Source organism: Lampetra fluviatilis, chromosome 10, assembly GCF_964198595.1.
Source record: "Lampetra fluviatilis chromosome 10, kcLamFluv1.1, whole genome shotgun sequence".
Lineage (NCBI taxonomy): Eukaryota > Metazoa > Chordata > Hyperoartia > Petromyzontiformes > Petromyzontidae > Lampetra > Lampetra fluviatilis.
The window spans coordinates 9,621,489-9,693,577 of NC_136284.1; the positions used below are offsets into that span (position 1 = coordinate 9,621,489).

The 72,089-nt window shown below is 47.1% G+C and overlaps 1 protein-coding gene across 1 annotated transcript; it reads right to left on the bottom strand.

Moving 5' to 3' along the window:
• Positions 1-8,813: 8,813 nt before the first annotated feature.
• Positions 8,814-54,072, bottom strand: LOC144934548 (neuropilin-2-like). The gene is made up of 13 exons (XM_078860456.1): positions 52,603-54,072; positions 49,159-49,387; positions 43,929-44,110; positions 40,841-41,086; positions 38,823-38,981; positions 36,687-36,871; positions 29,254-29,412; positions 26,935-27,079; positions 21,165-21,334; positions 18,758-18,955; positions 17,044-17,188; positions 13,046-13,120; positions 8,814-11,310 (listed from the first exon to the last, which is right to left on the bottom strand). Exons 1-13 carry the CDS (start codon positions 52,670-52,672, stop codon positions 10,673-10,675), a joined length of 2,601 nt encoding a protein of 866 aa, XP_078716582.1. The 5' UTR covers positions 52,673-54,072; the 3' UTR covers positions 8,814-10,672.
• Between the last annotated feature and the right edge of the window lie 18,017 nt (positions 54,073-72,089).

Here is a 72,089-nt window from a genome sequence, read left to right on the forward strand (position 1 = left end):
ACCTCTCAATCGCAGTCTGCCTGCTGGGTTACACACAACACCCGATTCAAGTCCTACCAGGATGACATTAACTACACGACCAACACAATTAAGACCAAGTGCCTCTCCCAACTGAAATGGAATTTCTGAGAGTTTGGCTCCAAGGAAAAGTCAGTAATTCAGATTTGACGAATTGTTGCAATTCAGTTAATTCTTTTTTTTACAAAGTGGTGAATGTGGCGGCCTCTAGCGGCTACAGAGGTCACGTGAACCCATTAAATACAACGTATCGAAATTCAATTCTTACACATCAGATTCGATTAGTCTATCCTGAACTTACAAATCAATATTTATTGATGAATCGATGCATCGTTAACGCTCCTAGTTCTCAGTCAAATAATAATAATAATACCATATTGGCTGTGAGATATTCAGCTAATGGTTATTTAATCACCTCTGATGATGGAGTATCTTATGGGGTGTAAGGGATGATGGTATAAAAGCGTAATCTATGAATGACGTGTATTTGACTGAGAACTGGAGGGGTTGATGAAGGTGTGCAAATGAAGTCGAAACACATCTTGAGAATTAGACTGTGGTCAGTACCATTACTACCTAATCATGTTTCCCAACTTCAAAAGTTTTTATGCTGTCTATCAAGAAACGTAAAAATAAGTTAAATAAGTGATGGTTAAGTTGAAAATTCTATATTCCTATGCTGGGTGTTAATTTCTACAAAGTACAATCGATGAAAAACATACGTACATATGCAGGTCAATATCATATACAGTACTAGATTGTACATAGGTAATAAACCTATCATGCGACTCATATGACATGTAGACAGACAAGTCAACACTTTTTTTTAAAGTACAGGTGTCCCTCGATTTAGGAATGTACGGTTTTTAAAATTTTAGCGCTAACCCAATTGACAAATTATGGACACTTTTCAATTAACGAAGTTGAAATTCCACGGTAATGAAATTTCACAGGGCACGTGTCATGGGATCAAACAAGAATCACCCGATAGTGTCACTATTACTACCAGTGCAAGTCACACTTCAACGCCACCTTTACAGTCATTCCAACGTGCAGATCTTTTGACGATTTCCCGAAAAAGGTCAGTTCTCTTTGTTTTAAATGAATTATCATGTGGTCGTTTTAATATGTGTGTTCTTTATTATTGTTATAGTGTTGTATTGTGAAAAGTTATTTCGGTGTATATTTTCTAGGATAGGGGTAGAGTTGGAATGACTGTCCGAAACACATCGCAAATGTTTAGTTGTAAATTAATGGGAAAAGCCATTCCGTTTTACGAAATATCGTTTTATGCGTAAATCGAGGCATACCTGTACTCCAATGTACTAAAATTATTATCGAATTGAAATGTATGTCTGCATTAAAACACCGCAGTGTTATTAATCTAATAACATCGGACCCCTCTCCATATTTTTTTTTTACCATTTCACATGAACAGGGGTGGAGTGGTGGTGCATTGGTGAGCCCATTGTGCTTTGAATCCGGTATCCTGAGGTTCATTCCCAGCCATGGCTAACATCAGCGGCGAGTGATATCATAACCAATCCTGGACACCACCACTAACCCACACTGACCAGCGTCGTAATGTATGGTCAAAACAACACCGATGACTGAAAAAGCGTGAGGCCTTCATCCAGCAGTGAATTTATATAGGGCTGTAAATTATATTATTGTATAATTTTACATGAAGCTCTAACTGTATGCGTCTAAATGGTTTCATGTTTTCGTGAGATGATTTTTATTTTATTTACCAATGTGCCTCATGCTGTTCGCAAAACATTTTGACTGCCCTGCATTATTTACTCACGCACAATGGGACACAAATGCGTATCTATCCCATTTCATAAATCTTTGTATGGCTCATATCTGGCCGATGCTTGCCACATATATTTAAAAAAAACACACACTGATTGATGGTGAGATGTTATATTTAAAATCCTCGGCATCAATCATCGTCCCTTAACCATGGGAGTCAATAGCGCACCAGTTAGCGCAACTTCAGATAAGCAGGGGAAAGAAAACAAATGACCCAGAGCGAGCGACAAGCCGTTTGGAGAGCTCCCGCTCGCTGAGTCCTGTGTGCAATTCAGCGGTAATCGCCGCGCTTTGAGAAATGTCTTCTTAAAGCTTGAGGAATGTTGCCCCTCTCCGTTGGCGAACGGAAATACCTGGAGGAGGGGTAGAGAATGGTGAGAGCCAGGGAAAGCGCAGGAGTCTTTACTTGGCTGCCTTCGAAGACGATCTACAGATGAAACTTTTATAGTCGGAATAATACAAAAATATTTTGTCATTTATCCAGGAAACCTCAATGTGTTTAAATGTTTTTTTTTTCAGGAGGGTCCTGCATTAAGATGTTTGGGCAATTCCATTGATAAGTTTATGACATGTGAGAGGTAACTGGAGAGCCCAGAGAAAACCCACCCATATGAGAAGATAACACTACAATCTCCGCACAGATGCATTCAATCCATTGCTGTACTGCCACCTCCTGCCTACCGCACAGCTCAAGTTGACAACACACGTGTTCCCAGGCAGTCTGCTATCCAATAGCTACGCTTAACCCACCTAATCTCCTGAGAACAGACAGGAACTGGCACGTTCATTGTGATTTGGAGTGCCACGGTGCCGAGATGTTACCTACTTCGCCTGGTATACAGGAGGTTGTGGGTTCGATCCCGACCCTGACGACTGCGTATTTGCATGTTCTCTCCGTGGTTGCGTAGATTTTTCTCCAGGTTCTTCGGTTTTAACCTCTACGTTTAGAAATGTGCGTTTAGAGTACTTGCCTGATGTAAGTTTCCACATGATAAGCTACTTCGTTGAAGCTGTCATTTGTGGCCAGGTTGTTTCTGAAAAAGAGCGATGTAGCCCAGTGGGCCTTACCTGGCAACATAAAAAAAACCCTCAGCTTAGTGTTTTTAAGATTTGGTAATAAACCTCTGGCACCAGAAATCCCCGTAGTTTCTCTCTTCAGCAGGCAGCAGTTACATGCGATTGTCAGTGATAACACATGCAGTAATGGTGTAAAACTATAACTGTAATTAAATCAAGTAGGAGCAGCAGGCTCTTAATTACATTATATATTACTACACGTGAAGTACCTGTGTTGTTCAGGACCAGGTCAGAAAGAGGCCACAGCAGTTGCTCCCAAATAATTGATGAGATTCATTAACTCTCTTGTAGAATTGTAATTAGAAATATATATATACTTGACCTGAACAATTGTAATGATGTAGGCAGCTACGATGCACTTAATTGCATTTTATGCACGCACTTAATTATCATCATTATCGGCCGTGATCGATCTACTGCTGGATGAAGACCTCCCCACATCCATGGATGTCCTGCAAGAATAATAATTACATCTTAAATATAACCCACCCAAGCACCTGCACACAAGCTTATTTAATTGCTACGTCTCCGTGTCGGCTCATTCCCTTGATAAGTGCACCAAATACATTTTAAACCCACAAATATTATTTGCACATATCGAGCTCACCAAAGGGAGGTGTGTGCACTGCACGGTATATACACACACAACTGAATGAGTGTGAATATTTTGTGTTTAATTGGTGATTCATATTGTGCTGAAAGGAGAATTTATAATTTAAATGAACTTCTGAGCAACAGCCAGCGCTTTCAAGGATATTCCATTTGGACGTAGATTCTTCTAAACCTGAGATTGTGATTATCAATATTGTCTAAGTCAATCAATATTGTCAACACCGCATGCACAAGAATTCGGTCGAGACTTCATACCCGTTGAGTATCACAGGATAACCCCTAAGTCCAGTTTATCCAGTTAATTGCATAATTGATTATTTCCACATAGCTGACTTTAGACCACAAATCATTTTATTTTTACATTCTGGAATATTGACAACTAGCCAGCAACGTGTTTTGGAAAATGCACGCCGTTTTTTGCTGTTGCTATTTTTAAATTCATTTACTTAATTACTTTTGTAATTACTTTTTTTCACGCGGGTTAAAAAACATGAAAAGCATTGACATCAACACATCCATATCCTAGCGAGGGGAGGGGGGGAAAGTGGGTGAGTGAAAGTCATTCGTCTCGTGCCCCCCCCCACCGCATGCTGGGGAACGATCTAAGATTAACCCAACATAAAAAAAGTCGTGACACTCCGATGGCAGTGGTGCACAAGCATAAATAACAAAAAAAAATCGCAATTCCTATATCAAGAACCCTCACTACGCGCGATGGAATAGACCCAATTAAATATTATGTCCATTATACCCCCTATTAAGGCAGTGTTATTGACGAATGTGTTGAGTTCTGAAGAGAAGCACGAGATTTGCCATCTTCAACTGCACATGTTTTAATTGGGAGTAATCCACCTCGTGTAATAAGGGTCTTGATATACTTGCTGTTTATAAATATACATATAGAATAATGCAGTTTTTTTTGTTTACCCAAAAAAGTAGCAATGTAAAGCTAAAAGAAGTACGTAAAGTAAAGCCTTGACATACCATTAGGGCAAGTACAATACAATATAGTGCCGAAATGCGACCGCATCTGTGCAGAAGCAGAGCGCGTATTTACGTTGTAGACAGAAGTTCAGAGCCAAGCTCTATGAACAAGCACCCATACCGTGGCTGGCGAAGGGCTTGAACGGGTGATATGTGCAGCATCACGCCCGGCTTCCCTCGTCCACCCGTGGTGCTTTACGTTCATCAAAGAACACCGTGTGTAATCATTGTTACGTCTCGGTAAACCTAGTGGAGGCCCAGGCTAAAGGGGTATATGTGTCAATTACCACGGATGTCATGCCTGGCCGTGAACTGAAACCACGTGACAGTGAAATCTTAGCGCATTGCTCGGACCACGATGTCGTTGCCGGTGCAGGACAGAATGAGTGGGCGCAGACGGACGGGTAAGATATCAGGATGCGGTGACATGAGATGAAGACAGTGGATGTGACGACAGTTGCACAGAATCAATGTACGTGGAGAAAATCCAATCTGAGCAGCCAACCCCATGTATTGTTGCGACGTCTAGCTTCGTAGGACGTACGCCTTATGCGTGTCCATGCAAGTCCATGGATCTCTATGCAAAGTCTATGGAGGCGCAGAAGTACAGAAACATCTTAAGCGGCCAAGCCCCCCGTCCAACCGTGACACTTTGGCATTGGAGGGCTTCTTGCGTGACCCCAATCGAAGCGAGCAGCTGGTTATGTAACCAGCGCCTTCAGCACGAAGCAGACGGCCTCGCAACCACGCGCAACCCACGTGCGGCAGCTGGCAACGCGAGCCACGTGGTCGGAGGTTACCGTGAAATTGTCAGTTGCTATTTTACAATGAAATAAATTCAATCACGACGTTTCGGGCGCAACACAAGCGTCCGTCATCAGGTGGGACAACCACAGCAAGAAACAATTGCTGAAGTGGGCAAAAGGGCTGCTGTAACAGGAGGCTATATAGGTTGGAAGGATGTTATTAACCAGGTAAAACCTGAACTGCTTTATGGTGTTGCCTTCATTTTTCCGCATTTCCAGCTTTTTCAGCTTCCCACTCCCAGCCCCGCTCACTTCAGCCCCCCCCTCTCTATCTCTCCCCCCTTGCTCCTCCCCCCTCTCTTACCTATATAGCCTCCTGTTACAGCAGCCCTTTTACTTAACTTGACTTGTTTGTCGTGATCAAATCTTGTAATCAAAAGTTCATCGACTTCCTGTTGTTCAACCAATTCAAAATTGTGCACACGAACTCAGATCCGGTGACAATGCATGCCTGTATCAAAATCGGCACCAATTAATCAATTAATTGGCTGTTTTAAAGGAATTGAAATTTTGTATGGACGCCTTATTAATTATATATTTTTGTGTACGTCAAAAAAGCTGCGGTCCCTAAACTCTCCAATCGCCTCGCCCAAGAAGCAGGCGCCACGTGTCACGGGCACCCTCACTCCATACAAACAAAAAGTTGTACATTGAAGATTCATTTATAAAGTAACCAATTAATTCAAGTAAAAGCGTTGATGTGGGAGAAGGCGCCGCATCATCGACGTACTTCTCGACCGTGAATTAAAGAAGTTGTGAATAAAACCGTTGTTTATAAAACACTTATTTTTAAGGAGTTTGTTTTTGAACTCGCATGCAACACGAAGGGAAAGTTCTGCGTGAACTGCCCCAACTTTGATTACCAAAGTTGGCTGCAGAAATTAGACATTTGTCTCTAATAAAAAGAAAATGCACAGCACGGCTTCTCCATTGCAATACCTATGAGTCATTACCAAATGCATGCGCCTCAACGGATTCCATGTCAAATGAAAACGTGCATAGCAGTTGAGGTGTGGTGCTGCGAGGACAAATTATGACTGAACACATGAAAAAAAACACATTTAACAACTTAAAAAGTTTCACAAAAGCCATTGTAAATGTGTGAAGTTGCTGTATTTGTTGGGGTGGTAGTTACAAGACCATTCCCCCCCCCCATGTTGTGTTGTATGCTCATTTCCACTGCACTGAGCTGAGAGAGGTCTCTGGGCCAAATCCATTGCAAAGCATTATTATTGGCATCGCACTGAGGATGACAATGATGAAATGTCCACGTGTTAAACACTTGGCCCTCTGTGTCCCAAACAATTTTCCTACAACCCTTCCGCAGGTGCCCCATCTTTTGTTTCCCAAGTGCACACACATACACAAGTCCACGTCCATCCCACCAGGTCAATGTCTTCAACGCGTCGCGTGACGCACGACCAGCAATCTGAACGTGCGTAACTCCAGATAGGATTTCATGGGAAATTGATTTTTAAACAATATGTCCGGGGGGGGGGGGGGTGACGGGTAGAGGGACGGTGGGAGAGAACAAGGTCTCACCCCACCCAGTAGGTTTCTACTTCTCTCGGGAGGCGAGGAGGGGGAGCTCCGAGGGTGCATCGTGGCTTCCTGCTATTGTTCGACACGCGGTGAGGGCCTCCCCACGCTGCCCGAGGAGTGCACTTGGCCCTGCCCGAGACCTCGGAACAATGGGGAGCAAGCGGCTTGCAAAATGCAGCAGGCAGCAAGGGGAAAGTTAACGTCGCAGATACGCGGAAGCGGGTTTTTTTTTAATTCACGTGTACGTATTGGAATTGTGAGGTTGACGAGTCAAATTGCTGGAGAAAGAGATGTCTGCTTGAAATAGCTGGGAAATGGCGGTACAGAAATGGCTTCTGGAATTCATATATTTTTGGGGCGTTCTCCAGGTCGTCCACTTTTCTTTCACATGCAAAACGCGCACGAAATGCACCCGACAAAATAGGCCAATGCAGGAACCTCTCATAAAAAAGTCTTGAGATTCAATGCAGTTTCTACTGCATAAAGGTCATAATTATCTATCGTGTCTGCTAATTACAATGTGGACTATTTTTTTTTTACATTTCCACTTCTTTCGCTTCAATGACGGCTCTATCTGGCGTGGAAGTAATGGGAAACTCCGAACAGAAGGCTCTCCCCGTGAGGGACAGGAGTGCGTGCCTCTCTCGCATCCCGTGGTGCCGCCCTAAAAGCCCATTTAATGCACTTAAGTGTTTAGGAAGCACTCAACATAAGGAAGCCTACATAACAACCGTATCCCAAAAACACACACATTGGCATCGTCGGCCTTAGAGAAAAAGGGATTCTAAAAGTAGCTTACCTCCAAAACAAACACAAATATCAGGGAATTTATTAAGATTACAATTTCACTTATGTTTAAAAATATACATCGATGTATACATCTTTAAGCACGATTATTTACACAAGTTTTGGCGTTTGTTGGAGTGGAGTACCATGAGAGATGGTGAGAGGCTTGGGAAGCCCTTCATCCAACAGAGGATTGATCATGGCTGCTGCTGGTGCTGATCAAGATGATTGCTTCTATTGCGTTGCAATAGGTGTGCGGTCTTAAGATTATTCTGCGAGCCTTGGGAATTTCTAGTGAAACTTGGGGAAGCTCATATTGAATGATTTGTAGCTTTGGCAGTGTGCATGTACTATATACATATACAAACACGCTGATTGTCTTCCTCACGTTGCTGTTAAACCCCAAATATTATGGTACCAATTTCAAAAGAAAGCGAAAACAAAAACAAATGCCGTGACGGCAACAAAGACGCCCGTTCACGAAGCAGAAAATTGGCCAACTCAACTTAAATTTCTCTGTAAATGTTTCCACGTAAGTGCAGCCAACGTGGCTTTCATGTAGAGTTGGGGTGGGGGGTGGTGCAGGGAGGTAGAGGGGGTGTCGGGGGAAAGCAAGGGGCAGCGTTGATGGCTGAAGTAGCGGAGGGAGGAGATTAGGGGGGAGCTGGGGAGAGGAGGTGGCGGTGGGATGTGGTGGTGGGGTGCCCTTCCTTCCCTCGGAATTTCTCTTCCAGCATGATGGCCGTTTCCAGATTGGGGCACGCGAAGGGTAACGACTTTGGCTTGCGTTCCCGGCCTTCCCGCGCTATGAGGTCAGCAGTTCAACTCCAGTTCTTGTGCCTCCCACCGGGAGCTCAGCTTTCCTCGTCTGCCAATTAACAGACGTACGCAATCTATTTATAAGGCCTAAGTCACTTGTCAATTGACGCCCGGTCTTAAAAGCCAAGCGAGAAGCCTGCTGGATAATACGCACATCCCCAACGGGTGAGCCTCAAGAACTGGGCCGAAGGGGTCAATGCTGGAAAACCAGCCCCCGCTAGTGGACTGACCAGCCCTGACCCAAATTGCTGGCTGTGTCACGCAAATCAAATCACCTCCCCCACTGCCGACGACCTTCCAGAATCTATTTCATGCCGTCCATAATGCTCCCATGTAAATATATACACACGCCTACGCTGTCCCAGCCAACTTTATTAAAAATATCAATGCACATAACAAAAACGGTTTAAAAAATATCATTATTATACAAAAACTGCCACTATGACCATACGTTTTAAGTAATAATTCGGGATATATTTTTGCACTTGGGTTGTATGATCTCCAATCACTGGCGGGTCAGTTTTTTCTTGTGGATTTTCAAAATCCTGAAAAAAAAGAACATTCAAAAAGTGCATTTTAAACAAAACAAAAGGAAAGATTGGCGATTTGACTCACGTCACTGGCAAGAAAACACAGCTCATTACCCTGCTTGCAATGTGCAGAGTTGTTCATTTGTTAAGCGGAGAATTTAAGCAATGTTGAAAACCGTGATGCTCAGTGGAGTATTGGAACATTTATGAAATTGGCTGGGGGCTTGGAAAGGGTGGAATGGATTGTATTTTGTTGGTGTGACACAAAAGTGTGCTGCTTTATTTGGACAGAACATTCAAACAAACCAAACAGCCCTAAAAATGTGGTATATTAAAAAAGATGCATTCCGACCAATTTTACAAAGCAGATCCTGAATTGGCTCTGTGGCAGAGATGCATGCCTTGTGAACTTCGACAATCTTCATGGAGAAATAAATCTTCACGCATACTCTGCTCATTAAACTCCACACCACCGCGCTTTGCCTCTGCAGACGCTTGACGGGCAGGGCCCTCACTGTGGTACTAAGCCTCTAGCCCGTGTGGCTGGCTTGATCACGCGACTCAGCAGGAGCAAGCCGGAGCAGAAGCAAAGAATAACAGGAGGAGGCGTGCTGGATGGAGACGCTTGCCGCTGTGTCAAATGAAATATGCATTTGCTGCTCGAAAGCCGCTCACTCGCACGCACGCACAGACTCGGGCAGGAAAGCAGGAAAAGTTTCCACGGCGGAAAGAAAACTCTCGTGCTGCTGCCGAGAGAGTTTTTTGGTTTTGGCTCACGAGCTTTTCGGGAGACATCCAGAGTGTGAGATGGAGTGCAGTTCACCGTCTCTCAAGGGGCCACCCGCCCCAGAAACTCCAATTCTCAGCACTGAACCCGCTGGCATGTGAGGTCCCGGAAACCGGACCGCGTCTATCGACACTGCGGTGCCTCAGGTGTTGCTGGCAGAAGATTAAGAGACTGCAAGTGTGCCTCTTCTGCAGGCATCCTCCGACAAGCTCTTGATTTAAGATGCTTCGTTCACACTTGCCCTCAAATTTCACTCTATTGTTGCACAGCAATGAAGGTGTAACATTATTTAATTTATTCCCTTCGTGTTTAAATATTCCAATACAAATGCTGCACTGGCAAAACTACACATTTGTGTAAAATGTGCTTTTGTGTGATGTGGCCAGTGGCAGTGTGTTGATCTGATCGAGTCCCCCTTACATGAAGTGGTTCCTCTATTTTCATTAGCCTCGGGCAGGCAGTGGGGTTCAAGTCATTTGATATCAGCACAAGAGGCAGAGAAATATCTCAAAGGAAGATGAGTGGGCTTAAAACCCCTGCGCGTACGTTTCACGCTGCTACTAAAACTGCAAGTAGATCCCGCTTTGAAGTTCTTCCACGTGAAACGTGTCTTTGTCGCGTTTCCATTACCCACGCAAACAGCATCGGCAGGAAGTTGCATGGTGTGACGAGATAAAGCTTCAACGTTCCTTTCCCATACAGTCCAAGTTCCGTTGCTGCCAGTCATGCTCTTCGTCTTCAACGCGTTTGACAGTTAAATTAAGGGGCATCTCACGCGGACCGCTGCAATGCGGAGATCCACGACGTGCGCGAGTCCAAGGGTAACGCTGCGACGATGGGCCCCGTCCCCCATAGGCCATGCCCCTCCGTGACTCGCGGGTGCGGGCGGAGCGCCTTCACACGATGGAGGAGGAGGCCGAGGAGGCAGTCCGTGACACGACGCTGCTCTTGTGCACGACGTACTGGTTGGGGCGACAGCGCCCGCTGGCTCTGCCGTTGGACGAGGCGGCCCCCGTCTGGGCCGGGTGCCCCCGTGCTCGCCCGCAGCAGCAGCCGCCTCCGCAGCAGAAGGGGCAGCAGTTACGACGCGAGCGGCAGAGCAGCGCCGTCGCGAATATGGCACCGAGCGCCACGCCCGTGCCGCTCAGCGCGATCACGGGGATCAGAAACCAGTCCAGGCTGCGGAGCGCCTGCTCAGAGTCCTTCTCCTTGCCCTGCGAGTCGGAGTTATTCTCCCCGTTTTCCAGAACATCTGCCCCGTCCTGCGCGGTGGGGTCGGGGGAGTTTGACTCGGAGCCGGTTGGCCCGGCTGCCCGGTCGAAGCCGGCAGGGCCGCCGCCGCCGCTGCTGCCGGCGTTCTTGCCGCCCCTGCTGCCGGGGTCACCGGCGTCGGAGTCCCCCGTCGCACCGCGGCCCGCGGGCGCGCGCGGGGTCGTTGCGACGTGAGAGAGGCTCCACGGCGGTGGGGAACGCGCGGCTGCGGTGTCGCGCCAGCTGCCGTCACCGCTGCCCGGCCCCAAACGCTGCCCGATGACTGAGGGATGAGATGGAAAGAGAAGACAACAAAAACGAGTTGTGGTTCATTTTAAGTCTACTGTGCTGTTCGAGTCCTTCCTATTCCAACGTTGCATGAAACAGATATTAGGTTAGTGGGGTTTTTAAGCGCATGGATTTATCAAACAACCGTGTTTGCGATCTCAAAATCAGAAGCATCAGTGGCGAAGCTATCGAGCGTACAGGCGGTGCAACTGCACCGGGACCCACGCGCCGGAAAGGACTCAGGACTCAGGCTACAAAGGAGGGGAGGAAACGGACAATCCACTGCTGGATGAAGGCCTCAAGTCACAGCCATCTCTCAACTGCCAGCACACTCAGCCGCTACACCACTGTCACAGGATACGCTTGCATGGCATTCATAGCAAACGTGCATAATGTGACAGGTGCTAGGTGGATTGTCACATTATGTGTATTGGTATGAAGCCTCCATGTGCTAATCCTACAGCAGCGGCATAGCTCACGAGCGCGCAGGCAATGCAACTGCACCACGATGCGTAGGCCAGGAGGGGGTCTAGGCGCTGGACAATGAAGAGGGAAAAATTGGATAGGGGGCCCCATTTCACGACTTGCACCGGGGCACATGCCAACCACGCTACGCCACTTATAAAGAGCAAAAAAGTAATAATTCCATTTAAATTACATCGAGGAAACATAACTTTTGGAAAAAATACAAATATAAGTAGAAAATAGCAGTCTTGAGAACATGCTGCTTAAGTTGTGTTTGTGTTTACGCCGAAATTAACACTTTGCTGGGGGGGTGGGGGGGGCACTGCAGATGTAAGTGTCACATTGCAGGGCTGTTCAAACAGCAGGCGTCCCACAGGCGTTGTGATGAGCTTTATGCCTGTTTGGTGGTTTCATCACCAGCGGCGGGAGTGTGGGGGGGGCAAATAAAAACCAAGCAGAAGATCTCCATGGGAAGAAAATGGATGACGATTTACTCATTTAACAGTAACACTAAACAAATGAACATCTGCAGAAAAGTACATATTCAGCCAAAAATAAATGTCAGAGTCGGATGTGAAATGTTATTCTAATATAATTTCATTTACAGTCCTTTAATCAAACCATTACTGGGTGAACGCTTCCCCGTGGCTTTCTATCATGGGGTTTGTTTAACCAGACATCTCCGCACTTGTTAATATGGGTTGGTGAAGGACTGATATCGATCCCAGATTGATTCAGATATCACCAATGATGTTAGCCAATTGTGACTGGGAATCGAACTCAGGCCGCCAGGATCATAGCGTATTGCAATAACCACTGCACTACCAATCCACCCTCGTCTTAACATTCAGCTTGCTTTGTTAACCGTTATTGGAAACAGTGCGCGTGTGTGCGCTAACGAGTCTGGGTAGCAGTAGTGTGTGTAGCGGTTAGCGCGCTGCGCTACGAACCTGGAGACCCGAGTTCGATTCCCGCTCACGGCCAACACCAGTGAGGATTATCTCAACTGGTCCTGGGTCTCCCCTAGGTTGACTCAAGCCACAAATGAGTAACTGGTGTGGTCTGCAAACATCGCCACTGGAGAGACAAAGGCGGCTAGGCGTGGTGTTGGCCAATCACCCCCTTGTGTGCAGTGCCGGTCTTCAGAGGTGCTCGATGTCACTTGCCCCAAAAGTATGTTATGCCTATACGGGGGGGGGGGACCTTTGTCTTTGCAAAACGAGTGACACAAAACTGCTGAAGAAGCAACACAGCTCCGAGGTTACCGGTAATTGTGCGGCCCTGCTCTTCGTCATCATCCCCCTCCGTGTCGTCTGTCTCCATTGCACTGGAAGTGGTGCCTGTGCTCCCAGTGGGGGTGGGAGGGGCGGGGGAAATGAAAGAGACAGAGGGAGGGGTGTGGGGGGGGGTAGGGGATGGGGGGGTCACAGTGTCAACGTGAAGAGTCCTCTCCGAGTGAAGCACAGATGGAGGATGTGTGCGAGTTTGGAGGCGCTTCCGACGATGCCCTAATTCTCTCCAGGCAGATTCTCAGTTTGTATGGCTTGCTTCCAATACAATTGTAATGATTTACCCCCTCCCGTGGTTTGAAGAATTGTCACGGTTGAAGGGGCCACGATTGCATTCAAGAATGTATTGGATTTGGCCTGCGTTTAGATGTCTCGTTTGTGTTGTTTTTCGTTACTCTGTCTCGTTCTGTGAATGAGCATAAACATGTAACAAGTCGAGTGTAGTTTGCAAATATTAACGAATTCATTCTTAACTAATTGATTATTATACAATTCAGTGACTTTATCGGGAGTGGCAGGATGGATTTCAATCAATGCATCACGAAATGCCTAGTTGCTTGCCTCAGCCAATATGCAGCACGTTTACTTATAACACACAGGTAAAAATAAAACCTTGGAATAGTGGGTGGAGAGGCTATCTTTATCAGCAGGTGAGAGCCCATTCAGCCATCAATTCTCATTTGCAAGAGAGAACTGGGCCAAAATAGAGCCTGAGAAAAAAAATTATAATCTGGTGATATTTTCACTCTTGGGCATATTCTAAGATCGTGGGAAAGTTACGCTTGTTTATGAAGGGCAGAGGGGCCGGGGACTGCAATAGACAATGATATATCACTCGCCACTGATGTTGGCCATGGCTGGGAATCAAATTCAAGTCTCTGGGTTCAAACAGCAGTGCAGTAACCACCGTCTCTCACCTTGAATCCATATGTCAATTACCTGCGGTAAAACTGATCAAACACACAACTAGCTTGAGACCATATCGCAAGTGCTCTAAAGAGACCGAGCGCGGTCAACTAAAACTGCAACATGAAGATTATTGGCATGTTAAGACAGAATTAAACATGAACATGCATTTCGATTTAAAGCTTTCGTGACTGCAGGGATTCATCTTCTTGGTTCTTTCGGTAAAGTCACGTAGAAGGGAAATAATAAAATAATAAAAATAAAACATAATAAAATAATTCTCACGACGTTTCGGCCACAACGCAAGCAGCCGTCCTCAGGTGAAGAACAGGTCAGTCGGAAAGACAGCGTCTCAAACGGTGCCGTGTTATTTAGATCAGACGCTGTCTTTCCGACAGACCTGTTCTTCACCTGAGGACGGCTGCTTGCGTTGTGGCCGAAACGTCGTGAGAATAATTTTATTTTTATTATTTTATTATTTCCCTTCTACTTGACTTTACCGAAAGAATCAAGAAGATGAAAATACATCTTTCAGCTCATCTGCACCATCGGCTGTCCCAATGCTTGTAAAGTTGGTCGACAAGATACCAGCCACTGCTTGGGTGGTCTGACTCGGTATACGGTGGCCCGTGAATGAGAAGCGGTGGTTTAAGCAGCGCCGTGTTATTTAGATCGAATCTCGAGCTGGCCCTGGGGTTCCAGTGGCTACACTGGGTACAGTTAAATGATCTCGCGTGAAGCGAGCTGGAAACTTGGCAATTCGGTTGTTACAGTCATTGTTGATGGCCACACCTTATGAAGGGGCGGGGGGGGGAGAAGTTCCGCACGTGGAACTCGTTACTGCAGTCTGCTTGCGGAGTAATGAGCCTTCGAGGTAGTGGAGTTGTCAACCTTCACTGTGTAATCATTTAACAAGAGGTCTTGTTGGCGCAAGGGCCATCTGCGCAAGAATCCAGTGAGTCCTAACTACCACAAGACATCATGTATGTATGTGGAACTTCTTTCGCATTGTACGTAGCCAACTGTGCTGCTCTGACACTGGTGATTTTCAGAATCCTATTTTCTAAGCAACGCATGGAGAGCGGTGTTGGAGTGGTCCGGCCATGGCTAACAACTGTGGCTTGTGATATCTGAATGGGTTCTGGGTACATTCTTCATGAACTAGCACTGACAAGCAAGGTGAAGTATGGTTAAACGACTACTATAATAGACACGTGTGGGTAAGACTTCCTCTAGCAGTGGATTGACGAAGGGCTAAACGTTGTTATTATTATTGACAAGCCATGTAACAGTTCATTACCTCTGACCCAACCTGGGCGATTTGATGAACTATTATAATTTGAGTTCACGATTCAATTCAAGAACCCATTGTGGCGAATACAGCACCTCAAGTGGTTAACGTAAACCAATTGCGATACGTATAACATGTACGAATCCAAAAGCAGCCGATTCAGACACGTGACCCAACGTACCACGAGCGTATGGGAACAATGGGAATCGATTAACGGATGTCGTCGTTAACACGGCTAATATTTACCACTCCAGGGTAGTCTCCAAAACACTCGCCTCTACCTCGAGGCTGCCTCCGCAAATGGGAATCGACGCAACTCAACCCTGGTTAGAAGCATTGGTGGATTGCGTCTCCCTTGAACCCTGGTGCCCCCAAGAAAGGAAATACGAATGGAGTTCGAGAAGGACGTTTTTGATAATTGGTTCTTTACCCTTCTATCTGGCAACAAAACTGACACCTTTTTACAAGGAGTCATGTTTGCATAGACCGCAATACCTGCAGTCATAATACAAACAAAAGAACATAACTCTGATAATGTGCACTGTCCTTAAAGTTGATTGATCCATACCCGAGACAGCTTTCCTTAGAGCCTAGTCTCATATGGGTTGGACCAGATGACGCCAAAAGGCGCACAACTCAAAGACAATGCACCATCAGAGTATGAGAGCTAAAAAGGTGTCAGTTTTGTTGCCAGATAGAAGGGTAAAGAACCAATTATCATATTTTTACTGGCAAATGAGGTTCCCATAGTGTAGATGCTTGCCCCGAGCTCTCATACTCTGATGGTGCATTGTCTTTGAGTTGTGCGCCTTTTGGCGTCATCTGGTCCAACCCATATGAGACTAGGCTCTAAGGAAAGCTGTCTCGGGTGTGGATCAATCAACTTTAAGGACAGTGCACATTATCAGAGTTATGTTCTTTTGTTTGTATTATGACTGCAGGTATTGCGGTCTATGCAAACATTACTCCTTGTAAAAAGGTGTCAGTTTTGTTGCCAGATAGAAGGGTTAAGGACGTTTTTGTTGTTGTTCTTTCTGTGTGTAAGTACGAGCGAACGTACCGGCAAGGAAAGGAAGGCGTCTAATGAATAAACAGCGTGAGAGGAACGCGAAGGGGGTGGGAGAAATTAAAAGGAAGGAGCTAATAGATGTAGGAAGGAAGGGAGAAGTAATCCCCCACACAGTGGTCGTGGCAGAGGGGTCAGGCGCGATCAAATTCCACCTCCGTTCGGAACCTTCCTTCCCTGCCTGGTTGCGGTGCTGCGTGGTGCCCTCTTGGCCTTCGCCCGTGAGCTCTCGCTCGCAACAACAGCGCCACATTCACCGCGCCCCCCACCGCATGTGCGCGACCTGACATGACACCGCCAACTGCCTCGGTCTCAGGGGTGGGAAATCGGCACGGGCGCTCAGGTGGCAAAGCCGAAAGTGAGTACGCAGACAACTTCATGGTTTTCGCTCGATTTTACGGAAGCATCATTAGGCGTAATTATAATGAGCTGATTGCTTATGCACCCGAGTCACACGACAGATGACAAATAGCGGTTATTACCAGAGGATCACTTTCAAGGGACGATAGATTCTTCAGCTCTCCGATGCGTGTGCAAGCTTTGCGCCACGTGTTTGTTTGGCATGACGTCTGGCGCTCCGAAGATATACTCTTTGTTCGAACGGGGAGCCCCCGTTTGCGTTCAGGTTTGGGCCACGAGTGGCGAGCAGGGTACTCGCGAGCGACCGGGAAAAGCTAGCAACAAATCACTCGCGGTGCCATTCGCCAGTACCGGGAGCGTCGCACCCCAGGACCTCGAGCCGAACGCCGATTCCGTTGGTCGACCACTTCTCGGGGAAGAGGCGGAGGAAGCGGGCCAGCGTGGCATTTATTCGGCGAAGCTCCGGCTTGTCGGCATTGGAATTTCCTGGGAAGATCTGGGAACGTTCAAAAGGTGTCGAGTCTGAGACGAGAAACATTTTGCACCAATTTGCTAGGCAAAGTATAATGTGTCAGGATATTTTTTTAAAAAATGTGCCATTGCATAATACTTTGCTTGGAGTTTGGGCAACTGCCCAAAACATTGGCTCACTATATATTATTCAGTCACAGGACAATGATTGTTAGTGATGACTGTGGTACATTTTATCCAACAGTAATTTTATATCTGCTGGCAATGCAGTCTTGGGCCAAGTAAGACATTTTTATGTACGTATTAATCATGATGACGGAATGAACTCGGAATGTGGTCATCATCATCATTATATGCTAAATGAAGGCCTCCCCAAACTGTCGCCAAGCTGTGATGTAAAGCAATCCACCTAGCACGTGCATACGAGCCAATTTCATCACTCCATCTCCTCTCTTCATTACCACTGGCCATAGTCCCTTCGAGTTAAGTGTCCTAATGACTTTTCTTAGCAGTCAAAACTATTCTTTAAACCTGCATGGTTTCTCATCCACGTTTTCATCTTTATTTTCTGTCTCCCAACGAAATGCTAAGCATGCATTACTCTCCGCTTCCTTGCATACTTTTCCGTTTCTTGTCTCCGTGCAAATGTGATAATTTCTATTTATGTTTTCGGAATTAAATAAATAAAACACTACATTAATGAATCTCTCCGCAACGTTTCCCCGGAGCTGGCTGCCTGCACCCCTGAGAGGCCGTTAGAGCCACGGCCGCCCTCATTAAATGGGCCCCCTGCTCAGCCTAACGCACGACTTGTCGGCATACGGGGGGGTGGGGGGGGGTGAGGGGGGGACACCCCACCGCAAAAGGACGGCCACGCTCAGCCTAATCTTCGTTGTCGGCGAGTTAATCTGCAACGCGTGCCGAGGTGTTACACTCAAGACGCCTCCGAGTTGAAGCGCCCCACCAGTGTTAGGTGTCGGCGCCAAATCGCGGTTTTATCCGGCAGAGGCGGGGCACAGCCACAACTCACGGCCCCAAGGTTCTGGGGGGGTTGGGTGGAATTATTAAAACTGGGACGTGTGCCTCCCTACCCACTGAAGGTGCAAGCCCTGCAATTGCTCGCTCACAGAACTGCCGGTAGAAGAGGGCTTTCCACGAGAGAGAGCTTCCGGAGAACGCCACTAAAGCGTATATTGGGCCTACGCTGGCCAGGCGTCATCAAAGAGGCGGGATTACCAACACTATGCCCCGCAATGCGCCACCTACCAACTGCGACTAACTCTGGTCATGTAATACTCGGCGATTGTTCATGGAGGGAGTGATAGCCCCCGTTCTCACTGGGGCACTACCTATGGCCACTGTTGGGGCTCAACATGAAGATGACAATTAAGACAATGATGAAGATGGTGATAATGGTGAAGATGATGATGAAGACGATTATGAAGAAGATGATGACAATGATGATAACAATGATAAAGACGTTCAAGATGTTAACGATGAAGGCAATCATAATAATCAGTGACGACGAAGGCGAAAACCAAGACGACGACGAAGATGATTGCAAAGATGCCACGGACAATGACGGCGAGGTCACCTTGTCGGCGCCTGCCGGGTCCTGCACGCCGGCCCAGCTCTCCCCGTCGAGGCTGAGCTGGAGCCGGAAGCTGCGCACAAACACTTTACTCTCGGTCTCCAACGGCAGCCGCAGCGGGAGCCGCCGTCGCTTCGTGGGCCCGATCTTGGCGCCCTGCAGCAGCAGGCCACTCACCTGGCGAGTCGTCCCCAGGTCCACCTGCACGGAGGGGGGGGGGGGTGCCATGGCACGAGACGCACACACACACACACTCGTCGGCCAGTCTAGAACGCGTGAGAGTCAAGCGACCTGCGAGCGTGTTTTCCACCATGTTGACTATGTCAGCGACGATTCAGTCACCGCCAACCCGCCGCTGGTGACGGAATGGATTGTCTCAGGACGGGGTTGCCAATCGATGACAACATGGATTGCTCGTTGGGCTTGCGTTTGTCGTTTCGTTGGTGTTGCTTCTCACTGTATTTCTGGCTTGTACAATTTGTCAGCTACTCATGTCACAAATTCTTTAATTCGCACACGAAACGTAAATGAATGATTCTCTTGTGTAGAATTCAATGCATGCATGTATGCAAAACAGATTAATAATTTTCACGTAATAACTCGATTTATCTATATGCCAAGTACTGGCCCAATTCAAAACCATGTTTAACTGTGAAAATTGAAAATACTTGATTACGTTTACTCAACCCTCAGTATTATTTCTTGATTGTGTAAATATTACGAGAAAAAATATGTAAATTAATTATCCAATTAGGCTAAGTTTAGTCAAAGAACTCCCCATGCTCGATACAGCATTGAAAGGCCTTCATCTAGAAGTGGAGTAACAAAAGGTTATAAACTATTACTAATTGTAAAGATTGTGACTGTGTCCACATCATTCCTGTGCAGTAGGGTCCAGTATTGCGATATTTTGGAAATTCCACAACAATGAGTGCCTTTCTAATTGTGACTTTTCTTTCGTGTTGTGCACGGTGCTTTTAGCGCCACAGTGCGTGGATTTGTAGCGTTAATTTTCATTTGTTTGCTGGTGACTTTCCGTATTTCATATCGGAATCGCCTCCAGTGCTGTTGCTTCTGGCGGCAATAACAGTTGTTTAAAAGTCTAATTATTTATGTTGTTATTTATTTTTTGCGGACAAACCCTGCGTCAGCTGTAGATGAGAAAGGCTCAATTGATGTCCGGTAGACAGCGACGTCGTGCAGGCGAAGGAACCTGGTATCTGCCGCAGGTTTCACGTGTTCTTCCACCCTACAATTATTTTGTACTAAGATTAATTCCAAACGGAACTGAACTCTAATCAGTCCAAATCAAAGGCAAAGCTAATCCTAATGAACGTGGCTTCCAATATACGGGTCTCCCAAGGGCAAAGAGAGCAACAACTCGACATTAATGTATCATGAACAGCTTGGTTGTTTTGTGAGGAAAGGGGAAAGTGGGGGATGCTAGGATGTGTTTAGTCAAGATCGGCTGTTAGCATGTCCCTGCTGTCGGTCTAGGAACTCCCCAAACGTATGCCCATGCTTTTTGGAAGTATCATGAGAATTTTAAATTTTTTACGAAGATTTTAGGGTCGGTTTTAATAATTCACACAGCATTGCTCTTCCCCTTGCTCAGAATACGTGTTCACTCGATCTTATGGATGGGCACATTCTGTGCCTTTTGGCACGTTTTTATGCATCAATTCGTCAATCGAGTTCAATTAAGCTCACACAATACACATATCGGCCTGTGAACGTAATATCATCGATGCTTTTCGATTTGTAAACGTTCAATGGAATGGGTTCACATCACCCCTGCAGGCACTAGAGGCGCTACTATGCACTCCAATGGGTTCACATCACCCCTGCAGGCACTAGAGGCGCTACTATGCACTCCAATGGTAAAAACTAAAATCGATTATTGGACTGAATTGCGATTCTCATTCACCGGGTGGGAGTGAGGTGGGTGAATTGTACCACCCCCTAGATGTATTTAGAACTTCGGTAACGACTCTGTTATCATTGTTGATGGTTTGAATGCTTTAAAAAAAAGAATGAAAGTGTTTATCCAATATGAACAACATTTTAGTCGCGTGCTTTATTGCTATTAGGGACACATCCCTGTTGAATTCCAAGAGATTATTTGCAAACATGCAAATAGGTTAAGCCCCGACAGGCACCCACCGGCTTCCGAACTGCTAATTCCAGACTTGCAAAGCCAAACGCACGCCGCATTTACATAACCCGTTCACATTATCGCGATTTACCAGAACTTGTTCAGATAGAATAGACAAAGAAAAAGAGGGAAAGAGCGTCCGGCGGCGGGGGGGGGGGCTAGCGGTGGAGTTGCCCAACACACGTGGGGGGGGGGGCGGGGGGGCTAGCGGTGGAGTTTCCCGACACGTGGTTTGCTTGCAAGCGCGGCACCCACCTGGAGCCACTGCCCACCCGCCTGGGCGTTAGCGGGCACCCACCCGGATCGCGCGCTCAGCAGCCGAGCGGCCGGGGCCCCCCAGCGTGCGTCGCGGCTCGACGAGGCCGACAGCTGCCGGTCTCCGATCTCGCCCGACACCAGACCCAGCATCTCGGAGCACGGCGCGTCTGCGGTGGAAGGGGCCCGACGTACGCACGCGCCGCGCCGTTACGAGCAAAGACAAAAATTCCCCCGGATAGCCCGGGCCAAACTGTTGGGGCAAGTGCTGTTAGCACCTATATAAATGTTGTGGTTTCACGCTTCAACACACCGGTGGGCTAAAGCAGTGAACTATGTCTTTTGTCAACGTGGCACTTTTTTGCTGATTGGTTGTGTCGGCTGGTGGAGGGTTAAGAAACATTTATAAATAACGCGATCTAAACCCAAACACGTTGATTATGAGCACCTATGAAGGCCGGCACGGGCGCACGAGGTGGTGGGTGGGCACCAGCACCACGCCCGCCCGCCCTCGTCTCAACCAGTGGCGATGTTTACACACCGCAACAGGTACTCCTTTGAGGCTGAGTCGACCTAGGGGAGGCCCAGGACCGGTTCAGAAAATCGTCGCTGGTGCTGGCGCTGAGCGGAAATGAAACGCGGGTCGCCAGGTTGAAGCGCAGCAGTGCTAATCGCTACACCACCGCTCGCCATCATGCACACACGCGCACATACACACACTCACTCACACACCGATTGAGCCCTGTGCTACCGCAGAAGCGTGTACCCCCTTGAGACGTTAACTTGATTGCCATACTACCCACGGTGGGTCGCGTAGCAGTCACCGCGTTAAACTTTGGTTTTTCATTTAATCGAGTATATTTATAACTCGAGGATTACTAGAAGTTTGGTTTCTCATGCGAAGGTGGCCAGGTAGTTCAGGGGCTAATCCCTTGTCAGAACACCGAGTCGGCATCCGCTGAGATCCTGGGGTTGAATCGGTGGTTTCAACCACGCATAAATAAGTCGGGTTCTCAAGTGTAGCGAGTTGATCACGTAAGCCCGGTTGGTCACCAATGACTGCATAAAAAAACACCATCACATTAACACATTGGTTGCCATTACGACCCACAGGAAGTCAAAGAGCAGCAAATCCCGTTTAACGCCTCTTGCCTGATTCCTCCAACAGTGAACAAATCATCACTAGAGCCACAATAGATCACACTTGAGAGCCAACATGTTAATCCTGTCACCTCGATTTTCTCGTCTTCGTATTCACACCAGACATCATGAGTATGGCAATCAACTACATTCGTTGACAGTGTCACCGAAAAATACTCTTTGAGGCAGCCATTGGGGAAACCACCTCCAAAATGCTTGGTTAATTAGGGCTCAAGAACCCTAACATGGAGTGTGGTGGAGTGAGGGGGATAACGAGTCGAGTAGGATCAGATGCGATGGAAAGAGCTTGAGCCATGGACCTGCTCGTGGCCACAGAGGGAGAGGTTTATACCAGCTAGCCCGTATAAGACACTCATTGTCCCAATAGGCTATTAACTGGTAATATAAAGTGAACGAGAGGAGAAAGTCTACTATGATGGATAATACACTATTTTAAATCGAATTGCTGATTTATAATATGTTTGCTTTTTTAGCTGGTGCCATCAATTATATATATATATATATTTTAAAGATGATATAACCTGTCGTTAGAATTTTAAATGTGAAAAAAGGCAAAAAAAACGCAACACTCTCCATGCATACAAGTGCATATACGGCAACAAAAATTATCCAACAAAAAAACATTTATATGTTGCTCTCCGGCGAATGCTAATACAGTGTCGGCGCATTACATTATGATGTAGATTCGATGATTAGTGATGTGGTTTTAACCTTTGACCGAAGGTTAAAGATATTGCTTATTTCGGGAGCCAGCAATGCCCCCAGTGTGTACAGAGGCCGGCCCGTGCAGCGCTGCGAGCGCTGAAGACACGCCTGGGACAAACACGTGCGAATCCCATTACAGGCGGCGTCGTCGCTCGCTCGCTCACTCGGCGTTCAGCAACGAAGCAGGGGGGGGAAATACCCGTAAATTCCACGTGGTGTAGTGGATGATGTGTGGAGAGGGCGGCACTAAGAGAGTTTCCGGAATTCATCATTGTCAGCCATGATCTGTCAACTGCTGGATGAAGGCCTCCCCGAAAGATTCTCGTCATCGCTCTCAGTCCTGCGATGCAACAATCCATCTTGCTCGTGCGCACGAGCCGATCCCTTCGCTGCATCTCCGCAGCGGTCGTGATCTCGGGGCATGTTCGTCACCTTTGGGCTGCCACTCTTGTCATTTGTCACAACCACTGGCTATCATCCCTTCTAGCGATGTGTCCACTTATTTTTCTAAACGGTCTTTGCGTGTGTTATTGTGTATGTTATGGGATAATGTAGCGGTTAGCGCGCTGCGCTATGAACCAGGCGACACGGGTTCGATTCCCGCTCACGGCCAACACCAGTGACGATTATCTGAACCGGTCCCGGGTCTCCCCTAGGTCGACTCAGCCTCAAATGAGTACCTGGTGCGGTGTGTAAACATTGCCACTAGGGAGACAAAGGCGGTCGGGCGTGGTGCTGGCCACCCACCCCCTCGTGTGCCGTTCCGGCCTTCATAGGTGCTCGCTAACAGCACTTGCCCCAACATTCTGTTCCAGGCTATATGGGGATCTTTGTCTTTGTTATGGGATACATGCGTTCTTTTCACTGTCTCGGTGCAATTCCAAGCATGCTCCTCCCAGTGCCCTTGTTTTGTAAATATGTACCCTTGGCTGTGAGTCACTGCTGCGTGACACTAGTCTGAGGTTTTCATGGAAATTATACTTTAACGTGCATATTATTATGGTGATGTTATTGCCATAAATAGAATATTGTGCTCCCATACCGCTTACTATGTTATTGCAGTGACATCACGAATGCATCATGATGCACAGCTGTACTAAAGTCTCGCTCTCTAAAGAAAGCTGGGACACACTCATCTCTGAAGCAAGACCTCTTTGTGTGTTTTTGGTTTGCATCTTCCCTTGAATCAAAAGCACGGCTGGACTCTGTGACTCATTCTGAAATGTGTGTGTTTTGTCCAGATGATCGCCTGCGGTCAGTGACAGAATCGAGCCACATGTCAGCACAGCCGGTGGGTGAAAACATTCATTAGGGGGGGGGGGTGGGGGTGGGAGGCTGAAATACATTTGTTAATAAATTAAATGTTTTGAAAATAATTTATTTTTGGAGTGAAAATTTATATCCTAAAAAGTGACAGCGCAAGGTTGCCACGAGCAGAGCACGTGGTCAACCGACAAGCCCCAAGCGCATGAGTTTAGTCATTTGCGTCTGTCCACCACGCGTTCTGTTTGTATTGACCTTGTGCTCTCTTGTTTTTGGACAGAAAGTCGCCCCCCCCCCCCCCCCAAAAGAAAATGTTAAATGTACGGCCACAAAGATTGAATCGGTCGACCGTGTGCTCTGCTCGTAGTGTTGACCTTGTGCTCTCTGGACGAGCACAGCTCCTGCCTGCTCCATGCTTGAACGCTAGAGCCGGTGAATAGGTTCGAGGGGGCTAAGCCCTGTTAGCCATGGGTACTAAGTGCACTACGTAATACAGCAAACAGCTTAAGGCTGTGCAAAATTAACGTGCTTCACACTGGCAACTTCAGGTCATCCGTGAGGACAATGCTGTCTTTTTGCTCAAGTGTTTCGGTAATGACAGGTCCCGAGCCCTTCCTTTCTACCCGCATTGACAAGCGCAGCGAAGTATGGTCAAACAATCCCCACGAACAACTACGCTGCTGGAAAGCTGTAATCCAAATAGTGGATTTCGAAAGTTCTGTAAAGAATTATAGTTAACTGCTATACCAATGTCAGTAAGAAGTTAAGACATATTTCGCCTTCAATTGCTTTTTAAGAGTAGTTTGGGGAGAAATGTTTTTGTTAATGTTAAATTACCGGGCTTGGCTGTTGATTTAATCCATCTTTTCGTTACAACCTCAATTCATGGCAGCCATTATCAAAGCTTGCATGGCATGCATGACTCCATGATTGATTCCATCTGCAGCCTTCATCTTGGCCAACAGTTAATCACTTAAAGGTCACGCTGCATGCAACGACATGATAACATTGTCAGAGAATGTCTGAATAAACCCATCCCGATGATGCTTATGCCCAACATTTTTGGGCGCACTGAACACTCTTAACCCTTCTTCTTCTCTGCTTCAACTTCAAAACTTTCCGACGCTTGAAAAAGAGCAAAAACAACTTTATATTCTCAGGCCTGGAAACGAAAATGATCTGTTTCGGTGCCAATTCATCACGCTTCTATGACTCCGTGAATGGTTCTGACATGTGTTCATCCACAAACAATTCTAACAGACCTATCCCCCCCCCTCCCACAATTTCGCGAAGGGATTCGCAAGAGGACGTTGCCACACGGGGACGTCGGTGCTTATTTGTTGTCGGACAACGACGCGCGAGCCGACTCGCTGGTGAAATTGTTCTTGCTCCAAACAAAATCCGATTCGTGAAGGGTTAACAATCGGTAAATGAAAGCCCAAGAAAGTCGGCGAAAGGGCAATTTTAATCAGCCTCCCGGTTGACGTCGCCATTTGTTCGAAAATGTAATCGCACGGGCACAATTGCTAGCATATATTTTCACGATAACCATTTTAGTTAACAATTAAGGGCTGACTGATAGCTGATAAAAAAAAAAAGTTAAATTGGCATCCTGGATGGCAATTGTTCGGTGACGGTTCATTAGACATCGTCACTCCGAGTCTCTCTTATCGGGATGGCGTGCAGTCCGGGCCGATTATCCCAGACGCCATTCACTCCACGTCTCCCCGAGGGGGATCCTGGAATCTGATAGACGAGCGCGAGCAAACGAACGAGCGAGCGAGCGAGCGAGCGCGTGTACGTGCATTCTGCTCCGGTCTGCTTCTATTCCAGACATTTAGACACGGAGATATAAATTTCACGCCGGAAAGCCACCAGTGAACATTTAACCACCTGGGGTAGTCCTCAGGGACATTTATTTTTATATTTACTTACTTATTTGGGGGTGGGGGATGTGGGGGGGGGCCTCTAGGGTGAGGTTGGAGCACAGTGGGAGGGGGAGAGGTCAGGAGGATTAACCGGACGAATGCCCCCTTCGTGTGTTTGGGGCAAGGTCTTTTTTTTTTTCACAATAATTTACCAATGTCCAGATGGCATGCCTCGTCGGAGGTTGTTGACAAAAAATAACAAAGGGGGAAGAGGGGGAGGACGCATGGGATAAGGCTTGTGTTGGCACTCGGGCACGCGGGTGCATGTCGATACATACGGAGCGCTCGGAGAAAACACGTCGGAGCACTCGGAGAAAACACGTCGGAGCAACGTGCAACACGCCAGGAGGAGAGGCGGCCATCCCAACGTGAGCAGCGTCAGGCACGGACACACAGATGGAGAGACAGACAAACAAAGGAGAGAAGCAGAGGAATACAGACAGATGGACAGACATACAGCCAAACAATCTGTGCAAGTAGACACACAGGGGCATACAAAAATAACACAGAGAAGCAGAGGAAATGACAGAGAGCGAGAGTGAGGGACGTAGGGAGGGTGAGGGATTTTTCTTCTAGCAAAAAAAAAACTCATTAAAAAAACATACACGGCAGATGTGAGTGTGTGAGTGGGCGAGCGAGTGAGAAAGGGAGCGAGTGAGTGATGGAGCGAGTGAGCGAGTGCACGAGCGAGCGAGCGCTCGGCGCTCACTCACCGGAGATGTGACAGCCGTAGAGCTCCAGCCGCAGACCCAGGCCGCCGCGCCACCGCACGGGCTTAACGCGCACGTACCGCGCCACCACGGCCTCTGCAAAGCGGTGCAGGGCCACGCCACCATCGTCGCGGTTACCCTGAATCACCTGCGGGGAGCCGGGAGTGGTGCGAGGGAGGGGGGCAGAGTGCGGTGGCGGTTTGTGGTTGTGGTGAGGTAGCAGGCGATAGAGGTGCACGAGGGGTGGGGGTGCATAAAAATGCGGCATCCCATAGAGAGACCCCCCCCCCCACCCCCGTATGCACGGTCGCAGGACGTACAAAGTGTGAAGTCATTTATGGAATGTTCAGGGTTTTTTCCTTCCTTTTGGTAGTTGTTTACGGTTGGACCTCCCCGCGCGATGCCACCGTCTGCACTGTAACTCTCGTCTGCATGGAAACAATGATTCCACCTCCCCACGTTGCCTTGAACAGACTGTTGGTGGCAAGTGTCGTTAGCGAGCACCTATTTAGAAGGGCAGGGGGAGGTGTAGCCAGCAGCACATGCCAGCTTGGCTAGGTGGACTACCCGCAACAACCTAGGGGAGGCCCAGGACCGATTCAGACATCACTCTCCACTGCTATTAGCCATGGCTGGGAATAAAATTCAAGGCTCTGGGTTCATACCGCAGTTCATTAACCACTGCGCCATTTCTCACACACACACACATATGCACACAATGAAATGGTTAACCTAAACATTCTTCGTGGCATGTGTTCTCCCCTTCCTTATGAAACAAATCAAATTCCATTTTCCCCTAACGAAAAAAAACATTCAACGTAAAGTGGCAATAAGAACGCCTGGCATCAATTAAACAGGAGCTCGCAGTGATTTACTGCGAGGGTAAAATAAATAAAAAAAAGTTGCAGTGCGGCGTGTGGTTGTGCTTCAAGGAGGCGTCGCAAGAAAATGGGGAGGAGAGACAGAGGAGACGCTGGGCCCAGTGTCAGGTTTTTCCCCATTTTCACACGCAGGAACGTGCACGCTAGCGCACGAAAGGTTAACCGAAGGCACGAGGAAGTGATTGGTGGTGCACAAGGGCTGAGCTATCAAACAGAAATGACCTCTCACGTGCAAGCCGCCCGGCTTTCAATTAAAGCTACGTCTGGTCGAACTGTCTGCGATGACATTTACCCATCTCACTCCAATTGATCAGTCGATTTTCCTTATTGATTTCAAATCACCACACCGACCGCACGGTGTTTGCGTGACCGAGAAATGCAGGGCCGAGGGCCGTCGCCTCCCAATGCTGGTGCCCGATGGCGTAGCTGTCGAGTTCGCAGACGGCGCAACTGCACCGAGGGCCACGGACCAAAAGGGGCCCGGGGCACGGGACTATGAAGGAGGAGGAGATAAATTCTACGGGGGAGGCATTATTGCATTCCTTGCACCAGGGTCCATGCCAACCCACGCTGCGCCACCGGCAATGACCCGACACGAGCCGCGAGAGATGGAGGATGATTTCGCACAGGATTTTTAGGCGGGGTCAACGTTACGTGCCTTGACAGGTGAAACGTGTTCAAACCACCACGGTGGAACATAACTTAACGTTAGGGTAACATGGTGTGTGTGTGTGTGATGACTGTATAATCTGAATGTGATTGCTACTGGAAATAATTCAGAGCCCTTGGCTCCATCTAATAACTTTCATTGGCTCCCAGTTCAATTGTCGTTTTTTGTGCAATCTAAAATTTTACCTCCCGGATATAGTGGGACTCTTGCAGCTAATAGTGCGTCACCCTGTGTCAGAGAATAGCCCCAGAATACGCTAAAACAAGTACAGCGCAAGTCAGTTCTATAAGCCTCTTCATCCACCCTCGGGGCATACATTGAACATATTTAACATATTTGTTTAGTGCAGTCATCGCTGACCAAGCTGAAGCTTTCAACTCGCGGTTTAAAATGCGCCTCTGCGGCCGTCTGGAACGCTCTTCCTTCTGATATTAGGAAGATTCCGGAACCTATGCCCTTTTAAATCCAGATTGAAAACGGATTTCTTTAGAACTTATTTTTCGCGTTAAGTTTGTCGTCCTTCACCCCGCACCTCCGATTAGCACCGTTAGCTACGTACGGTGCGAAATATGTTCAGCATACACTCAATTGAAAACCTGGCATAATCACAGGCGGCACAAGCCCAAATTCAAGCCCAGGACTGTCAGTAGAGCTGGCTTAGCGCTTTGACCCCGAGCCACCCGGCCACTTCTTAAACGAGGCAGCGTCGACGACGCACGCGGCACCGCAAATAAACCCCTCGGATCAGGGGGTGTGAAAATTGACTCCCACCTTGTTCTTCTCGACGTCACGGTAAACGGTCCAGTCGCTCCCCGAGGTGCTGTACTCGAGCCGGAAGGCCGTGACGAAGCACGGCGCGCCCGTCGAGTTGGACGCCAGCGCTCCCTGCGTGGCCACCGCACCGAGCAGACGCACGAAGCGCAGGTCGACCTGCGCAGCAGGACAACACAGCAGCGCCCGCTTAGCCGGCCGCCATCGTGGGCACGAGCCGTCTTGTCCGGATCCCACCAGGGGCCGACCGCGCTGAGCCGGACAAACAACCCGAGCTGTGGTTAATAATGATGGTGATTATTGTGGTTGTTGTTTTTTTTGTAAAAGTGTTCAAATTCATCCTTGAGAGTTGTATTTGTGCAAGTTGTTTAACAGTTTACCTATTGGGATTTTGTTTTCCTCGGTTTGTTTTCTTGATGGAATGATTATCACTGGAATGATGTATTCGTCTTCATTTGTGTCTTTTTTCCCCAATGTATGCCAAGTCTATATATATATGCCAAGTCTGGAGACACGTCACGAGCTGCAGAATCCATAACTACCGCGGAGTGGCACAGCACCATGTGTTAATGAACTGTCCGAGGAAGTGAGCATCACAGAACTACTTATGTAATCCCTTCGAGTTACCTCACAGCCACAGACTACGGCGGCATTCCCTCTCCAACCTGCCTTGCTGAAGAGTAATGTTGCCGAATTAAGAGAAAATCCCATATTATTGTGATGCTGTTATTTGTGCAGTCATTGGTGACCAGGTTTGAGACCATGAAATAATACACTTGAGAATTTGGTTAAAATCACCGGCGATTGACGCATGTGTACGTAACCACATAAAAATAAGTTAAAAAAATCTGCCTAATAACAAGTACAATAACAACAACAAAACTCAACACATCCATCAATAACACTACCTTATTAAGAAAATGTGCAAAACAAGTGATGCTTAGCAATGGCCTTCTTCACAGCACAGAGAGGCGTTTAATTTGAGTACTTCACAATTTCCAATACTAAACAATGCACATTCTGCAACACCGTGTTGCCACATAAATAAATATAGATGGGTAATGAGGATGATGCATGTCTCAGAATGGTGCTGACGTCTGTAAATACCACCACCGCCCCCCCTACTCATCAAATCACCAGGACACTGTTCATTGCCGCACCCACAGACACACTCTCTTCCGGTGAATTGGCCGGTCCGAAAATACACAGTTTGCCGAACACTTGTGAAATTAGGGTAAAAAGAGCAGGCTACAGAGCTTGCGGTGCAGCGATTCAACGGCCATATTGCAACTCTGCCATCATGCTGAGGAAGACGGAGAGCTGTGAATGAAAATAATACATCACGTGCGCCGGTGTTGTTTTAGCTGGCTCTCAGAATTCCCCGGTTACTACAACGATGCCTTCACAAGCGGGCTCTGGCAACGGTTCGTCTGTTTTTCCCTGAGCAGAGACTCCTTTTGGATGTGCTTTCGGGTCATACCGCACGCGGCTCGGCACGGCGTCCCAACACTTTTCGCTCCACATGCCGGGAGCTTCTTCAAAATCGATCGCAGACTGCAGATTTGCTCTGAGCAGGTGCAAGCAAATGATTGATGGTCGAATGCGATACGCTGCAATCCGTTTGTTGAATCGTTGCACTCTTAGCTTGGTGGCCTCCACGTGTATTTGGCTCGTACCGTGCGTTGTACTGCGCATTGCCCGATGTTTGATTCCAAGTGAACCGAAACTAAATTATTGCTTATTTTACCAGGAAAGGCCCACTGAGCTAGAGATTTTTTTATAAGTGACCTGGCCACAAATGACAGCTCGACGAAACGGCTTATCACGTGGAAATCTAAAGCAGCCAGATACTCTAAACGCACGTTGATTCTAAATGTTGATGGGAAAAACCGGAGGACCCGGAGAAAAATCCACAGGACCATGGGGAGAACATGCGAACTCCACATATACAGGCGTCGGGATCGAACCCACGACCTCCTGTATACCAAACAGCACGCATTATGGCCCGACACACATCAGGAAGCTGTACAGCACAACTGCAAAAAGCTATGCCGGTAATTAGAGACTCCGATTGCTGTTTCTTCTTTAACTGGGTTTGACAACAATGAGTGCTTCTTGATTTTAATTGGCTAAATCCAGCGGCGATGCTCCCTGTGGTCCTTCGTAGCAGCCTCTCCAAAGTGGCGCCACGGTGCAAAGATCACCTTGATGCGGCTACTTACTACCAAAGCAAGCACGCTCAAGATTGAAAAAAGATGGACATTTTTAGTGAATTGCTGAAAAGTATTTCGATTAAAATTTTAAGAGGACATTAATTTTTTTTACATACCTGAGGTCTAAAAAAACAATAATAATAATATGCACTTTACATGACTTGTGTCGTATTTAGTCTTAAGAATGAAAGACTTACGAATGCTCGTTAATGGGTTAAGGCCATTAAAGAATAATGGACGCCTTGCAGAGACAGAAATAGTCCGTGGTAGCTCATCATCTGAGTATGGGGCCACGGGGTCCGCGGCTCCGCATTGGCAAGCTCAGCGCACTTAGTGCCCTCGCGCAGTGTGCGGGACCTGAAGCTCTGCTGCTCCTTCACATCCTTGCTGGTGTTTACATTTTTTGAGTTCCGATTCGCTGGAGAAAAACACCAACACGAGGACGAATTGCCTCACGGGTGTATCCCTCGAGGTAAAACGTCAACTGTGCTCTCGCTTGGTGTGGTGTACACTTTGCGCTTTGTTTAAGGCATTTCCATGCGAGATGAAGGCATTCCCCCATACTTCGCAATGCTAGTCAATGGAGGTTGGTGAAGGTGGCCTTGTCATTGATGTTAGCCATAGGCCAGGAAACAAACTTTGGTAACCAGGTTTGTGACATTATCTTGACCGTTGTTCCATTACTTTCCCCTAACCCGACTATGTTAATATTAAAGAGTCATGATATTGATTTTTAAGTCGTCGTGGGGTTGGGCAGGGCCTTGGCCAAGGGATGAAGGACTGTGGGTGAGACTAATGATGCAGTAGTAGCCAAAGGAGGGAACACACCTGAGAGCAAGTCTCACACGGAGACAGAACAATTAATTCAGGTCACTTTTATTTCTCAAGAACTGTAAGCGATGGCTACGGCTTGGGCAGACCTTAACCCACAAACGAATTTAAATATGCAAGTTATGCAAATGTTAATTATTTTTTTAGGGCAACTCTAGCAATTTGAAACGCTTTGCAGTGGCGCTGGCAAGTATAACTCTGATCACACGCTCACACTAACCGCAGTTTACACTTGTCTGCCAACACTCCGCCGTTTTTTTTTCTTCCCTTTCCCATTCCTCGGCATCATTTTAAATTTGGACGTGCCCTCAGGCTCAAAATATAGCGAACGTGAAGCCAGGGGATGCGCGAGCGCCGTGCAGACACCGAAACCGGCACCACCGACCACGACCGGCGTGCGCTCGCCCAGCGGCCAGACTTCAGAAGCGGCGCCGTGGCGCACAAAAGCGCTTTGTGAATTTGCTCAACCTCGGCGGAAAGAATCGGGAATGAGGGCTCAGGTCCCATCACGACCGCTCCGTTGAGACCCCAAGAAAAATAAGACCTCCTCCCAGGAGGACGCGCGAGGCACGCCGACACATTTTCTGGTTTTATGCCGCGTTTTCTCGGACTCGCTGGAAAACTTAGCACCGCTCCACCCGGCCCATGCTCCCCCCCGCCGCCCTCACCCACTGAGGGATTTCATTCCAAGCTTGACGCCTCTGCCCCGGACGTTTACAGCACGGCTCGTGGGTTTCCGTAGTTCAACAGCATAAACGTTGCTCTCCCTTAACTCGTCGCCCTTTGTTCCCCAAGCTTCTCCCCCTTCGAATTACAACGGACCGTTTCTTGACAAAGGTCAGCAGGTTTTTATAGTTTTTTTGTTTAAACCTCATTTCTCCCTCCCCCCCCACCCCTCGGTAATGATGATGTTATCCAAGTTGTAATACAGTAATGTTAATTATTAATATATCGTTGGCCGAAGCCAGAACGTCCCTCTTCTTTTGGCCGACGAGTGCTTTTCAGGAGCGCGTGTTGCGCTGTCCGAGCCCGGCCTTGCAGGGCCCAATTTTTTTCATTCCTTTCATTTCTCTACGTCAGGTGTCGGCGACGCTAATTTTATAAACTCAGAATGCGTGCATCAAAACCCTTTGCCGTTTGAGACTCTTTTCTTACATGTCTGGCATTGTGCCGTACAAAAAAAAAAAAGAGAGAGAAAAAAAATTAGTCAAATAATAAAACTATTTTTAAAAAAAAGGTGCAAACTTTCTTACAGAAACTCGACACTCCAGTTCGGCTTTTCCACATGCGAGGCGCCTTCGCTTGTGCAAGCGAGCACGGAGCTCCCGTCACGGCAGAGAGTCACGGCACACGCACGCACGCCCGGCAGTCGGGCTCAGGTTTCACCTCTCTTGTGAAGTTCAGATTGTTGGAAGGGGGCTTGCGGTGTGTGTAGTAGCGTACACGTGTGTGCCTTGGCTTACGCTGCCATTCACAATCTGACACAGACGTGGGCAAAAAAAAAAAATCCCGTTAAAGAAACGAAAAATACTTCAATAAAAAAATGCCTGCCTTTTAGGCTGAAGGAAATGGCTCAAAATGTATGACAGTAACTTTCCAATTGCCATTGCAATTGTGTTAGTGTGCCGAGCATTAAGCAATGATTACCCTGTTTGTTTCTACATGGCGATGCAAATAAAAATTTAGGTAAATGATATTTTCATGCGAAAAATTGCAGACTTTTTGTCAGTCCGCTGTGGATGAAAAGTACCCCACATCGTGTTGGTCACGGGAGTCGTTTGACCATATTTTACCATTCTGGTCAATGTGGTTGATGAAGGGGGTGACCCAGGTTCAGTTGACATATCACTCGCCGCTGGTGCTAATAACCGTGGCTGGAAATGAAACTCACGTCGCCAGGTTTATAATGGCGTGCACTCCCCACTGCGCCACTGTTCCCCCCACCAATGCAATCCAACCAGGACAGTATGTATACCAAGTATAAATAGTTCTGCCTTACAATAAAAGGGACGGAAAAAGTAATCGGCGCAGCAAGCATTTTCATCTCTAACCCCTGGAGAGAACAGAAAATCTCTGCAGCTAATGCTCAAACACAAAGTCATGAGTGTGATCGTGGGATTAGTGGACCCTGAATGTTCCATTGTTCTCAGAGATTTTTTGTAAATATGCTATACACACCTCATCCACTCTGCTTATTTGATGACTAACTGGTAAATTAGTAAAACAGTAACCGTTTCCCGAATCAGTTACCTGTTCCGAAAGGCAGGAACCGGTAATCATGTTGAGTGAAGTTTTTGTAACAAATGTACCGATCGGCTCACGCGAATCTACAAACAGCACGGCGGCCTAAGATCACCGCGTGATATGTTTGCCCTCGTTTCTCAGTTATAATGTCAAGGCGCAACGCTGAAAATGCTTTTCTCAAACCACTGCCGGCAGTGTCTACTCTTCCACACGGAACAGGTGTCTGAGAAGAGATCGGCGGTCCCAACACTTTACCCCACAGCAAGCGGGCTACCGATCAATTAACAATGAAACATGGCTAAACGTATGGTTTAGCCGTGTTTGTTTGTTCAAGTACACCGTGATGACTTAATTCAAAATTGTCTCATGGTTGTCATTGTTTGGCTTGCATCCCACTGGGATTTTTGCACACAGCGTTGATATACGGTGTTTTTTTCTGGAAGACTTTGCTGTTCTTTCCTGGATTTTTCTGTTGCGCGTAGTCACTTGAGGATGTTCTTTGTTCATGTTTTTGTTTATTGCGGTTGCACAGAGCTATACCTAATAAATGAAACTGAAAACTGAAACTCAAAAAATGTGGTACGCCCATTTATAAGGGTGGGTGGGTGGACAGAAGGGGGGAGGGGTGCGGAATTAAGAAACTTGCCCCATTGTTTCAACTGCCTTTCTGGATTACAAGTCCAGAAGTCCAGAAGTGTGCCAACCATTACACCATGGCAGATAAACATGTTACGTTCATTTCTACACATTTCGTGGATGATCGACAAACCGGTGAGCAGTTATTTTTTCCGTTTTTTTTCATGCGGTTACCGGTAACGCCATTTTTTCCCGTCTACTTACAACCTGAGTAAAAACCAAGCAACAAAATAATGTGTTGCTGCCTCCAGAGGCCCGGGTTACGTCTGTGCATCTGTTTGTATCGCGAGATCACCCACAGCGATGATTTGTCTCCAAGTGCAACCGACGATGCGGGAAGGTGTCATCACCAATTAATTTCGGTAAAAAGAAGAGAGGAATATATAGATGGGGGAAAGAGCAGTCAGCAATTATATAATTATATACACGTAAGATAAACATGGCAAAGGGAAGTCGTCAATAATAATAACAATGGCCTTTATTTACTAAGGAAAGCCTAATGACTTTATCAGGAGGATCCTGCATTGGGATGTTTGGCCAGTGAAATGAGTGGATATTTGGCTTAAAGTGGAAGGAAAGTGGAGCACCCTGAGAAAACCCACCACACATGCGCGAGTTATATAGAATCCACTGCTGCACTGCCATCTATCATTAATATCACGTTTGATTAACCCATGGAAAACCTCACTGAGTCTCAAGACTCTGTGAGGAGGGTCCTGCCAAGTTTTTCTCAGCAGGGGGCGATTATTGGCTATGTATATTCCAATGGAATTATTTACGGGTCAATTTTTACATTGTTGCCAACTTTGCAACAAAAAAATGCAGACACACAATGGCCTACTCTTGCGAATGGCGTCACAGGATCTCTGCCGTCCACCGTGAAGCAGACAGCGCATATTCTTTCGGCTGCCCTGCTCCCCAGTATGCACCGGCAGTCTCCCTTCCCGGCACTAACTGTGCTCAATCCTGCTTAGCTTCTGACATCAGATGGCATTGGATGCATTCAGATCAATTTTGGTGTGTTGTGTCGGGTGAGGAAATTATCAGTTGGCTGAAGTAGGCATGTGAAGAACTAAACTAACAAAAATATATAAAACATTTCTTTTATTTTACAAGGTCAAGGCCCACTGAGCTATATAGCTCTTTTTCAGAAGCCACCTGGCCACAAATGATAGCTCAACAAAGTGGTGGATCATGTGGATATTTACAGCAGCCAAATACTCTCAACGCATGTTTCTAAATGTGTAGGGGAAAAACCGGAGGACCCAGAGAAAGATCCACATGACCACGGGGAGAACATGCAAACTCCAAATATATACAGGCGTCGGGATCTGGATTGAACCTACGACCTCCTGCATACCAGGAGAGGTAGTTAACATCTCGCCTTACCGCGGCACCCCTAGTATCCACAGCCATGAGTGTCCCCGACGCGGTGTGCCGGGTGCGAAAATAGCTTCCGGGTCGTTAACTCGTACGGACACATCTGCAACGCAGCCCGGTTCGCGTTACCTGGAGCCACTCTCGCGCGGATTCCGTGGGGGCGTGGACGCACGCGGCACCGGCGTGGTGCAGCCGCGTTTGCTCGGCGCGCCACCGCTCCGCGTAGAAACCCGGCGACGCCGAAATCTGCTCGTCGAGGATCTCGCCCGACTCCATGCCCAGCGGCCGCATGCACGCCTCCTCCCCGTGGCGGCCTGGATGCGATCGACGGAGGATAATGAAGTAGCCACACGCTTCTAAGAACTTGTGAGTAAAAAAAATATAACAGACTCATTAAACGTAATCGAAACTATAGAAGGCTCTTGGCATGAAGGCTTATGCAGCCGCATGCAAATCCCAAGTGCGGTCTTCCGGCTGAGGCCGCGTGTCGAGCGATTCTTCTCTCAAGCTTTCACCACGCTTTACTGCTGGCATCAAGAAAACGAGTTCATGATAAACCTTGAGAGAAGATATATTATGATTGGTGTTTACACCCTTTTATCTGGCAACAAAACTGACACCTTTTTTACAAGGAGTCATGTTTGCATAGACCACAATACCTGCAGTCATAATGCAAACAAAAAACATAACTCTGATAATGTATGCACTGTCCTTGAAGTTGATTGGTCCACACCCGAGACAGCTTTTCTTAGAGCCTAGTCTCACATGGTGTTGGATCAGATGACGCCAAAAGGCGCACAACTCAAAGACAATGCACCATCAGAGTATTTACCAATTATCATATTTTTTACTGGCAAATGAGGTTCCAATGGTGAGAAGATATATTCTCAATATGTGGCCTAACCTGGAATTCTACAATTGTAATAACAGGCCTTTTTTGTACTGTAACCCCGCTACGTTTACACTGAAAAGTCGGAGCAACAATGAAACGTATTTGAAACAGAATTGCCCTGAATTTGTTTGTTGCTCTTTATCGGTCACGACTGGCTTTTGTGGGATGTAGTTTATACATTGTTTTTACTGTAGCATCCTGATCATAACAGCCTGCGATTAGATGGAACATCCAGTGTAAGCCTATTTAGCCTTGAAACTTATTCCCTGGGTCCTAAATGCATTTATCTGACAAAATATAAAGGGTACGTGCATTTTCATCCTGTTTGAGAGCAGAAAATTTTTTTGGAAAGACATAAAACATTGATATCCATCCCATCAATCTTGCAAGTAATTTTTAATTCAAACAAATGGCTACCGTTTTTAAAAAAAGAAGTGAATTCGGAAACTCGGTAAAACAAAGGATCGAGGCAAATGGGATGTGAATAATGACCCAGAGTCAGCCAAATGAAATCAATGAGTGGATCTGACCGTCTGCGTTTCGCGCGTGCTTGGCCTGCGGCTGCTGGAGACTGCGCTCGAGTGGGTGGACCGCGCGTGCGCACGCGGCGACCCCGGCTCCGTCTGTGTCTGCACGATGATTTGTTATTGTGCCGACTAACCTCAATGCTGCCGGGGACGGTGCGGTGAGGCCGAGCTCACCGCTGCATTCGCACCTCAACCCCAATCCCCCACCCCCCCAGCCCCTACCCCCAGCTAATCGTGACCCTTCCCCACCCCTCCTTTACTCTCCTGAATTTGGCTGGGATATTTGTTTTTTTTCCTCTCTCGTTCCAAAGAATCGCCCCTCCCCTCACAGCCCTGCAAACGGGTCAAAGGTGTATTTGTGCAGATGTTTGGGCAGTGATAGCACAGCTTTTCGGAGATTTCCGGGTGAGAGATCTTAGATTTGAATATTCCCTGGGACGAGCGCTTTGCACTCTTATCGTGTTAGTTTTCATTGTTTTGTTTTATTGCTACACGTGTTTACCATTGTGTTAGGTGGGAAATATTAAAAATCGTGAGCCTCCAAACTGTTTGATAGTGGTTCTTTAAAATATTATGACAGCGCCGCACACTCGCTTTGTTTCTAGGTTAGTGTCGGATCGTTTTCCCCGCCTGCCGCTACGTGGAGTGGTGTGGTACGTTACAGCCGTGCCATCCTGTCTCGTTGAGCGCTGTACCGCCGTGGGTGACATTGCGCGCCCTTGGTCCTGCGTCTTCCCGTCTGGTTCTACCATTCCGCGGACGGCACTTTTTTTAGTTTGAGTTTCGTTGGCACGCACGCGCGCGCGTTTCGGTTTTACATCGGCTCGATCCCGTCGCGCGCCGTACCCTGGCGGGTGACGTTGCGACGGGAGGTGGTGTAGGAGGCGGAGAAGCCGTCGCGCGCCACCTCGGCGTCCGTGTAGAAGGAGAGCGACAGGATCCCCGTGGAGGAGCGCACGAGCCCCGGGGAGCGCGTCCCACAGAAGCGCCCCACCAGCAGCCCCACTGCACGCCGCAACCACAGCCCCCCCGGCCACAACATCAGCCACACTACTTGCCACAACATCAGCCACATGAGCAGCCACAACATCAGCCACACTACTAGCCACAACATCAGCCACACCCCCGGCCACAACATCAGCCACACCCCCGGCCACAACATCAGCCACACTACTGGCCACAACATCAGCCATATGAGCGGCCACAACATCAGACCACAACAACATCAGACCACAATATCATTCTAGCCACATTACCGGCCACACCATTAACCACACCTCCCAACCACACCATCGGCCACACCATCGGCCAAACCACCGGCCACAACATTCGGCACACAAGCGGCAGCACCACCGGCTACACCAGGGGCCACACCGTACATGGGGGATCAGGGTGGGGGTATAGGAGGGGCATTTAAAGACTGGGCTCCTCACCGAGACACATAAACAAACACCAATGTCCCTCCCTGCATCCCTACTAACAAACACATGCTGCATTCCAATTATTTTTGCGAGGACTCATGTTTAACGTCAGGGACTGGATTTTTCATACAGGTAAGGTGGTATATGGCTGTACAGACGTAAGTAAAGCTGCAGGCCTGTAGAGGAGGTGTCGCGTCGTGCAGGTATAACAGTATAAAGATGTGGGGGTATTACAGATGTGGAGCTGCACAGGTGTATGTAAAGATATACGATGTGGGGCTGTATATCTGTACAGACCCTCGGGCTATATCAAGATGTGCTGCTATACAGCCAAATTAAAAACATGTGGCTCAACAGAAGTACATCAACGGTCCTATGAAATTCCATCCCCACATTAGAGACCGCACAGACTCAAGCCTACGCGAACATCACGCTAAACGACACATTTACAAGCAATCACGACAACAAATGTCTCGATTTAAATAACCGCAGCTCAAAGCGCCGGGCTTAATTGAGAGGCAACTTTAGGGAAGCAGAATGCAATGGGGAGGGGGTGGGGTGGTTATGGCAGGAACACATGGGAGGAGGGGGACGAGAGGGAGGAGGAAGGGAGAGAGAGAGAGAAAGAGCGTGACATTTGGGTTCCACCGAAACAGAATCTGTATTTATAGTGGAGGAATCCGGTGAGCTATAAACCTCTTTTTCACAGATGTCCAGCCGGGGCGGGTCAGAAAGTTACACTAAAAAGACAACAGGAAAGGTAAGAAAATCACGAAAAAAACTATACAGTTTTTTTTATTTTACCAGGTAAAGCCCACTGAGCTACGAGCTTTTTTTTTTCAGAAGCGACCCGGCAGCAAATGATGGCTCAAAGAAGTGGCTCATCACGTGGACATTTATGGAAGCCAAAAGAAAATGTCAATAATCTAACTAACAGATGTGGAGCTGTACAATCCACCTTCCCCCACACCTCTGATTAGCATGGCTGGCTACGTACGGTGCAAAAGAAGTTTAACACATACAGATAGACATAGACAAAGATCCCACATATAGCCTTAACAGACTGTTGGGGCAAGTGCTGTTAGCTAGCACCTATGAAAGCCGGCATGGCACACGCGGGGGTGGGCGGCCAGCACCACGCCCGGCCGCCTTTGTCTGCCCAGTGACGATGTTTACACACCGCGCCAGGTCCTCATTTGAGGCCGACTCGACATAGGGGAGGCCCAGGACCGGTTTAGATAATCGTCACCGGTGTTGGCCGTTAGTGGGAATCGAACTCGGGTCGCCAGGTTCTGTAGCGCAGCGCGATAAGCGTTACACTACCGCTCCCCCCCCACACACACACACACAAGTTTCTGCACGCTCGCACGCACACACACACACACACAATTCCGCCGCGAACTTCACGACGACGTTGTGCGAAGCGGCCGCGTGCCCCCTCACCGTGCGGCAGGCCGTCCCACAACTCGAGCCGGTCGTACTGGCACGCCAACGCGGGCTCCACGGCCCCCGGGGCCCTCGTCGCGCCCTCCAGGTGGAAGTGCGTGAAGCGGAGCGACAGTTCCACGCCGCTCCGAGCTGCGCGGATCACGTAGGTGCACGCCAGGAACGGCGGGTACTTGTCCGGGAAGCCGGGAGACGACACGACGCCCGCGGGGCCCGACAGGTTGCGCGAGCACGCGTCCGAGCCTGCGCCCAGTTCACAAAAGTAAAAAAAACCCCGAGCACAACGAGACACGTGACCAACTGTGCTAATTGAAGGGGGGGGGGGGGACAACAAACTAAATAAAAAATATTTTTTTAAGAAATTAGTTTCCTATCTAGATTAAAAAGTGCATAGCTCCAGTGGCTTCCTAATATCAGCAGGAAGGGCGTTCCAGACGGCCGCAGAAGCGTATCCGAAAGCGTGCCGTGCAGCGACCGTCTTTGTTCGATGGCTCGCCATTGTGAATGAACGTGACCCGGTCTCGTCGCGGCTGGCAAGCTAAGTGGTGCTTGGGGCGTAGTTTGCAGTTGGGCGGGAGACCGACTGCGCTTTTCACTTTTTCTTTGCTACATTCCGACAAACATTTGCTTTCTGGAGAATGTGGCATGTGAGAACGTGACGCAAACTGTGAATTACATAAAACGTCAAAGAAGGAGCCTGGTTCCACCGCCTCACATCTCATGACTTGAGGCTCATGACTTGCTCATGTCCAGGGGTGGCCACTGACACCATGAGAGTGGTCGATGGCGGAAGATATGCAAGTCCCACGTGCCTTTATTATGGACCCACTCTAAAACTAAACAATAGTAATATTACATTTCATGGAAAAATTCAATCTCACTTACAGAAAATTTCAAACATTGTCCCTTATTCGGAATAAATTTGTTAATGCACTCTGTTGAAAGCCCATTGCCTATAATGTGATACACTTATTTTTCCGACATGCATACATAATAATTTACTGTTCACAGTCTAAAGCTAAGATTTAGAACAACACATGTACTGTATTTTATAGTTGGAAATGTCCAGATTTTCTGTGTTCTCCTTACATTGACACGCTAATCTCTCACAATACAATGGCCACCCCCACAGCTTCATTTGTAAATAGCGACTTGCCATCCTCTTCCACCTCCATGTGGCGATAGCTCTTTTCGAGCTCTCTCCGATCGTACATTTACCAGCAAATTTCTTACATTGACACACTAATCTCTCACAATACAATGGCCACCCCCACAGCTTCGTTTGTCAAGATTTACCCGATCTTACATTTACATGCAAATTTCATCTCTAGCCCCTCCCACTGACCCTTGGGCTACACCATCCCAAACCTTTATAACTCCTTACCTGAGCAGCGCTCCCACCATATCTTCTCAGCAGCTCTCCCGCGATATTTATCACCTGATGACGATTGCTTGTGTTGCGATCGAAACGTCGTGATATTGTTATTATTTTTTAATATTTGATCTATCTACGTGACTTTACCGAAAGACCCAAAGAATACAGATAAGATACTTTGGAAAGTGAGATGCACTCCAAACTGATGTAATATTAACAAATTGCAATTTAGAATTGGGAGAAAACAGTACGATGGAGAGTCGTTTTCCAGACAATAAATATAAACATGCTGTTTAAATTGTCGAAAGAAGTCTTCACGAAAATAAATTTGAATGGCTGGTGTCTTCCGTCCTCTGGGTGGTCGAGCATTGCAGTGGAAGACCATCTTCCGAAAGTTAATTCTCAACGACTAGATTAAAAATAAGTCTTCCGGAAAACAGCGTCGTTTCCTTATTGCAAGACGCACCCCAAACTTTTGTGTCGCATAATCCAAAGACAACGGCATTTTGTTTTTACATATTTTCGTATTTTTCGCAGAGTTACCGGCCGCGCAAAAAAGCATTAACACCTGTGAAAACACCTGCTGGGCACGGCGCATGAACCCAGCCACAGTCGATGTACCACGCTGTTCGCAGGATGCAGAAAACACTGCTAATTACACATTTACCAGTACCCTGCATTTACCCGCCGACGACGACATCCTGGGAGCCAATTAAAGTTGTACTGCCCAATCTAAAAATGAAAGATTGCAAACGGCAGCTGTCGAGAGCTCCACGTTTCGAATCGGTGCGGCGCACATACAAGGACAAAGATCCCCCTTAAAGGCTCATCAGACTTTTGGGCCAAGTGCTGTTAAGCGAGCACCTACGAAGGCCTGCGCGGTACACGAGAGGCGGGTGGCCAGCAACCATACCCGGCCGCCTTTGTCTCCCCAGTGGCGACGATTACGCACTGCACCAGGTACTCATTTGCGGCTGAGTGAACCTAGGGGAGGCCCAGGACCGGTTCAGATATACATCACTGGTGTTGGCCCGTGAGCGGGAATCGAACTCGGGTCGCTAGGTTTGTAGCGCAGCACGCTAACCGCTGCGCCACCGCTCCCCACATACACACACGCATCCTGCGAGTTGCTCTTGCTGTAAGCATCGCTTTTTGATTCTCTGCCAAAATATATATTGGGCAGTTTGACGGCACGGTGTGATGGGGTGACGGATGATGCAGGACCTTTGGTCCCCAGTTCTCTCTGCTGTTCCGAGCTTTGAATGCGGAGATCACAGGGAAATCTCAAAAATTGGGAAGTGGACGTGGGCACGGTGCAAAACTTCATAGGTGGTCGTGCGATCGCATATTTTAGCCACTTTACCAGCAGTGCAGCTTTGAGTAGAGACAACAATTCAACTGCACCGCACCACCACGTGGTCCTGTGTGTATTTTTTGTTAAATGTACGTCGTGCTCGTTTTTTTTTTATAACAACAACAATGTACAACAGCCCTTTGTCAAAGTACTGCTCGATGAAGGCCTCCCCATCTCGCGTCGGCCGTCGTGGGTGCTGCGTGACGACATTTCACCGCGAGAGCCGAATGAGACGAGATGCGAGAGGTAGGAGGAGAGAGTATGGAGGGTCGTACAGTCGGATGAGAGCGTTAGGGTCAGGCAAGCGGGCCGAGTCCACAGCGACAGAGAGACAGACAGACAGCGAGACTGCTCACCCGACTTGTGTATCTCGTAGCGCAGGGAGAACCCGGCGCCCTGGTTGGTGTAGTCTGAGACGAAGCGGATGAGCAGGGTCGGCCCCGAGGACACGATGGGCGCGGGAGCCACGCTGCCGCAGAAGCGGCCCATCGCTTCGGCCGCGTCTCCCTCGCCGTCCCGTACCTCCACGTAGTCAAACCTGTACGTGGTCGCGCGCACACACAAAGTGGTAATCAGTAATGATGGTGCATGTGCCCATTTATAGCCAATTTGTCCATCCACTGCTGCAGGACAGCCTCCCCTCGCCATGCTTTTTGACCCACACCTTTCCAGAGCATAGACACGAGAGCACGCGAGTCCAATACAACAATGAATATTGACGCAATGCCCTCTGCTGCCCGTAATTATATCCCTAACACAGCCTATAGCACCTGTAATAACCAAGCAAAAATACCCTCTGATTACACAGGAAGGCCTCAACCGTGTCCATCGACTCTGATATTTTGCCAATTCCCTCATGCGCTGATTGCCACCTGGAGAGAACCCAAGGGCAGTAACGGCCAACTCTGCGCGCACAGATTCACGAACATGCTCCTGGCGGAACTCACAATAAAACGAGTGCCAATGCTATCCCACAAAAGTCGACCAGGCAACGGAGACCGGGTGCAGTGTACTTGGAAGATTCACGTGGCCCTGGGGCTGGTATACATGTGTGCTTGCAAGCGCTCGCGCTTTGAATTCCTTGGACCGGCAAGCATTGTGTATACATCGGTATGGAAAGAAATAAGATCTATCCTGATAGTAGGTTTTTACCCTTTTAACTGGTACAAAACTGACACCTTTATTCAAGGCATCATGTTTGCAATGACCACAACACAAGTAGTCAAAAAAGCAAACAAAAAGAAGCAACTCTGATAAGGATGATAATATGCACTGTCCTTGAAGTTGATTGGCCCACACCCGAGACGGCTTTCTTTAGAGCCTAGTCCCCATTGGTGTAGGGCCAGATGACACCAGAAGGCGTACAACTCAAACACAGTGCAATATCAGAATATTGAGAGCTCGGGGTAAGCATTTACACTATGAGATCTCTTTTACCAGTGGCAAAATATGATAGTAGGTTTTTACCCTTTTAACTGGTACAAAACTGACACCTTTATTCAAGGCATCATGTTTGCAATGACCACAACACAAGTAGTCAAAAAAGCAAACAAAAAGAAGCAACTCTGATAAGGATGATAATATGCACTGTCCTTGAAGTTGATTGGCCCACACCCGAGACGGCTTTCTTTAGAGCCTAGTCCCCATTGGTGTAGGGCCAGATGACACCAGAAGGCGTACAACTCAAACACAGTGCAATATCAGAATATTGAGAGCTCGGGGTAAGCATTTACACTATGAGATCTCTTTTACCAGTGGCAAAATATGATAGTAGGTTTTTACCCTTTTAACTGGTACAAAACTGACACCTTTATTCAAGGCATCATGTTTGCAATGACCACAACACAAGTAGTCAAAAAAGCAAACAAAAAGAAGCAACTCTGATAAGGATGATAATATGCACTGTCCTTGAAGTTGATTGGCCCACACCCGAGACGGCTTTCTTTAGAGCCTAGTCCCCATTGGTGTAGGGCCAGATGACACCAGAAGGCGTACAACTCAAACACAGTGCAATATCAGAATATTGAGAGCTCGGGGTAAGATATTGCACTGTGTTTGAGTTGTACGCCTTCTGGTGTCATCTGGCCCTACACCAATGGGGACTAGGCTCTAAAGAAAGCCGTCTCGGGTGTGGGCCAATCAACTTCAAGGACAGTGCATATTATCATCCTTATCAGAGTTGCTTCTTTTTGTTTGCTTTTTTGACTACTTGTGTTGTGGTCATTGCAAACATGATGCCTTGAATAAAGGTGTCAGTTTTGTACCAGTTAAAAGGGTAAAAACCTACTATCATATTTTGCCACTGGTAAAAGAGATCTCATAGTGTAAAAGATCTATCCTGTTTATCCCTATAGACTATAGAGTCGCAAGCGGTTCGTGAGCACCTATTAAGGGCAGCTCGATGCACAGGGCAGCATATGTGGTCAGCATCACACGTGCCCAGCTGCCAAGCAAGGCTCCCATGGTGTTGGTGTCCACAACTATAGCAGCTGCTCATTTTGTACGAGGAGTACGGTGACGCATCGATTCGTAAATCGATGCTTTAAGATCACGACACACACGGACATCGAATCTTGTGTGTGAGAATCGAACTCGGGTCGCCGGGTTCGTAGCGCAGCGCGTTAACCACTACACTACTGCTCCCCCAACTCCCTACATATATGTATAGTACACACATACACAATAAATAAAGATCCCCGATGTAGCTCTCAGACTGTTGGGGTGACGAATGTTGCAAGCAAGCAGCAGCACCATGACGGGCGGTGGATCACTGGCTGCTATCAGGATGCCTTCTGGATTCCGTTTGGCAAATGAAGGCTTGTTGAAGAGGAGACAGAATTGGGAGAAATAAATTGTCGAGCCCAAACGAGAGAACGCGCCGGAGGAGACAACTGCCGTGGAAAGAGAAGATTTAAGATCAGCTCAAGTGGAGGGGTGGGATGGATTTTGGCAGCTCACGATCGTGAGCGATGGCAAAGATGTGGGGAAGGAGCGCCTGCATCCAGCAGTGGGTAGACCACGGCTGCCGACGATGATAATAACGACATCAATTAAACAAACGTACAAAAAATCGACTAAATATGTTTTTGGAGAAAGTCTATAAAACTACACAGAACCACAGTAGTAGTAGAGGTGGTAAAAAAGCAACTTTTCTCTGAGCGACCGCTCGCATGCGGGATAACTGCGAGGGAGGGGGCAGCAGGGCTGCGGGGAGCGAGTGGGAAGGGCCCCGCAGCACGGGGCTAATCCAGATGTTGACGCGTGGCCCCGACTGCTTTTTCACACCAAGACGCAGCAACCCCCCACCCCCCCCTATTCAACCCCAGCGAGGCGACCCACAGGAACAAAGTGTCCCGCTTCGTAAATCTCTCTCGGCTGCCCCGCGCGTATTAAACAGCAGCAGCGGCGGCGGTGGCGGCGGCGGTGGCGGCGGCGGCGAAGGGAGCAGTGTGCGCGAAGTTATTTGCAAGGGGCCAATGCTACGCGGCCGAGCGCACCCCGTTGTTGAAACGGAGTGCAAGCCGCGTCCCGATGCATTCTCCCTTTCGCAAGGGGAACATGCGTTTACTGCAGTCACACGGTGGACGGTTATTGATGTGGCATGCGCTTTGAGTGGCGAGTGGGTGGTTTTAAAATGTTGACAACCCACGAGCATCTGTCTGTCCACGTGAAAATAACAGAAACGATTCAGTCCATCAGCAGCTGCCTTTGTTTAATGGGCCCGCCCTAATCTGCTGAAAGTCAACACCAGTTCAGAGTTGCCTGCTCAAACAAATCCTGCAAGAAAGGATCGAGTCATAGAGCTTGGACTGATGTATTAAATTATTTAGTTTTCACGCAGAAAAACAGATCGTAGTCTGTTTGTTTATGTATTACCCACAATCTTCCAATGCCCATTGACGTACTGCACTTCTATGGTGCTACGTCTATGCTCCCCGTTTTCAGTAACCTGCACGAACGAGCACGGTGAAGTATGGTAAAATAACCGGCATGACCCACACGGGGTGGGGAGTGCCCCTCACCCAGTAGTGGTTTGACACAACATTTCAAAACGTAGATTTAAAAGTTGGCGTCTGTGCGTACAACTAACGTGCAATCATGAGTGACGGTACATGCTGTGTACCATTCATACGTGCAACTGCTGCGATTGCAATCCTCACTCCGACGTTTTACCGAAAGTTCCAGGGATTGAACAGTTGAGCCCTCCGTAGCTGGCTCACTGACAGGCAGCACGGTGACCCGTTGGTCGGTATCATCCGGTAAAGTTTCAGGCAATGGGACCTCTTACGATCCACTAAAGGGCCACGGTCCACGTGTCTATACCATGTTGAATTTATCGTGACGAGGGCATGAATGTTTATTCATCAACATCATCATCACAATGAACTCGCTTTTAAAACCAGGTGAGAGTCCAATGAGATAAATGTATTTTTGTACATATGTATGTTGAACTTCTTTTGTACCATACGCAGGCAACCGCGCTAATCGGAGGCGAGGGAAAGTGAACACGTGGAATGCAAAGCAAGTTCTAAATATCTAGACATATCTGAGCACAGATTAAAACAAAACTTGAACACAAACTAATCAACAAACTTTTAACGAATATGTGCAAAAACCTAAAAACTCTGGTACAGCCATACTTTTAACATAAATTAGAAATGTTTTAGTGTTTTAGCACCAGCTGTCTACCCCCTGCCACCTACAATTATAAATATATTATGACCATTTTAACATTTGATATTATTCACTGCTACCGAAAATATTCTGACCAATAATAATTTCAACTTACACCAAACTGTTCAAATTTTATACATGTAAAAAAAGAGGGCCTAACAATGCCACCTGTTGTGACGACCGTTGCCTGCATTATGAATTCAGGAAACATCCACATTCGTGATCGTCATGAAGTGGCGACGGGAAAGAAGTACTGACAGCACATGTCACGACAGAGATTAGCAGCGAAACTTGCACTCACGATACAAAATGTGTCTGTGGACCAATCGATTATTTACTATGTGTGTACATCATATGCAATCGTCAAGATGTAGAAATGAGACGCAAAAATGGGAAACGTCACAAACCAGATGCTATGAAGAGAGACAAAAAAATAAGAACGCATTTCTCTGATGGAATTTTGACCCTGACGGTGGAGAGGCCTGGAAATAAATATAATGACTGGGAGAACAGATCATTACAGGCTCCAACAAAATGCAGTCCCTTGCAATTTCGCTAAACAACCATCATCGCTGACATAAGCTCTGCACCTGCAGTCACGCTTCTCAACATCCACTGTCTCTACTCTGAAGAGCGTGCCACTGCCCATCAATTCAACGAATCGTCGAGAGGAACTAATGGGCCCACTAAAATCGCCCCCGCGTGCAATTCCACGAGATCACGGTTCCCCTGGAGCGCTTCGCAACATCCCTCCGTCGCCCCTGACAAAACGGTACCTGCCCAGCAATTGATTGATCCGCTGGGTAAATGAACAATTACACGCCCCAAACAACGCGCAGCCCCCCGTAATGCCTCTAAACGACTGTCGCCTTCGGCGGGTGAGAGGAGGGTGGGGGGGGGGGGTCCCTGCACCTGCAGTCGTGCTTCTCGATGTCGAAGTGCGGGTTGAACGCCAGGGCGAGGCGCTGGCCGGGTCCGGCGGCCCGCAGCAGCCACTCGCAGCGCTGCATGGGCGGGTAGTCCTCGGGGAAGCCGGTGGAGGCCAGGTAGCCGGGTCCCTGCACCACCAGCTCGCCCCCGCACGCCGGGCCCGCTTGCGCCTCCTCGCCTTGCACCCTGACAGGCGGTGGAGGGTGGCGGCCTGCAGGAGGAAGGGGAGGGCAAAGGTCAGCTGGTGGTGGGGGGGCCAGCGTGTAGCAATACGACACCTTGGTACGTTCAAGTGAATAGTATTGTGTTGCTACCATCATTATCGTCGCCCTCACTGCCATTGTTATCATCGCTGCAGATTGATGCATTTATCTATATGTAAAGTGTTGGGTGTGTTGAGGTAATCATGATTCTTCTTGGTTCTTTCGGTAAAGTTACGTAGAAGGAAATAATAAAATAATAAAAATAAAACATTCTTTCCTTCTACGTGACTTTACAGAAAGAACCAAGAAGATGAATCCCTGCAGTCACGAAAGCTTTAAATCGAAATGTAATCATGATTATGTCATCATTGTTTTCGCAAGTCATCATCGAACGATTACCTGAATGAAAAGCGTTTTTGTAAATGTTTAAATGTCCATAGGGCAATGTTCATCAAATGTTTCTTTCTTTCAGGGCATCCCAGAGTGTGAAGTGCGATCCCAACTATAAGGCAGTCGCCCAATCTCTCTACTCTTGGTCTGCTCTCAAAAAAGTGCCACTCCCTGAAACATCAGTCTGCTACATAATTGATTTCTGTTATAAGGCAGTGTTCACGATGAAGGTGGCTAGACTGCTTCAAATATCATCTTCAATATGGTCAACGAAATATTAATTACCATCATTTCGCATGAGGATGAAAACAATAAACCCCTCGTTCCTGTCAATAAATCCTTAGACCATCAAGTGTTAATAGCTCGGCTATAGAGTTGTATGTGTAGCAGGAACGGGGTCTATCTCGAAGGAGATCTACTGGTGACATACCATAGCTAGGGTTAGAGTCAAGGTTATGGTGATTTTTTTGTATGATTAAGGTTAGGAAAAACCAGTTCAGGATCTAAAAGTCGTAGACCACTGTGTGTTTATGGATAGATCACCAACGATAAGAATACCAAGAAATGTTTGCTGCACGTTGTGCATTTCCCAACTCTGCATGGGGTAATTCTATTTAGAATATGGAAGAGTGTGTCCGCAGGGACAGACTGCCACGGCTCATGCCTGCACATTCAATCAAGGTCCTTCATATTAACGTAGTAAAGTGCATGATTGGAAATTACATTAAGGCAGATAGAGGAATGCATGGATTAAAAAAAATCATAGCCACACGAAAGACACAATTTAAACCGTAAGGAAAGTAAGTGGGATTTGGGAAATCACGTAGTGGCAGCCGAGGAACGGAAATCATCTTAAAGGAAACCCACTGAGGAGATGGAAATTATCTTGTGTGCAGAAGGATAAAGCTGCATTATTAGATCTCAGGATCACGAAAATGGGCGGCGGCTTTGGGAGGCTTTCATCCAGCAGTGGATTGACCATGGCCGATGATGATGATGAGGATGATGCTGGCGGACGCACAGAACTATACACATCGTCCGGATTAAACCGCACGTGTGCCAGCTGCAGTGGACGACTGCGCGTGCTTATTGAACCCAGCACCGACACACGCTGGACTCAAAGCACGAGTCTGTGGCCGTGCACTGCACACATATACAAAGCTCTGCTCTTGCGTAAACACACTTTTCCTGTCTACCTCTCGAAAACGTTCCTCATATTTCCACAGACCGTTTTCAGCAATCCCTCTCTTTAAATTACCACATTCCTGCAGCTCCACAGAAAGAAGGTTCTGTGCTTTGAGTTTCCTTTATTTTGATTTCAGTGACGCTATAACCATTAATTCATCTAGCCCGTGAATGAAAGTTCAAAACACATCCGATATTTTTGTTTGGCTTAGAACATTCCAATTTGAACTCGTTCACATTTATTTTACCAGGTGTGAACCTGAACAGACACGTGGCAGGGGAGAGCCGTAAAATTAATGTTCAATTCCATCGCATTCCATCTCCCATCCAAGTCTAACATATTCCAAGATACCGTGTTCCGTAGCCTTTACCCAAGTCCAGACTGCGATGCGCATCATGAATACTGCATCCCCAGGCTCACCGTGTTTGACAGCTTACATAAGGAAAAAGGATGCGCAAGCAGCGGAATATATTGCCCATCGCCCGCTCCTATTTCCGTCGTTGTCTCCGTATATGACAGGAATTCCTGTAAACGAGCACTGGGATCTGGCGAATTTAAATCTTGGCACTTGATGTATGGGATTTCCTGTCCGAATAACTTAGCGGGCGAAGCCGGGGGCTCTCGTAGGGCCACTCGTGCTGCACTCAACTATATAAAGAAGCGGAGATTCATAGAACCTTACATGAACACCTCCGATTAGCACAGCGAGAAGTTCAACATACACACACCAAATGACGTGCTGTATCTATACAAACTATATAAACCGTGGTGGGTCGGTGGATCACCACTGCACTTTGAAACTGGATACATCAGTCGGACTCCCTCCCACTTCAACCCATGATTGACCAGCGCGGTGAAGTATGCTCAAACATTACCTAGGGATCGACCGACATGGCTTGCGGAGGCTTTCGTCCAGTAACGGGCTGACAAATAGCCGTACATTATTCGGCCTATTTTTAAAACACAACTATTAATCTTAAGTGTGTAATAACAAAACGTTCTTCACTTTTGTCACGTGGCGTCCAAATGTGTATACATCGAGAGAGAGAGATACATCATGTGGTCTGTAAAGAAACATGACTGGGCTTGGACTGGACGCGTTGCTCGATGGAATGATGGCCAGTGGTCGAGACTTACAATGGACTAGCAGCCAAAGGATCGAACACGCACAAAAGCACGTCCATCGCGGAGACGGAGCGATTAAATTAAATCGACTAGTGTTCAAGAGCTAGATGGATTGTTGCATAGCATGATCGCGACGCCTTAATCCAGCAGTGGATCAAGGTTGATGATGATGATGATGAGACTGCATCACTTATTCATTGAAAATGCGGCGTGAAATTGAAACAGTAGCGCAGCAATTATCGACAATACACGATCGAGACATTGATCTGCGTTGAAAAAGCACAACGTTACTGAATGGGGGAACGGTGACGCAGTGGTTAGCGTGCCACGCTATAAACCCAGTCACCGGAGTTCGATTCGCCACCACGGCTAACATCAGTGCCGAGTTACATCTGCACTAGTCGTGGTATCCAGACCCCTTCGGTGAAGTATGGTCAAACAACCCACATTCTCAAACAGTGGATTGAAAAATGAACTGTAAAAAGTAAATGGTACCCGTGATGCAACTATTTGAGCACTCACCATCCAGGAGTTCGAACGCTGCGAGCACGTGGCCCAGCGCAATGGCTTGCAAGAGAACACGCGCAATCATCTCAAAGAGCGTGGTCAAAGAACTCGTTGGGTTTGCAGGTCCTACTGGTTCTTCTCCTACAGGTCCTGCAGGTTCTTCAGGTTCTTCTCCTCCAGGTTGTTCTGTAGGAGACGGTTTACGACTTCTGGAGCAGCGTAACTGTAGGCTTAATAAATGATCAGCTTGTAGGTGCAATGATAGAGGAACTTGCCGGTTCAGTCAAGGGTGACCTTGGAGACTCAAGTCACGTAGGAACTAGTAGGTAGGTTCAAGAGGCAGTGTGTTGGTTCGCTCAATGTGGAGCCTGGAGATCCAGTCAATGATGAACTTGAAGGCTCAATCCAAAAAAAAACTTGTGAGCACTCAAGCAGCAGCTTGTCGGGATCAAGGATGAACTTACAGGTTCAATCAAGAGGCCGCTTGTAGACTCGGTCGAGGAGGCTCTCGTAGGTTCAAGAAGCAAACTTGGGTGGCTTCAATCAAGAGCTGCCGATGTGTGGAAGTCTCAACGCGTGGGCTTTTCAAACTTGTTCTGTTGTTGTTCTAGACACAGCACGATATGCAACGCAACATGAACGCCGATCTCGTGGTTGCACTGCAGTCGCTGCCGCCACCGCTGGCAACTGAGGTTGTGGGGGGGGGTCGTTCTCTTCTCCCTCTCTCTCCTATTCGTCTGTGGGGTCTGGGATCCCAGTGGTCGACAAGGGCCCTCCCCGAGCAAACAGCAGAGGCGACACGAAGCGAGCACCCTCCCGCAGCGCCAGCGACTCCCGTGTGGCTGGAAACCAAAACATTTACGCGTCTGTGTTGTGTTTGTCGCTGCCGGTGTTGACTCGCGTTTCTCAAGTCGCCGACGTCTCTCCCCTCCGTCTTTGCCCCCCTCCTTTAAAGAAGAAAATCAACTCCAGTTGACTCCGGGACCAAATGGTGCCCCTGCTGCTGCTGATGTTGGCTGAATTGCCCCAACTAAAACACACACACACACGCGTATTCGATTTGAACAGCCCCACTGCCGATACGTTTATCGCGAACACATCATCGTGTCTAGTTTTGGTGTTTTTTTGTTTGTTTGTTGTCGCTTGTCCCACGTCGCTCACAAGATGTGCCGCGTTACGGGACTGAGACGTTTCGCGTACGACCTCCAAAAAGGTCCTCCCACACCCCCCCCCGTCTCACTTGAACAGCCTGCGCTAATTCACGCACCCGACTAAAACTACTCACAACTCCAGCCCTCCTCGTCTCGGGCGCGTGTGCCACTCGCACGGCACCGTCTCGTTATCTGCACGCTGTAAAGCAAACGCGCATTGAAAACAAACGCGCGGAAAAAGAAAGAAAAAAAGACACCACCCTCCGCTCGCGTCTCGTGCTGTCTCAGCCCCACGCTGCGTTCCCGTTGCCTCCTTCAGACTCGGCACTCCTGGCAGACCCTCCTCGCCTTTACAGCGCAGCACCTCGGCCCCTCCCTCCGCACCCCCCCCCACCCTCCGGCACCCCCCCGGCATACCTTGTATAGCCGCCTACTCCTCAACCTCTTCCTCCTCCTCCTCTGTGCCGAGAGGAGCTTTCGTTGGAGCGCCCCCTCCCGCCGGCCCAGCGGCCCAACGGAACGTGGGCGGGCGGGCGGGCGCCTTTGCGTTTTGGACTCGCGGTGCAGGAAGGGCGCAGAGAGAGAGAGGGAGGGACAGAGAGACACGGGAGGGAGAGAGGCGATAGGAGTGTGCGAGGTTGTGGTGCGCGCTCGGTACCCACAGCCAAACCGGGCAGACAAACACGACACGAACACTCGTTCTCCGCTAGCCCGAGTCAACCTCTGGCCCAATTCTGAGCCAAATAGCTAAAGACACAAGTACAAGCCCTCACCCGAACCGACTATCCAACCGGTATTCGCCCGACCCCAACTAACTAACCACTTGGACTAGCTCTAACCCTGACCAGCTAAACAAACAGCCACTAGTACGAGTCCTCACCATAACTAGGCAAACAGCCACGAGACTAGCCCTTCACCAACGATAACCAACCAGCCACTAGTACGAGACCTTCACCAACTCTAACCAACTAGCCACTAGTACGAGCCAATACCATAACTATCCAATCAGCCACTAGACTAGCCCTACACCAACTCGAACCAACTAGCCCCTGGTACTAGCCTGAACCCATCCCAACCAGACACTATTCCTAACCTGAGCCCAACTCTAACCAGCTAATTCTAGATTTGAAGCTTTTGTGACTGCAATGATTCACATTCTTGGGTTTTTTTTGGTAAAGTCACGTAGTGAGCTCTCACTTGATACAGCTATCGTGCTGTGACTGTTCCACCTGAAGACGGAAGCTTGTGTTGCCTCCGAAACGTCGTGATTTTTATTTTATTTTTTATTTTACTTTTATTAATTTATATTTTTTTACCTACGTGACTTTACCGAAAAAACCTAAGAATATCTAACCAGCTAGCCAACCAGACACGAGTATTAGCCCCACGTCAAGGCCTCAACAACGAGCAGACAGCAACGTGACTGGCTTGGAGCAGTCTCACCAACTGACCAGAAAATACACTTCACGGCTGTCAAATTCATCTAAGCGGATGCACGAGGTTTCGTGTATATGGTGTGTGCGTGTGGGGTCACTTTTTAATTTGTCTTACACAGCTTGCCCTGAAGGAATGCCGAAGGGGCTTTCATTGCAATTTTAAAATTGATGAGTGAGCCGATAGGACATTGTTTAAATGCCAAAGGGATCGTGCGGACGATAGGTGATATGTTGGGACTTTTTTACATCCAAAAATGGGCATATCTGCTGCAGTCAAACGAGCAGCAATATGCACGTATAGTTTTCTCTAGGTTTAAGTTTGACACGGCGAATGCGTTGCGTAATGCTCATTATGATTACGAGTTCAGGGCTTTGTCAATCCGCAGCTTTTTGATAGCTTCCCCACACAGTGTCGCCAATGTGCCTCGTTAGACCATACTCTGCCATGCTGGTTAGTGCAATGCTGGTGAAGTGGGAGCCCCAAACCAGTTCATATATCACTCGCCATGAATGTTAGCCGTGGCTGGGAATCGAACTCAGATCGCTCGGTTCGTAGTGCAGTGCGCTAATCACCGCACCACCGCTCCACCGCTTCACCAACCTAAAGGCATTACATATGTTCTATATATAACCACACATAGAAATGTAGGCTTACAAAACACATTGTGCAGCACTTAACCCAGACCTTAGCTGTTCAGCTCAAAGGCCGTCTCAAACTTTGCTGCAAGAAACGCATTACTGTCCTGTAATGGAACAGAATAGCATCATCAATCTGCGGTGGAGCTGTGCGCAGGCTCCATCATTGCAACATCTGCTACGTAGAAAAAAAATGAAGTGGGCATACCCCCATCTTGTGTTTCAGCTAATGCTCGAGCAATTTAATGCAGGAATTAAGGTTAAGCTTTGAGTACATAAAAACATGATTCGAAGATTTACTCAATTAAAATATTGCAACTGTCACATGCATCTCAACCGCTATTTATTATAAATGTAGAATTCAGGGTGCAACATGAAGGTATGATCGACTCTTAAATAATTGCAGTTAGACAGCAGCTTGAGGCAGATCTATACAAAATATATACACTTGGTAGGGTGAAGATTTTATCTTAAGATAGTAATATTCCTCGAAAATCTCCATGTCTCCTGACGGCCGCAGAATCGCATCTGAAAGCGCGCGATGCAGTGACCGTCTTTGATAGATGGTTAGCCAAAAGCCACTGCGAAGATGACCAGAGCTCGCGTGATGGTTTATGCTCCTTGACGAGATCAACAAGGCATTGTGGTTCATTTGTGGCAAGCACTTTGTGTGCAATGAGTGCGACCTTCTAATTAATTGCACCGGGGCCCACGCCAACTATGCAACACGCACTGTTTACCACAAAAGACAATGAATAATACGTAAAAAAAAACCCGCAATGCATCAGATGATAAATGATCCTGGACCACTTGGAGATAATTCTTACCAACGAGTCACAGATTTGCGTTATGCAGCCCGGCTTGAAGATAAAAATAAAAGTTCATAGCGGTGCATCCCAGGAGTGGCGAGGCAGGAGTGGGCTTCACAGACACACACCAATGAGAGCGATCTCAAACGTCAACTTAAAATGCCTTTCTCTCCCAAGAAACTCAAACGGGAAACATTAAAAATCGGTGCAGCATACCTTCCGGATGAGCCAGAATCTGCACACATAACAGCCCGGTTTATGTAATTTCTACTTTGAAATGTCAATTTATATAGTTTCAGTCCGCACTATCTTAGCAAACACGCTACATTTTGCATACACGGTATGTAATGTTTGATTTGTGTATATGCACTCCAGGACAGTGGCGTGGCATGATTGATATTGGCCCTGGTGCAAGGAATACAATGTGGGACCCCGATTCAATGCCGCTCCCAATCTCCATAGCCCGGCAATTGGGCCTCTCCAGCCCATGGGCCCCAGCGCAGTTGCACCGCCTGCACACTCGATAGCTTCGCCTCTGCGACAGGCAAAGCACACATAGAATGCATACCAAACATACATAATGAAGCGTACTAATTCGTAACTTAATATCGATTAAGCAAGCTCACGATATGCCCACTTAAGTCACGCGTGTAAGAATCGATGTTTTAAACTTCGTAATTGTCGTTTGTGATGTGTTCACATCACCCCCCCCCCTACAGCCACAGCCACTGGTGGCCGCTACATTAACGATCATTTCAAGGTTTGCATTTCCTGACACGGACGCGCGGCGATTGATGGAATCGCCGGGGGTTAATAACTACATCGCTTATAAAAAAAAGAATCGCCGTAATAAACCACATTTCCTTGCAGGCGTGGCGGAACAAATGGACACCTGCCTTGAATAAGTGCCCGATCCTCGCGACTGACGCCACACATTAAACGTCGTCCGTGCAGAATGTCCGTCGACTGCCACACGCGCTTAGTTGCCATGTCTTTAATTACCAAGCGTTTCCAATGTCCGTGATTGTCAATAAGGCACCACAAACAACGAGCGAACAATGACATGACCCCTACAAAGAGCAGGGGTCAGGTTATAAAAAAAAACACTTCAGAAACATTGCTGGCCGCTGGGCTATAGAACGCGCAGCAAATAGATTGCCTTGCTGGAGGCAAGCATCCCATGAAACTTCCATCAGCGAAAAAAAAGAAAAAAATCCTTCAGGAGGGGTGGGGCGGGGGAGGCTTCACGTGGGCGCAACACAAAGGGACGAGTTGGGGATTCACCACCATGACCGCGCTGGCCACACAAACAAGTGGCAGTGAAAACGCCTTGAATTTACATCACGGTTAATAGTGGGTTCATTAACCGAATTGAAAGAAAATGGTGAAAACGGTCTCCAGTTCGCCGCACGTGTAATAATGTCTATAGTAACGAACGTAACGTGCTTAACACGTTTGCCTTGTGTCACCGCTAACACAATGGACTTGCAATCCAGAGGTTGACAATTTTGTTCCATCTCCCAGCATTGCAGTTGAGAAAACATTGTGGAGGGTTTTTTTTATTCCCTTCCCCGCTTCTGTCCCCCCGGCAGTATAAATGGTCCTCGATCGATCTCAATGGGCAGGTCGTGTGCGGTGGGTAAAGTGTGGGTACACACACCTCTTTCACAGCTCCCTATAGAGATACCTCTGATGTGAAACAAGCAAGCGAGTGGACAAATGTCAAGTGTATCATCTTGTGTTACCAGGTGACAACTCAAGGGACCAGAATAGTCTAATTTTGAGATTGTATTTTCTCCTCGTGACCGCGTGTATTTTTCTCCGGATGTTTAGGTTTTTCACCTCCACATTAAGAAACACGAGTTTCGAGTGTTTGGCTGCTATACATTTCCACGTGATAAGCCACTTCGTTGAACTATCATTTGTAACCAACTCCCTTCTGAAAAGAGCTATATAGCGAAGTGAACCTTACCTAGTACAATAAAACTAGTTTAGTATTATTATTTTTCATTTGTAAGAGTGACTTGGAGCATTAGTCTGTCAGAAAGGGGCGAATATTGCTGTGTATAATCTCAATTGAATAATTTCGGGTAATTTACAAACTTGTCAAATTTGGATCCTTATGGCCTCATCTTGCGAATGACGTCAGGGGATCTTGACCGTCCACTGTGAAGAAGACGGCACACATCATGAAGGTGATTATACCACATCACTAATCAGAATATTTCTTTATACTGGAGGAATCCGATGAGCTATAAAGCTCTTTTCACAGATGACCAGTCGGGGCGGGAACTAACGTTACAAGAACAAACAATAAAACAAACATGATAGTCGTGGAAACTACAAGCATGGAAAACAAATCACACCAAAAAACCCACAAATAAACCTAAACCATCCCCACCCTACCGGACAAATCCCATTGAGATATTAACTTATTTTTCAGAATCTGCCTGTGACCACAAACGATAGCTCAGCGCGGCCGCCGGATCAGAACCGTGACGTCCTATCACGAGGCCACGTCGCCGCCCGAGCGAGTGCAGCGCTACAGCGTCACCTTCTAACTGAGAAACGAGAAGACACATGGACGACACGGCGACTTAAGCCGCCATGCTGTGTGAGTAAATTCGTTTATAAAGTTCGACTGGAAACGGTTTCCGGTTCTCCAACTTTTAAAAACGGAAATGGAGTATGACAATGGTTACCAGTTTATTGGTTATTGTTTAACAACCCCTAACTTACGTAATAATGTCTCACTTATATTCGTCTTACTTATATATTTGTAAGCAGAAAATATGTATGCATGTCCAGAGGACATCTTAACCGCTCTACCACTGATAAAAAGGTGTCTGTTTTGTTGCCAGATAAAAGGGTAAAAAATAAATTATCATATTTTGTAACTGGCAAAGGAGGTTCCAATGGCGCTCCACCACTTTCAATGAGTAATTCCAATAATTCTCTGAATTCTAAGATCAAAGGTGACATGAAAAAAATCATAAACTACAGTATATGTCATCAGCATTCAAATTATATCTCGTTCATTGACACAACATACTCATGATATTGTTGAGTGAAAGCCATTACATCTCAATGGACTACCCACTAGTAGTGTATAACGTTGTAACTGCATATCATCATGCGGTACAAAATAGGGGTGGCATGCAGATCTGGGAGATTTTAAAGAAATAATGGTTACAAAACTATCTTATAATTAAATTATTCAAATCAAATCATATTAACAGTTCATTATTGACTCAGGAAACCGCAATGAGCATCAATAACTCCTTTTTTTGGAGAGTCTTGATAAGTTTTCGCTTTAAGAGCTATATTTGAGCCAGCTTACATTTTCAGAATTTGGATATCCGATTAAAACATCCAACAAAGTAGTAATCAGGCTCACCTAGCTTAGCTTCTGAGAGCTGCAGAATTGGAGGGTATTTAAGGTGATTTGGCAGTGATGAAAAGGGCAAGAGGTTATAGTTCAACTCTTCACTATCGACCCAAATATTAAATGTTGTGTTCAAGCGCATGGTTGTTTATTTGGCTCTCAAAGCAAACAGCTTGCAGTGACACTAAAACATTCACAGAAGGGCACGTTCGGGCATTTTCCTGACGGACGAGAGCCTAGAATGAGAATGGAAAATGCCTGGTCTGTTCAGACGGGAGGGAGTGATGGAAGAGAGAAGGGTGGGGGGGTGTAGGAAGATTTTTAAGGAGAAGGATACTTCCCCTGGGAGTACGGGGTGACTGGGGAAGGTGTCCCGGGGGAGCCGTGGGAGGGCAGGGAGGGGGCACGCTGCCTGTTTTATTCTCTTCTCGCGGCTGTTTCTTCAGCTGCTTCCTGCAGCCCCGTGTCGGGTCGCGTCTGTCTTCCCGGCCACGTGAGAATGAAGGGGAGGAACCCGGGGTAACGTGCAGTGGCCGAGATAGAGGGGGCAAGGATGGATGGAGAGGCAGGGGAGCTGCGGCGAGGTCACGGTAAACAATCCCCGTGTAAACCCCGGTGTCGAGACACCGTGCTGCCCGGCCCAGTTTTGAAACGCATATGCAGGGGTTTGCTGGCTGTGTAATAGGACAGGAATGCACAGATGAGCAACATGCCCTGGTACACATACTGTCGACCTCTATCAATGACAATTATATATATGGGGCCATGCCCCGCCCCCCACCCCCCAGATGAAGGGCACCACCCCCCTCTGGCCTCCCACTGAGTGAGCACACATCACTTAGCATTACTGGAGAGCCACTCAAGTTCAAGTTAAAGAGGTCATCACGTCCAATATCCACCACACCTCTCCTTCCGTCAGATCTTCTCCAATGCCACGCAGAGACCCACTCTTAATTTGAATCTGGACTCAAGTAGGGTCACATACATCACGTTCAGCTATTGTTCAGATCCGTGCAGTGTATAACAATGTCGTTTTGAATGTTAACGGATATAACTGGTAAATGTGGCAAGGAATCGCGTGGCGTGTAATGGGGACCAGAGCTTCGGAAAGTCCCTTCCTTCTACGAATATGAATTTGCAAGACAAATATTCTGAGCTGCACGGAGAATTCTTGAGCGCAAGAGTTACACGTCTCACGGAGCTTAATGAAAGTGCACTCACGTTGCTGGAATTAATGAATTACCAGCCCATGTAGAAACGTGAATTGTTTTCCGTGGCAATTAATCAGTAGCCCAACCATCAGCGAGCACTGGTCATTGATGCAAGCGATTCCCAAGCAGTGACTAAGTGAACCTCTGTCGACAATCGATTGCGCAACCCTTCAATGTGAAACTATCAACACGGTAAATACCAATGCTGAAATGCACACAGGGCCTGTTATTTTCCTTGTAACAGCCGGGAATTGGGACTGTCATTAGCTGCAGCAGATAATCAATAGTTATAAATGCAAAAGTTAAAATGATTGATTAACTCCAAGAATATGCATTCTGCATAGTAACATATTGCGATAGATTACGGACTACAAAATTATAATAAGCCGATACACTACATTTCAGCGTATAATTGGCAGCCCGTTGTCAATAAACTGTCTTCCCACCCTCAGGCTGTACTTCTCGTGGGCGTTGTTTGACCATACTTCACCACGCTGGTGAGCGCGGGCTAATGAAGGTAGGAACGGGGCCCAGGACCTGTTCAGATGTCATTAGCCACCCACGTTAGCTGTGGTTGGGAAATAAACTCAGGTCATTGGGTAGAAAGTGGGAGTGTGTGAGACACTCCATCGTCGTATAGTTGCTTTTATTATTTTTAATGCATTCTTTTTTGTTGAAAATTAATTGTATTATTTTAATTGTATTTTTATTTTCTATCTACGTGACTTTACTGAAAGAACCAAGAATATGCCATATAGTCTTCTTGGTTCTTTCGGTAAAGTCACGTAGAAGGGAAGTAATAAAAAAAACATGATAAAATAATATAATAAAATAATATGATATAATAATATAATATAATTGTTTTTATTATTTTATTACTTCCCTTCTACGTGACTTTACCGAAAGAACCAAGAAGATGAATCCCTGCAGTCACGAAAGCTTTAAATCGAAAAATGCCATATAGTGTTTCGCCAAATAAACGCGTACACAGGTACATACACACATATAGCATGTGCGTGTAGGTGCAAGTGAAGGAGGCTAGGAATGGCATGGCGACATCGTGCACGCAACTTGGAGGTTAGGAAAAGAACGTGGCAGGAATCAGTGCCGGATTATCCTCGTAGCAAAAGTAGCTACATTTGTAGCTACGGGCCCCGCACTTTCAAGGGCCCCGCGTTAAATGCTTTCAAGCTATCAATTCCGGTTCAGTGATTCTGCACTTGCTCTATTACTATAGTACTATACTGCCTTAAACTTGTATGAACAACTGTGTGTTTAAAGTTAGCGATGTGTCGTATTATCTGGCTATATAGCAAATGCAAAAATACAATCGCTTTACTCTGCAAGTTATAAATTTGTGTTTTTTCTTATTTTTTTCATTTAGGGCCCCTTTATAAAATATGCTACAGACCCCGCACTAGCTTTATGCGGCACTGTCAGGAAAGGGTTGTTGATGTTATCAGACGGAGGAGGCTGTGATGGGTGGGACGCGTGGGCAAGAAAGGAGGAGAGCATTGCAGTGGATGTGAAACTGAAGGATGTTGCGACTGTAAGCTCAGGGTTTGGACCGCAGTGCGCTAACCACTGCACACACATATATTGTACGCCTGTACATCCGTACATATTGTAAGCTTTATAGCATCTATAAATAACACTCTGGCAAGCATACCGTATCACTTAAGGCGAATGAATGACTAGATTAATGAAAGTAAACAACTTTCGCAGGGTGCAAACGACACATTTAAGTGGCAGGAATCCACGCGCACAATGAGTCACGTCCGTGCTACATTTTCCGTGATGTGTGTTTCTGTAATGTCGCGTGCTGTCACGTGCGCGTACTGTGTGTGTGTGGTGTGTGCTGTGATGGCCGTGCCGTGTTGTGTGCTGTTATTTGCGTGCTGTGATAAAATCGCAGGGGCGGGGGGGGGGACAAACACTTAGGACGTTCTCACCGCCTCTTAAATGTGCTCACACCACATTGCAACCCTACACCCCCCTCCCTATCGTACATTTTCAGGGCGCAGTAGGGGAGGGGGGGCATTCGGATGTATTTAAGCCACCACTTTTGAATTCGTTAAACACATTTGGTGCTAATGTTTGCACTTTGCCGTATGAAAATAATAATATGTTTGTACCAGCCACCACCGACAGGTGACAGTTTTACATATTCTGTTAAAAATAAACCTCAAACTAAACAAAAACTATGGAATTTTATAAACAACACCCAATAGCTTACAACAAAAATGCAAACATAAGCTGTAAATTATTATAAACTAATGTCTGTGGAATAAATAATGTATACTTTGCGAATAATAAAGCTCCGAATCCAAACGAGAATAAAATAATCGCAACTAAAATAATTCCAAAATTATCTTGGCAGGGTTTTTTTTCTCTTTTTTTTTTAAAAATCTGTGTAAAGTTTTGTCTGCGTCGCATTTTAACGAAAGCCATGCGCGCATGCGCCACAGTCGTTTCCTGCGCCCTGCAAGTGGAAGGGCTGCCAAAGGGAATGCAGAGAGCATTGCCCTTCTCCTCCGACTCCGAAAACGCTCCCATCCGCAAGCCGTGGCACACACGTGCGTTCCAGCCACTCACTCACTGCCGCCCTGCCCCAACTAAGCCTCTCGGATTACAGTAGCCAAAATACACGCGCGCGCATGCGAAGCGTGTATTTAAGCAGATATATTAAAATACACACACACACGCGAGCGCACGCGCTCGGATTAATTATCTCATTAAACAATTAATGTTCGTGTCCATTGTTAATTAGCATTGGATCAGTACAGTAAGCATTTTTCACGCGTTTACATCATTCGAATACGCGTTGCGTGACTTGGGAATAGGATTCCATAGCAAGGATATCACATTCATCTTCAGGAGGTGACGTCTTACCAGTTATCGCTATCGATACTACAGTCGTCATTTCACATCTCCATGCAGGCATCTGAAATGTGGTAGGTACTTGGGTTTGATTGGAGATTGTAAATTGAGGTGTATACATACCAAGCTGTAGGGTGGAGGGGTGGCACAGTGGGTAACGCACTGCGCTATAAACCTAGCGGCCGAGCCTAGTCTGGCCGTGAGTCTGAAAACATAAATCAACGGCGAGTGATATTTGAAACGATCATAGCCTCCCTCCTTTCACGAACCAGCACTGACCAGTCTGGTGAAGTATGGTCGAACAACTAAACATGACTGACGCGGTGCGGGGTAGCCTTCTTCAAGGAATCGATTGACGAACGTCTGTAAATTGGTATTAATAATGTATCTCCATAACTGCCTGTTCCATCTCTCCTCTCCTCTGGTGGGCTGTGTGCCGATTAACTCAAACTCATGATGACTACGATTTTGTTGCTGTGGTGGCAAAAACAAAGCAGCAAAAAACTGTGCACTGCAAATGTGTTGTGCGTATATATGTGTTGTCATGAGAGTTCATTAATCTCTATCAGCGGCTGGAATGGAACTTGTCAACTCCTCGTTGGGTGGCTAAGTGAATGCTGCAAGACGTATGCTGCACATAGGCAGAGGGACTTCATAAAAAAATTAACCCGTAAAAACAAAGTTTTTCACTATAAATCCTTTATATGCGTGGCGGCTAGAGTCCTCTCGTCCTCTGGCTTGAGATGGCTGCCACCTATGGGTCAGATGATTTCCTGCCACCATTAAGCAATTGGTAATTAAATATAAAAAAAAAAATCCTAAAAAGTGGAAAATTTAGGAAATTATTTTTCTCGAAAATAAATTGTCACGCACAACGAGTATGTGTGCAAAATGTCAGCTCGATTGGATCACGGGAAGTGGGTTAAAAAACGACCAAAAGAGATGCACGGTCATAAGCGCGCAAGCAAGCAAGCAAGTGAACTTAATATAAAGGATTTTAAAAGCCCCTATACTTCTGTAGACCAAATGAACCCAGCATTGTGTCTGTTAATCGCTTCAAGCCAGGCCAGTGCTGTGAAATCCACGTCTGCTTTATTCAGCAACAGCACCGGCATTCTAGACAGGAATATGCCTCCCACACGATTTACATTTTTTTTTGATGATAAAATGACTGCTCTTTCAGTGCCCATTTTGGCTCCAGCTTTTGCCAGCTTCAAAATTGTTTACGTCAAGACGGTGAAATTGACTTGTTGGTCTTTTTGTTTACTGTGAAGCTATTTTATGTCCATATGGACGTCAAAAGAGAAGAGGAAGCAGCAGCACATTATTGAGACTTAGTTTTTTTTCCCCAAGACGGATCTGTGAAACGTATTCGGGAACTTATTTTTTTTATGCAACCAGCCTTTTTTGGACAAGAAGGCTGGAACGTTGACCGTCTTTCTTTGCGGTTAAGAAAATAAATGGTTGATTTATCAGATATGTTTTCTTTTAATAACGCAAATGTTCTCATTAGCTCGATTTTAACAACCCTCCTTTCCAAATTGCTCAGAACAACCCGGGGAAGTAATGGGGGTGCGGGGGAGGGGGGTGCTGAAAAGGATTATATTTCCGATGGAAATTGGCTGATATCCAATTTAACGCAAAAAAATGAAAAGAAAAAACAAACGTCACGTTTCTGCTCAAGTGACGGCTGATTTGTTATTAAACGTTTCGCGCCACAAGCCAACCGTCGGTGGGACGACTCTCCACCTGCGAATGAAGCAAAAAAACCGCCACACTTTTCGTTCTCGCTTTTAACCCGCCCTTGGAAAACAGAACGAAACAGCTCCAGATTAAACCACTCAACACCTGCACTGCAACGGCACCCGCTTAAACTTTGTATAAACGACACTGCCTTCATGGTGTGGCACGGTCCTGCGTCGGGCCACGTGCCGAGGAGTTTAATTTGGAACGTGGCGATTCGTAATAAGGGAGAATTGCGGAGGATACTGTCTAGGCAAAAAAAAACCCTCTTGGTAGCAAAGCTGGAAGCGTCTAAGGGTAATCTAAAACCTGTTATTACTCTTGTTTTTTTTTTCGTGAAAAAAACCTACTCGGCTCCTGCCTCATCTGTGTTTAATTAATGCCGGTCATATTTTCCAATGGAATATTTCTGTTTAAAGTTAGTCTCTCGTTGGGCTCTCCAACGCGAGTGGTTTCTGTTTTGTGCTCTAGATAATGAACCCATAACGGAGGGGGGGGGGGGAAGAATCAGTCCACAGGAATATTCCCTGTTTAAATGTAGTCACACGCTTATTTTTGTCCCCCCCCCCCCCCACTGCTCACGTTTTCTTTATTTAACACGCTTTGTTTAAAAAAAAAACACTCTCATTCTGTGATCTCCTTATCACCCACATCTTCAGTGTATTCAACACTTTTAGGCTTTTTCGGTAAAGTCACGTAGGTAAAAAATAAAAAATAAAATTAATAGAAGTAATAATAAAAATAAAATAATAAATCACGACGTTTCGGAGGCAACACAAGCTTCCGTCTTCAGGTAGAACCGTCACAGCACAATTGCTGTATCAAGTAAAGAGGAATCGAAACGTCGTGATTTATTATTTTATTTTATTATTACTTCTATTAATTTTATTTTTATTCTTTACCTACGTGACTTTACCGAAAAAGCCTAAAAGTATGAATCCTTGCAGTCACGAAAGCTTCAAATCTAGAATTCAACACTTTTGTTCTGCCCTTGCTGTAAATAACAGCATGACACGCCGATTCTGCCTATACATATATCTATTTAAAAAAATTCCCTGTCTCGTTTTTTTCCGAAATGTCCAGCCTCTTTTCTGCAGCGTCCTAAGCCAAGAAGACTTTCGCCACCGAGTCACCGTTTTTCCTGCCCTGCAGCGCCCGGCAGGCTGTCTCTGGCTACCGCATTTGGCTGCCAAATCGATCGCGCGCGCCAATACTGAGAAACATTGCGCTGTGAGTTCTTGCTCTCTCTCTCTCTCTCGTAGCCGCTCTGCACTCACTGTAAGGCGGTATTAGTGAACTCCTGCCCAAGCGATACTCCATTGTAATGAATGGCTGAGTCTAAAGAAAGGAGATGATACCACCCGCCCCTACCCCGCACCCCCCCCCCCCCCAACTATTCCAGGCAACCCTAAAAGTATTTTTTTTATTCATTCCCAATTGGCCCCACTTTTTTTCCCTGCCACCCACAGTGCCTTTTGTTTTTGCTCTAAAGATCTAAAGGACGGTGTTGTGCTTTACAAGGCAGCACGTGGTTGCGATGCCTTGATGCGTTTTTTCCCCCTCAGTATTTATTTACTCTCATATTATTCAGTAATTTAAAACAATTATGCTTTGCGAGTGCAGCAGAAGAAAACATTGCATCAAGGTAAACATGTTTCCAATTAAAAGGTCAGGACATTGAGCACCAGCGCGAAGACAATTCTGTGCAAAGGCGACTAAAAAAAAACGTCTACGTAATCTGCTCCTTTTAACATCGTCATTTTAATCTCGTGTTCGCGTGCACAAATTAGTTAGCGCAGTGCTTACTCGGCAATGTTCCGGCATAAAAGTTATAGCGAGTCGCGTGTCGACCATATACAAAGCACCGAGAGGACGTCACCCCAGTCTCTTCTTCACAAAAAAACTTTAATTCAGTGGCTCCGAGTCACAAGCAAACGTCTGGTACCAGGACTCATCTTGAATTGAGACACTTTTGCAACCAGAGCCACCACAAGGGAACGGTTTCGACTTTTCCTTACATCAGACGCAGAATCCCCACCGCTATCCTTGAAACCGTCCAATATACGGCGCCAGAAGCGATAGGGCATCGCCCGATGCGAGCAAAGGGCTGTGGCATTTTACAGCGTGACCAAGGCAGAAAAAAAACATTCCACGGGGAGCTTTCTGCTACAAGGCATCCGGGCGCTGCCTCTATCCCATGACCAATGTGGGCATGCAGTGCATGCGCCGTGGCCAATTTTTTTCTAAATCAAATTTCAAATACGCCTCGTCTCTCTATATCTTTTTTTGGCCATGACACCTGCAGTTTCTCTCGCGTCTACCAGGACCCCCCGCGTCACCTCTTCGAGGGGAGGCGGGCCTGTGGCGAGAGGCAGCGGCGGTGTCAGCAGTCGTGTGAGAGAGGGAAAATGAAAATCTCCGACCCTGCCTGCCTGTCACCCTGGGGACAATAGACACCCGTTTAAGTGTCGGTGCTTTTACAAATTATGGCAATTATTAATATTGTGCTATTCTTCGAGCCGATACGGCTTGGAAGACAATGTATCCCCTTTTTTTTTTAGAAAGTACAGCACCCAGTTATTTTAAAAGCAAGAACTTCCCACAAAATACAAAATCTCCTGTATATCCTTTCACAGACTGTTGGGGCAAGTGCTGTTAGCGGGCATCAATCAAGCCAGCAACGACACACACGCCCGGCCGCCTTTGTCTCCCTAGTGGCGAAGTTTGCACAGCACACCAGGTACACATTTGAAGCTGAGTTGACCTCGGGGAGGCCAATGACCGGTTCAGATAATCGTCACTGGTGTTGTTGGCCGTGAATGAGAATTGAACTCGTGTCGCTGGGTTCGTAGCGCAGCACGCTAACCACGACACTACCGCTCTCCACTCCCACAAGTTAACACAATCATGTAACACCTGTCCTTCTTACATACGACTGCCACATTCCAGCTATGTTAACAAGTTGCATTCAGGTACTGTCTATGCCTGTATATACATGGCCATTATACGAGTGTACATGACTACTTCACCCTAACCCGCATTTGACTACCATGGTGAAGTATGGCTAGACAACACCAATTGCCGACACTGCGTGTGGAGATCTTAATCCAGCAGCATATTGACAAAGGGCTGTAAATCACGCGTATTAATTAATATTTGACCAAGATAACTGAACACGCGGTCATTTCTGACGCTCGACGGTTTAATTGATGACCCCATCAGACTCACCTCAAACAGCACAAGTAGTATCATGCCCGATTGCTCTCGCAAATCTATCCATATGGACAAGCGAGCCGTCATGAATCTGCATGTACATCCCATTGTCTGCTTCTGCACAGCGCCGGCGCGCAGGCTGCATTGGTAATCAGTCGCACGTCACGGCACTGCGTGGATGAATGGTGCCTGTTTAAATTTCATATCATTCCGTTGCGATTATCGCTGATTATAATGTATGGCTTCCAACGGCGGTGTCACGGTGATGAACACCACCGCTGCCAATGCACGGTCGTTTAGAGCCTCCAGTTCATTCGTTGTCTCACGCGCCCCTCGCACGCGGCTCTGGAGACAGGATCAATGCAGGAGATGGAATCAATTTGGAATGCCGTAATTTCAATAGGAGTTTGGACGTGTCCACAGCAATGAGCTGCGTTTGAGGATATGGATTAGCATAGCCAGATTTCGGAGAGCGGGAATGCTAAGGAGGTGCGCATTACCACGCTGAACGATTTTGTCACTCGAAGTGTGAAAAATCGTGCCAAGATCTCTCTGTAAGTGGTGGCAGGGTGACGCAGAGGTCAGGGCGCTGAGCTGGCACCGCGGAATTTGTTGGATCGAAGCTGAGTTTAAGTCGCCCGTGATGAAACCATTTTCTCTAGTGGAGTGCGCTAATGAGTGCACGACATTAGGCCATAATTACTTTTGGTTCTGGACTTAATCTGACAACATTGAAATTTGAGAAATGAAAACTGGTTGACAGTCATGTGGCAAAAATTCGCATGCCTCTCTTTTTGCATGATGCGGTGGGAAAGTGATGCCCTCTAGATTGGATAAGAGGTCACTCTTATAGATCTTAGAAGCAGTTGTGCTGTATCTGCTTCCACAGGCTGTTCTCAAACATGGGCTGATGCACTACTCTGCAAGAGTTCTGAACGGAATTTCCCTCTCATGGCATGATGTCGAGAGCAACATTTGAGTAAAACTGTGGAAAATAAACGTGATTTCAAAACAATAGTTATACTCTTTGGTGAAGTCTGTTGAGCTTTGATAATTTAGATACACGGTTACACATACACCCTGCAATTATTTTCAATACAAAAAACAAGTACTTACAACTTCACAACTCTTTGCCAACCTACTGCTGGATGAAGAACTCCCCACGCCTTGCTGGTCACGGGGGTTGCATCACCACGCTGATCAGTGTAGGTTGGTGAATGGGATGCGTCCCAGGGCTGGTGCAACTACCACGAGCTTCCGATGTTTGTCATGGCTGGAAATCAAACTCAGGTCGTTGGGTTCATAGTGAGTGTAATAACCGCGGCACTTCTACTCGCACAAACATCGCATAGCGTGTGGGTACATTCGTTTTCAGAATCACTATAGACGTCTCCAATGTTATTCACCACTCAACTTGCAGGCAGCTGAAGTGGGAGAGCTGTGGCGAGGAGGGTGGGGAGGCTGCAGGTAGAGGAAAAGGCTGGGTACTGCGTGGGTGGTGGTGGGGAGTTGGTGGGGGTTGGGGGGAAAATAAGCTATAACCATCAGGACTTTTAACACAGCTATAGCTGAAATTATCAAATCACTTCCACATTCACACCTCCCGCTACCCCCTCGGCGTGCTCTCACGGCCCCGGCGCTCGCAGGCTGCGGGGAGCCTTTGCGGAAAAGAGCGGAATGTTGACGCGTTTCACACCCAAGCGTGTGGACAGTTCACACCACCGCAGATTGTGTTGACCCTCTACTCAGCACGGCCATAACAACTCAACGCAGGTGCTAAGCGTGGCCCGTGCGCGGTCATCCCCACCGTCCCCCATGATGCAGCTGACAGCTGCCGGTTGTACGAGTCCAGGGTCCCGTTTCTCACCGTGAATTGCCCCAACGTGATCGTCATTCTGTTGACGTTCTGACCCGCTTCTAGCTCTCTTTCTGATTTTCGCACTTGGCTGCCACGTGTTTGGACAACACGTTAAATAAGTAACACCAGAAGCTGCTGTTATGCGATGAGCACAGCAAATAAATGCCCTCTGTGTTACCCAGCCTCAAGGCAATTTTGTGGAGGAGGGTCCTCCATTGGGATGTTTGGATAATTTTGTTAAGAATTGTTATTTAAAAACTGTGGGGAAAGGGAGTACCCGGAAAAAACCCAACACATATGAAAGGCTGTCATATAAAACACCATACAGATGGATCCAAGAACCCATTTTCTGCCATACTGATTTCTCGCCATCCCAGAGCCCAGCGGGTTTGGGAGTTTTACAAATCCGCGTGATCGACTAACCATCGACTCATAAGGGCTGGATGGCAAAGCGTGCTCCACTGACAATATAAAATATGAATTTTATGCACGACCGGAATGTTTTTTTCCAGGAGCTCACACATTAACATGAATTAGGTTGCCGCTCATCTGTGTTTAAAGCAATGCACATGCTTTCATTTCAAGAAAAACAATTAGTAATGGAATGCCACATGTATGGTTCAAAGCTCATGTATGTTTTACATATTTGCTTGTCATGTTAAGTTCATCTGCGAGAATTATTGTTAATAATTAATTTATTCCATAATCTTTTGATTGGGATGAATGATATTCAGCTACGGCTGGGCAATGTCCTGGGCATATTCTTAGGTTTTTTCGGTAAAGTCACGTAGGTAAAACATTACAATTAATAAAAGTAAAATAAAATAAAAATCACGACGTTTCGGAGGCAACACAAGCTTCCGTCTTCAGGTGGAACCGTCACAGCCACGACAGCTGTATCACTCCTCCTCACCAGTCCACACTGACCAGTGTGGTGAAGTATGGTCATACAACTGACACAACATCAGGAGGCATTTGTCCAGCATCGGAATGACAAAGCTTGAACTCACGAGCGCTGATATGGGGGAGGTTTTACAGGGAATGTGAATAACCACTTCCAACTTCCGACATTTGTTTTGAATACATGCCGCCTAATCACTTACATGTACTGTATTTGACTGGAGAAATGCTGGAGGAAATTGCCATTTTTGGATGTTTTCTTTTCAATGTTGACCCTAAA

Coding starts and splice junctions, on each gene's coding strand:
- LOC144934548 (XM_078860456.1), bottom strand. CDS start 52,672: ATGATTGCGCGTGTTCTCTTGCAAGCCATTGCGCTGGGCCACGTGCTC. Junction 36,872..38,822: donor TCGCAACGTCACCCGCCAGG/GTACGGCGCGCG, acceptor GATCGCATCCAG/GCCGCCACGGGGAGGAGGCG. Junction 17,189..18,757: donor ACCCGGCAGGCGCCGACAAG/GTGACCTCGCCG, acceptor GAACGTTCCCAG/ATCTTCCCAGGAAATTCCAA.